Source organism: Aristolochia californica, unplaced genomic scaffold (genome assembly GCF_029961685.1).
Source record: "Aristolochia californica isolate CCGP_79_NKW_82.1479 unplaced genomic scaffold, dmAriCali1.0.hap1 SCAF_1, whole genome shotgun sequence".
Taxonomy (NCBI): Eukaryota; Viridiplantae; Streptophyta; class Magnoliopsida; order Piperales; family Aristolochiaceae; genus Aristolochia; species Aristolochia californica.
The window spans coordinates 50,114,983-50,187,071 of record NW_027181770.1 but is presented as its reverse complement, the minus strand read 5'-3'; the positions used below and the strand labels follow the sequence as shown (position 1 = coordinate 50,187,071).

The 72,089-nt window shown below is 38.4% G+C and overlaps 2 protein-coding genes and 1 pseudogene across 2 annotated transcripts; all 3 read left to right on the top strand.

The window, feature by feature from the left end:
* The first annotated feature begins 32,599 nt into the window (after window positions 1-32,599).
* LOC137948349 (uncharacterized mitochondrial protein AtMg00810-like) lies at window positions 32,600-33,745 on the top strand. Its single transcript, XM_068794419.1, has one exon. It carries the CDS (start codon window positions 32,600-32,602, stop codon window positions 33,743-33,745), a length of 1,146 nt encoding a protein of 381 aa, XP_068650520.1.
* Window positions 33,746-36,874: 3,129 nt separating this feature from the next.
* Window positions 36,875-39,638, top strand: LOC137959573 (beta-glucosidase 18-like; annotated as a pseudogene).
* Window positions 39,639-43,907: 4,269 nt separating this feature from the next.
* Window positions 43,908-44,543, top strand: LOC137948342 (pyrophosphate-energized vacuolar membrane proton pump-like). Its single transcript, XM_068794407.1, has one exon. The coding sequence runs from the start codon at window positions 43,908-43,910 to the stop codon at window positions 44,541-44,543; it is 636 nt and encodes a 211-aa protein (XP_068650508.1).
* The last annotated feature ends 27,546 nt before the right edge of the window (window positions 44,544-72,089 follow it).

Sequence of the window (72,089 nt, the reverse complement as noted above, 5' to 3'; positions counted from 1 at the left end):
GCTGGGATCACTGCCATTAGCTCCCATCTTAAAGGGCTTATTTATACATCTCTGTTATTTGGGCTTATGGATACATCTATGATATTTGGTTCAAGTTGGGATCATTGCCATTAGCTCCCATCTTGAGGGGGAGAAGTAGAAGAAGTATAAAAAAGAGGTATTTTATTTCATATGTTGTGAATAAGTTTATGTGACCAAAATATTCAAGAAAGGGGGAGCACAAAATATGAAGCTTGTGCATCTAAGAAGAAATTTTTATATCAGATTATTTCATGGGTTCTTTTACAAAGTTTATTATTTGGTTCATGTTATATGTGTTGGAAGATGGTCATGTTATATAAAGTTGCTGCTATTATGACATTATTATTGAAGAAGAGGTGGCCTCATACCATCATTTATTTGACCCCGTCAAAAAAATATCATGGTTGGGAAACCCTGACGGAGGAACTTATTATTACATCTATGTTATCCAACCCCCCCCCCCCCCCCCCCCCCCCCCTGTAATGGCTTTTATGTCTCCTACCACTTGAGAGTCGTTGTCCTGTGGAGGGACACGGTGGTGGACACTTCAGAGCAATGCCAATAGACACACTACCAATAGAAGACAGAGTGTGCCCTACATCCAGCATTAGGACTGGAGTATGAAGCAATGACTTACCGACTAGGAGTGATTTTTACTCTCACTTATGCTACAGGGCCTCATGGAAGGACGCAACAACGTGAGGGGGAGTATTAGAAGATGAAGGCATATTGGAGGATGTGCCATTTTATACAAAAATATTTTATACATCATTTGCAACAAGTTGGGAGTTCATGTTGTTCTCTCACCCCTAGCTTGAGGGGGAGTGTTGAAAGATAAGCTCAAGCCCACACGACCAAGGAAGGCCCACATATCTAAGATTATTATAAGATGGGCCACACGACCAAGGAAGGCCCACAAGATGGGCCCAAGCCCATAAGAAGTAGGACCCACAATGATTACCATGAGTTGGCATCCATATCACATCAATTGGAAGATCAAGAAGGACTCACAAAAGTATCTTATCTTATGGTCACGTCAAAGAAGAGTTTTACTTTGAGTTATGTTTGTCTTTAATCTACATTGAGTTATTTAATTATGTTAGGACTTATATTTAAGTGTTAGAGTTTGGGTATAATTGGGACAGTGGTAGTTTTATTGTAATTGGACTCTACTACCTTCCTCTATTATAAATAGAGGTTCATGTACTCTGATTACAACAAGTTATTTATGTCAATGAAGTATTTCACTTTTCCATAAATTCAACAAGATTGAATAGGTTCTAGATGAATATTTCTCAAATAAAAACAAAGAATATGAAAAACTTACTCCCAACACTTGGAGAGTACCTTCTCCTTAAGAGATCCAAGCTTCTACTTCTTTTTAGCACAATGTAGAGTTTATTGGAGCTTGACTAATGTGAAATGCAAGGATAAGTGGAGGAAAGAGTGAGGATTATGCAAGAGTGTAGCTCTCTTTCACTCAAAGGCACTTTAGAAAAGAATTTCAAGACTTTTATTATAAATACATGTGGATTTGCCAATAATACTCATTCAATTCTCTATGTGAGGTTTGGTAGGGTATTTTTAACTTCCCCATGCCAGACTCCTTTTTTTTCTTGTTTACAAAAGTAAGTACATTGATTCATCAACTATAAAGTGATTGAACGATTAATTGTGTATAACATCGCTTCTTTTGTGAGGATGTGACTTATTGGTTGATGGACTGATCAATTAATATGTTACCGTTAGTCCTAAAAATTTAAGTTGATTGACCATTACCAGGGGATAATCTATCAATTAGAATTCCCTATATATCCTTGATTGGCAAGATTCTATTTGAACAATCAATCATGTGTGATGATCGATCATTCCATGTAGATTTTGCTTGCTTGGATAATATTGATCGATCAGCCAAATGGGATGATCGATAATGCTTTACAGCATGAAATGACTATTTTCTGGATGATCGATCAATCGACTATGGTTGATTGATCATGCTTTATAAGCTTGGCCTACACACTTCTCTATGATTGATCATTCCAGTACTAGTTTAACTAAGTTGACTTTTAAAGCATGGGAATGATCACTAGAAAGTAGACATGTATGATGTTTCAAAGCATATGCATATACAAAGTTTGTCCTAAAGCTCCATGTATAACATTGCACTGTAAAGAAAGTGGTTAGAAAAGTTCTCTTACATTTTGATTGAGTTTTGATAAACAACAATGGCACTTAAACTTGAGATAAACCAAATTGAACCGAGCCGGAACCAAGCTGAGCTCGAGCTACTCGTGAATCGGCTCGGTTTGATAACACCCCTACTTGTGTAGGCTTATGTATCCCAAACACTACACATCACAATAGGTCTTTAAAAACACCACCAAAGTACATTATACTTCTCCCATTAAAGCAAGGTAAGGAACCATGACATAAGGACAACCATCCTGTATAGAGACAATATGAGAAAGAATAAATCATCACTCCTTAGCGAATAACAAGACACTATACTCTAGCAAAAGTAGGTCTAAGATTATTTAAGAGGTTGCTCAAATTACACATGGGCAAAACAACCCACTTTTTGTTGGCTGAGGTGGCTTCTCAAGAGGGGGATGAATTGAGATTTTCAAATAAAAATCTTAACTTGTGTAATAAAAAACCATGAAGTATATTGAATACAATGTAAATACGTAATCACACAACATTGGAGACAAAAGAATTTTTGTTATCAATGTTCCCCTACTGATGTTCACCGCCCAAGAACCAGTGCTTAAGAAATTCTACTATTCAAAGCATTAATAGCTAAAATTTAACAAAGAGATTTCAGCTCTCTTTAACCCATGTGTAGCTAAAATATACTTTTTTAAAAATACAATCTCCAAAATAGATTGGCTAGATTCTGCCTCTAGCTGGTCCTTTCTATATAGATTAAATAGGTTCTAGATGAACCTTTCACAAGATAAAACCAAAGAAAGGAAAAATCCACTTATACCCTTTCACTTGGAGCGTACCTTCTCCTTGAGAGATACAAGCATACACTTCTTTTCAGAACAATGAAAGTATGTAGGAGCTTCACTATATGAAATGCAAGAAACAGGTTGAGGAAAGAGTATGCAAGGTTAAGACTCTTTTTCACTCAAAAATGCTTTAGAGAGGATTTTCAAGACTTTTAGAGTAAAGGCCTATGGATTTGCTAATAAACGCTCTTTAACTTCTCTATGTGAGATTTTGTGAGGTATTTGTAACTTCCCCCAGATAAACTAGCCCTTTTTTTAATTGTTTTAAAAAATTTGTACATTGATTGATCGATCACTGTAAAATGATTAATCGATCAATCATGTATAATGACTCTTTTTCTGTCAGGATGTGACTTAGTGACCGAGGGACTAGTCGATCAAAAATTTTATGTTGAGCCTGACATGTTAAGTTGATAAAACTTTACCAGGGGATGATCGATCAAAGTTTCATCTATCAGGTCAATGAAAGTATGATCGACTAGTGAATTTTCTATGATAGATCATACTTTATGTCCTTAACTGCCAAGATTTTGTCTGATCAATCAATCTTGTGGGATGATCAATAATTTTTTCTTGCCTAGATAGTATTGATCGATCAATCCAAATGGGATGATCGATCATGCTTTATAGCATGAAATGGCCATGTCCGATCAATTGACATTGGACAATCAGTCATGCTCAATAAGCTTGGCCTTTTGTACTTTCAGATAATCGATCATTGGTAGATATTGATCGATCATTCAAATGTCAGTTCAACTATGTGACTTTAAAGCATGGGAATGATTGAATTTAAGTGTTTTAACATGTTAGAAAAGATATGTATGATGTTTTAAAACATGTGTGAATACAATGTATGCCCTAAAGAGAAGGATTTTAGAAGGCTCTCTTACATATTGACTGAGTTTTAATGTACATCAATGACTCCAAAATTCTAGTCTTCACATTGTCTTATTCTTCATGGGTGCTTCATCGAGAGTAGTCTTTCAATGATACTTGATTTCTTGAGCATGCTTGATTGTTTTGAGGCTTTAGACCTTACGATGCATGTTACTTGAAGGTAAAATATCTAAAATACTTAGTTTGGTCAACTCTATTAAGTTTAGTTATCATTAAATATAATAAGAGAGTCAACCTATGGTAAACAATCTTCCCCTTTTTTATAATTACAAAACCTAACTTGGAAAAATAAAATATACACAATTTCAATGGTTCAAAACTAAGTAAAAAATACAATTTTTGAATGACCTCCCCTTTAATCTTTGGTTAGTTCTTTTTAGTCATTTGAATTGCAATCTTTGACTTCTAAAATGCCTAATGAGTTTAGGTCCAGTTTTTTATTTTTTTTCTTCCCCTTGTTTTCATTCTCAAAAAAAAAAAAAATTTAGGCACAAGAGTAAACAAAAAGTATTGGCTGCCTGCCATTTCATACAGATATGCAATTCTTTATAAAATTTGTACTTAATTAGATAAGTTTCAAACAAAAATACAAGGATATGAGCATTTTTAAGTATAAGGGAGGCAAAAAGAGGATGATCCTAAGGAGGAGAACAGATGGTCCTAAACCGTTACCCTTATAAAATTATGAAATACACTTTTATTAATCACGGTGAAAAGATGGGTTACCTTCTTGATACAACTAGCCTGGATTTGGGATTTGATTGATATTGAAATTCGTATTTTGGGCGAAAAATAAGATGGGTTCTGAATAAGATTTAGAACCACGATGAAAGATTGACTCATAATTTGACAGTCGTGTCTTATTTCTTACCGACCACTTTGATTCTGGAAAATTTTCTCTGCTTTCGTTTGAAGACTGATGGTGAAGGAAAGAAATTTTGGTTTTGACATTTGATGGGTAAAGGAGCGAGCAGCTTAGCCGTCGTTTGGAACTAATTTTCTGATTTCAAGAGAAGCGTTGTCGTGTTAGGTATCGAGGATTCCTAGAAGCGGATTCGCCTCGTGCATATCTACCCCAATCCGACGTAGAAAAAGATAACGACTGCATGGTGACCCCATCCATGGGACCTAAACATCAATTCCATTTTCAAAGATCGACTGAATTCTAAACTTTAATATGGTTGGGTGATGATTCATACTTTCATAATGAAACTTTTCGTCGTCAAAACACTCAAATTTTTTTTTTATAACAAGAAATACTTTTCTCATTAAAACTGTTGTTAAATAAAAACATCCATTTACTCCACATTTGTTTCTATAAAAATTAAATGATGATTAGCATTAAATTTTTATAGAAATATAAAACAACATATAAATACTTTGTAAATGATAAACATATTCTTCCTCTGCAGTCTCAACCACATCCTTGCAGTTTCCAATAATGAGTGCTTTTATGAAACTCAATTTGAGTTAAAGTCTATTTATAAATTTGAAATATAAAAGTTCAATTAATTACAAGAACTAAAACTAAAATAACTTAATTGAAAAATTAATTATTGTAGGCATGAAGAAATCATTATGTCCAACTGCATGTTGAATCACTTATCAGAGATATTTTCAACATGTTTTTCCCTTTTACAAAATTAATATCACATAAAAGTTTCCTTTGGAAGATCTTTTGGAAGATCTCAATCTCTACTGGGTGATCTTTCGAAAGATCTCTATCTCTGCTGACTCTCATTCTGTTATTACGATGAATTGATTTATTTTTCAGAAGGTTTCCTTCACTCTGCTGCTGCGTATATCTTGCAACAACAACCAGCAATCCCTCGTTCTAGCATTCTACTGGCATCGAACTTATTTATGGAAAATTTCCTCAAAGACAGCATAGAGTGTTGTTACTTATTCGGTTACGAAACTCCTTTGATTGTTATCTCTGGTTTATTGTTGTCCCGTGCTATTCGGGAGCTAGTGCTGCCAGACGACTCTGTTGTCCCGAGCTGTTGGGCTTCGTGGGGAAGAAGGAAACGTTATTTCCTTTGTCTGTTGGCATTTTCTTGATTCTTGTTGTTGTCGATACTGCTATTATAGAAGTTATCTTGATTCTATATCGTCACCTACTACTATTTAATCCAAAGAAAATATTGCCAACTTGCTGATTAATCTCGAGCTGGTTCATCACTATTCGTTGCTTGACTTTGCCTTGTTGTCATAATTCCACTGCTATTGTAGATAGATTTTCGAGTATCTCTACCGAGAATCATATTCTCATTGTTGTTGTCAAAGAAGACAACATTGTTCCGGTGTTTTGAATCTCTTTTGACACATCGACAACAAGAGTTTGATCTTGTTGGTTCGTCATCGTGATGTTCGAAAGCCAGTGATCTTCAGGGAAGAAGATGCACTGTTGCTGGATTTTCGTTGATCTCTATTCCCGCCGCCGATCATGCTCTGGTTTCTACAGACGCTGATTCATCAAACCTACTTCTTACTAATCCGAGTTATCTCCTTCAAACACTGTCCTGAGCTGTTCAACACCACGAGGAAGAAGCTACTGTTGCAAAATTAAAATGTTCCTAAGTTAAGGAAACCAGTTTATAAGGAACATGGTTTTTGACTAAGGGACCCGAACCAGGGTCTATTCTATTCCTCTGGGTTAACCTAGCGAGTTTGGGTCAACTCAGTGAGTCAACTAGGGTTCAGGTCAATCTGACTCGGCCCACTTATTTTCTATCTCAGTTATACATGTTCAGGTCTCGAGTTTTATACATATTTCTTTTGAGATTCGATTATATTAGTCTACTTTATGACTTAGTTCGACTTATATAAATCTTTTATAATAGGTACTTCTATAATTTGCAGCATTAAATCAAGTAACTACTTTTTTAGGAAGTTGTCATAATTCGGAATAGGAATACTTCTTCTCTTTGAAAAATAATTCAAGGAAAGTTTCTAAAAATAAGATGATCTAGGATACTTTCCTAACATTCTTGATCAATAATAGCAACTCAAAAAGTGAAGAAAAAAATTCGGCTTAAATTCAGATCTTTGCATGTAACAGTATACCAGTATGACCTTTGATTCTTCTAATATGAATATCTCCTTAAATATAGATCAGATTGACATACAATTTTCTCCTCATGAAACTAGACTTATATAAATTTCATCAAAGTATAACTTCACTTCGTAAAATATACTTCTTTTGAGGTAAATAATCTGATAGATTTTGGACTCTATAACCTAGCTAAACTAAGTACTCTTTCTTCTTTGGCCACCATGACCATTGATTCTACCGAGATCGATATCTCCATAGAAAAAACTCAGATTGAGAAATGGTTGAATAGGTAAGAAAATAGAAATAGATGTTTTTTTATATATAACTCTCCATATAAATTTACATTCTTAATGGCATAAAATAACTCAATAGTTGAAGTTTTCTACTGCTATACGAAACTTTTTTGCTACTTGACCTTTGCTTCATCAGATGTCGATTTCTCTTTCTAAAAAAATCTGATTTTAACTATTTATTTTTGAGTTAAAAACTAGACTCAAAGATATTTCAAATGATATATATATTTTTTAAATGAAAAATACGGGAAGAAAGTGAACCATCCAATGAAAATAAGGAATTGGGAAAGAAAACTTAAGTAAAAACTAGAAACTTCTCTTTTTTCTTTTTCCTTTTCTGCTTCTTCTTTTTCCTTCCTTTCTTCTCCATTATCTTCTCCTTTTCCATCTCATATATTTTCTTGCTATGATACCATGTTAAAACTTAGGATTCCATGATATATAATCAAAGTAGAAGAGGATTAAGGAGTGAGAAGAAGAACGAGAGTTATAGAGAGAAGCATTAGGAGGAGTGTTATGTAGGGGAGCCTAATCAACACCCTATGCTAAGTCGGTACGTGGATCAACCTTCGCGGTAAGGTTTTCGTGGGGTTTGGAAGCACCCCCATGGGGGTGTGGGCGGAGCCCCTACCCAATCCACGATATATTAACTGTTGTTTCATTAAGGGGAATTTGGGAATTTTACTCTTGTATTGTGGTTGCCCTAATTTTCTCTTTATAATTGAGGGTGCCACTATTAGGGTTTTTATCATCATCGAGAAGGAGTTGGAGTTCTAGCCCAAGAGAGGTTTGAGAAAACAATTGTAAGTGTGTGTGATTTCTCTTTTAAACTATGTCATTTTTATAGAGGATTATTGCCGCGGCAAAGACTCGATGTAGTCTCACCTTGAGGCAAACCTGTATAAATCTTGTTATTTGTTCTCATTGCTTGCTTTTACTTTTTTTCTCGTTTATTATTATTGCTGTCGTTAGTTATGAATTATGGTATCTAATTCCTAACAAGTGGTATCAGAGCTTTGGTTTATGATTGAGAGCAATGGCTAGCTGACAAGGATCGGCACTTGGAATCAACAAGTTCAATGGTATGGATTTTGCATTCTGGAGGATGTAGATCGAAGATTATCTGTACAGTAAAAAGTTGCACACACCACTTCTGGATATGAAACCAGAAGGTATGAAAGATGATGAGTGGAATCTTTTCAATAGGGAGTAGTCTGGTTAACATTGTCGAAGAACATTGCTCACAACGTGGCTTTGGATAAAACCACAACGGAGATGATGAAGATTGTTTCTGATATGTATCAGAAGTCTTCTGCAAATAATAAGGTACATCTCATGAAAAAAACTCTTCAATTTAAAGATGACAAAAAATACATCAGTGGCATCACATTTCAATGAGTTTAGTACGATTGTCAATCAATTGACCTTCGTTCCAATTAAATTTGATGATGAGATTCGTGATTTAATTCTTTTGGTGTCTCTGCCAAATTGTTGGGAGCCTGTGAGAGCTACGGTCAACAACTCTTGTTGAATTTATAGAAAAGAGAAATACTTCATTGACTTATTATAATCAAAGTATGTGAACCTCTATTTATAATAGAGGAAGGTAGTAGAGTCCAATTACAATAAAACTACATTTGTCCTAATTACACCCAAACACTAACACTTAAAGATAAGTCCAAGCATAATTAAATAACTCAATATAAATAGAAGACAACATAACTCAAACTAGAACTCTTCTAGGATTTGACCATAAGATAAAGATGTCAGCTCGTGGTTATCTTTGTAAGTCCTTCTTGATCTTCCAACCAGCTTGTGGTTATCTTTGTGAGTTCTTGATCTTCCAACTTTATGTGATAAGGATGCCATCTCGTGGTAATCATGGTGGATGCTACTTTCGTATGTGCTTCGGCCCATCATACAATACTCTTAGATATGTGGGCCTTCGTTGGTCGTAAGGCCCATCTTACAATACTCTTAGATATGTGGGTCTTCCTTGGTCGTGTGGGTTTGGGCCCATATTCCAACACTCCCCCTCAAGTTGGGGTTGACAGAACATCATGAAGTCCCAGGTTGCTGCAAATGGTGTGTAAAATCTTTTTGTATACAATGGTAGTCCTCCACATCTTCCAACACTCCCCCTCACGCTGGTGCTCTCTTCCACGAGGCCAAGCTAGCCAAGTCAGAGGGGGTATAACATAGATGTAATAATAAGCTCATCCATCATGGTGTCCCAATCCGGGCACCAACTCTCCCTCGTTGATATTTTTGACGGGGTATCATGTTCCTCTGTCACGGAATCCCAACCATTGATATTTTTAAGTTTTTTCCTCGTGGTGTCCCAACCGTTTATATTTTTTATGGGGTATAGAGTTCCTCCGTCATGGAATCCCAACCGTTGATATTTTTAATGGGGTATTAAATTCCTCCGTCATAGAATCCCAACTATTGATATTTTTTATGGGGTATTAAGTTCCTCTATCATGGAATCCCAATCGTTGATATTTTTTATGGGGTATTAAGTTCCTCCGTCATGAAATCCCAACCGTTGATATTTTTTACGGGGTATTAATTTCTTCTATCATAGAATCCCAATTGTTGATATTTTTGAAGGGGTATAATAAATGTTGGTATGAGAAAGGATACTGATGTCACTTTTTCTTCAATAATAAGGTCTCATCCAAAGAGACACAATAGGTGTAGCTGAATATAACATGACACATACAATAAACTTTGTAAAAGAACCCACGAAATAATCCGATATAAAATTTTCATATTAGATTCATAAGCTTCATTTGTGGTCCCCCTTTCTTGAATATTTTGGTCACATAAAACTTATTCACAATATATAGAATAAAATACCTCTTTCTTCTACTTCTACTTCTCCCCCTCAAACTGGGAGGTAATGGTAGTGATCCCAGCTTGAACCATATACCATAGATGTAGCAATAAGCCACAATAAAAGAGATGTATAAATAAGCCCTCAGGGAGAAGTGAGATATTTTTCTAATATATCAACTCAAAAAGTGAGGCAAAACAATAGACTTAAATTCGAATTTTTCAATGCAACAGAATACCAGCATAACCTTTGATTCTTCCAATGCGAATATATCTTTAAATCTAGATCAAATTGACATGAATTTTTTTACTTATGACACTAGATTTAAATACCTTTCATCCAAGTATAACTTCACTTCAAAAATATAATTATCAGTTGATAAATAATCTGATATATTTTGGTATTTGTGATTTGGCCGAACTAAGTATTGCTTCTCCTTTTGCCCGCATGACCAGACTCTTCCAAGATCAATATCTCCTTATAAAAAACTCATAGCGAGAATTGGTTGAATAGGTAAGAAAATAAACTTATGGATATTTTGTTTATATAATTCTCCATATAATGTCTCATTCTTGATAGCATAAAATACCTCGAAAGTTGAAGATTTCTGCTGCTACTTGAACCTCTTTTTCAATTTGACCTTTGCTGCTTCAAATATCGAATTATCTTTGTAGATAACTCCGATTGGAAAAAAAATTTCTTGGAAAGTAGACTCGAATATATTTCCCTAAATATATAATTTTCAATATTAAAATCTCAGTATAGAGGTGAAAACGCCAAGAAAACTAATGGTGTCGGGACTAAAAAGAAAAAAAATATGAAATTAGACTTAGGGTTTAGGGTTTAGAGAAATTGATCTCATTATCTTTGTGGGTTGACCCAGTCAACTCACAGAACCTACTCTGATACCATGTTGAATTTATGGAAAATAAAAATACTTCATTGACTTATTATAATCAGAGCACATGAACCTCTATTTATAATAGAGGAAAGTAGTAGAGTCCAATTATAATAAAACTACCTTTGTCCCAATTACACCCAAACTCTAACACTTAAAGATAAGTCCTAGCATAATTAAATGACTCAATATAAATAAAAGACAAACATAACTCAAACTAGAACTCTTCTAGGACATGACCATAAGATAAAGATGTCAGCTCGTAGTTATCTTTGTGAGTCCTTCTTGATCTTCCAACCAGCTTGTAGGTATGTTTGTGAGTCCTTCTTGATCTTCCAACTTTATGTGATAAGGATGCCAGCTCATGGTAATCATGGTGGATCCTACTTCTTATGTTCTTTGGCCCATCTTACTATACTCGTAGATATGTGGGCCTTCCTTGGTCATGTAGGCTTGGGCCCATATTCCAACAACTCTGTAGGCCATGGAAAGTTGATCTTTAATGATGTTCGAGATACCATTCTCGAGGAGGAAGTTCACAGAAAAAACTCTGAAGAATCGTCGACATCAAATTCTGCCCTCAATGACTGAAGAAGTACAACAAGCTTTACTCTTGTCGGTTGATAGCTCTATTGACTCTTGGGTGTTAGATTCAAGAGCTTCTTTTCACACCACCGCACATCGTCAGATCAGGGAGAATTATGTTGTTGGAGATCAGGGAAAGTGTATCTTGCTGATGGAGAACATTTGGATATTGTCGGTATTGGTAATGTCAGTTTGAGGATGTCAAATGGGACAGTGTGGAAAATTCACAAGGTGAGACATGTACCAAAACTTATGCGTAAATCTGATCTCAGTAGGGCAGTTTTAAGTAAGTTTCTAGAGAGAAAAAGACAGCCATTAAAAGACCAAAATTGTTTTTTAAAGACCAGCAACCTTATAAAAAAAATCCTCCTCGGCACTATCTCAAACAATCTTTTTCCGAGCTCTTTGGGAAGAAACAAGAGGAGCAACAACTAACCGATATAATAACTCAAAAAATGGTAGAACAACAACTTTAAAATATAAAAAACTTGATGTCAATAACACACATAGTGAACCTTGTTTCATATGAAAATTCCAGTAACAAACGTCAAAATCATATACTAGAAAGCAGTAACGTTATCGGTCTTGTATGGGAAATAAATACTTAGCGTAATCACTATGGGCGAGCCACTTTCAAAGACAATAATATAATCACCAACTTCTCATTCAGATTAGACGAGAAACCCATCCACAAACCATATTTTAGAGATAAATCACTATCAGCAATAATCTCCAAAAAAAAAAAAAAACTTATCCTGCCACCACAACTTCAAGAAAAAACTGCTTCATCAACAAGAAGAACTCTACGTGAAGATTGATCAATGGAGCCTTCAAATTTTGATCTTGACGTGGGGATCCTAAAACTACAACTCTGATACCATGTTCAATTTAGGATCCCATGACAAGGTCCTCAACCAAGGTAGGGAAAGAGGAGACGAAGAAAAGGAGGAGAACAAAGGAGAAGAGAGAAAGAAGAGAGAACTTGGCTAGAAAGATGGAGAGGAGCTTGGGAGAGGAGACAAATTCTAAGGACGAAATTGAGAGAGAAGATGGGAGACTTAATGATCTACCCCATGCCTTTAGCCTCTATTTATAGTTGTGGAAGAAATTTTACAATGACTACAATGCCCTTAGGGCTATAAGCTTTAAAAAAAAAAGACATAAGTAGACCTACATCATCTTAAATAATTATACCCTTATGCCATCCTTATGAGAAGACCTTTTGCCACCTCCTTGACGTGGGGAAGGTAATTACTTTGATGCCACTTCGAGATGTCTTCCAACAATTTTGTTTGGGAGAAATAGCAAGTAGGTGTCATATTCATGCATTATGTTCTTTCCATGAACCAATTAGTAGATATTTTCATAAAGCTTATCTCTTCAAGTTCCCTCTCTATTGCATGTACCAAGATAGAAATATTCGATGTTTTTGCACCAGATTGAGGGAGAGTGTTGAAGTAGTATGAGTGACATCTACTGTCATTATGTGAGTGAATGACATAAGTTATAATTATGGAACATTTCAAGTCCTTTTTCTTTTATTCAAGTACTAGGGTATTTATCCTAAAACTATAAACTAGAAGCAAAGGAGGAGGGCAAACATAACTCGTGCCCTCAAGTCTCCGTCCTCCCTCTCTCTTGCCTCACGTGCCCTAATATCTCCTTCCTAAACACTCTTCTCTTCTTTAGGCTTATTTCTCCTTCTTCTCCTAAACCCTAGTTGTTCAAAGCATGAAACCCTAGAATCTAATACAAGAGACTTGTTTTTCATTGTAGCAATCTTTCTCTTAAATTGTAACTAAACTTTTCTTAAATAATTGAAATCTAACTTCCAAAATAGAGTCATAGTGTTTAAAAATGGCTATATCCTTTTACAAAAAATTTCAATATTTGACAAAAAATAAAAACAAATACTTAAAATGCTCTTGCTTGAGCCATTGACCACAATGACAGGTCACTTTCAAAGTTTGGAGACCTATATAAGAAAAATCAAAGCTCCAAATCTTATGATACATATTATTGGGCAGTCACAACTCAAATGGTCTCGACATTGTTCAAATAATCCTTTGCATGGAACATCCACAATTTGAATCCTGGGAAGTTCATACTCTAATAGACTTGAAATTTGAGCTCTCAATTGAGGCACTATTCGAATACTATCTGAATTCCCCGTCTTGTTGGCCCAAGTGGCTTCTCAAGAGGGAAGTGAATTGAGATTTTCAAGTTCAAAACTTAAGTAAGGCGTGCAATTAAAAATCATGCAATATAGCAATTTCAAACTAAAGAAATCATTCATATACCATAGGAGACAAAATAATTTTTGTTACAGATGTTCCCCTATTGGAATTCACTATCCAAGTACCCTTGCTTGGGAAATTCCACTATTTAAAGCTCTAATAGCTGGAATTACACAAAGAGATTCTGACTCTCTTTAAGCCATGTGTAGCTCAATACACACTTTTTACAAATTCAATCTCTCTAAGAGATTAGCCAGAGTCTAGATCTAGCTAGTCCTTTCTATCTAGATTGAATAGGTTCTAGATGCATATTTCTCAGGTAAAAACAAAGAATAGGAAAAACTTACTGCCAACACTTGGAGAGTACCTTCTCCTTGAGAGATCCAAGCTTCTAGTTCTTTGTAGCACAATGTAGAGTTTTGGAGCTTGATTAATGTGGAATGCAAGGATATGTGGAGGAAAGAGTGAGGATTATGGAAGAGTGAGCTCTCTTTCACTCAAAAGCACTTTAGAAAAGAATTTCAAGACTTTGAGTATAAATACTTGTGGATTTGCCAATAATGCTCATTAATTTCTCTATGTGAGGTTTGGTAGGGTATTTTTAACTTCCCCATGCCAAACTAATTCTATTTGAACAATCAATCATGTGGCATGATCGATCATTCCATGTAATTTTTGCTTGCCTAGACAATATTGATCAATCGGCTAAATGGTATGATTGATCATGCTTTATAGCATGAAATGACCATTTTCAGGATGATCGATCAATCGACCATTTTTTGCACACTTCTCTATGATCGATCATTCCCATACTAGTTCAACTAAGTTGACTTTTAAAGCATGGAAATGATCACTAGAAAGTAGACACATATGATGTTTCTAAATATGTGTATATACAACGTTTGTCCTAAGGCTCCCTGTATAACATTGTACTTTGAAGAAAAGAATTAGAAAGCTCTCTTACATTTTGACTAAGTTTTGATATACATCAATGACACTGAAACTCTAGTCTTCACAATGTCTTCTAGATTCAGTTCCTCATGAATTAGGCAAGATATGATTGATAAAAAATAAAATAAAATCAGGCCTAATGAAAAATATATTGTGATATCTCCAAAAACAACAATCTTTCTTCAAATGGATTGGCATCAACTAGACTTTCAAATGACCACTTCCTTTCTTACTTTGTGCTTGATTCTTTTTAAGTAAAATATAATATTTTATTCTTGATTTTCCAAGAACAATAAGCCAACTCGTGGATCTCAACAAATTCTTCGAAAAGTCACAAAACCGTGTAGAGTTTTTCAAACAACTCGGTTAATGGAGAAGTTTAGCATGGAAGTTGAACAATTAGATTTCTAAAATCTAGTGGATAAAAAATCACTCATAATAAGCTCAAGACCATTTTTCTTCACCAGGAAAATCTTTTTCCCACAAAATTATAACTTTTATGTGAAAAATCTCAACATAAACTGATTTTCAACCAAGAACTTGCAAACAAACGAAACTGCCTTGGTAAACTTCTTCAAATCCGAGATGCATAAATCTCAATAATTTTATAAGATGAAGAAAACAATAAAATCATTTTTGAACCATCTTCTAAAGACGCAAAAACCAAGAGCATGAAGTAATAACAACAAGAAAAAAAAAAAACTTATCTCACAAGCTTTTATCTTGCTTCACAAAGAGATGAGTAGCTTGGATCATAACTTCGTAGAGCATTCTTTTGGCGTAGGGATCCTAAATTTGATGTTCTGATACCAAGTTGAATTTAGGACCCCATGATTGAAACCTCGAACAAGATGAGAGAGGAAGAAGAAAAAGAGCAAAGAGAGAAAAAGAGAGAGAGCTCGGGTGGAGAGGAGAGAAGAGAAAAGAGAGAAAAGGAGTTTAGGCTAGAGAGAGATCCTTCACGAGTTGAGAAGTGAAGATCTTGATTGAACCCTTCAACCAAGACTCCTAATTATACTATTTTAATTACATATTAAGATATAAGATAGGATCCCTAATATCCCGAATTACATCAATCATGATTATCCAAATCTACACAAATCAAGGGAAGATAAATCGATTACATTAATCAAGGAAGATTGCCAAATCTTTCAACTCATGTGACAAGGATTCGAGCTCGTGTGAAGACTCATCATGCCACCTGACGTGATCATGGTGGGTTCCACTAGCTCGTGTGATCATGGTGGGTCCCACCTTGTAACAATCAAAAATGTTCAAATACCTCTACTACTAATTAAACAAATAATAATCAAAAGCATGAATTGGTTTGAATATTTTCTAAAAACTCACTCAAAGCACATAATTAGATTTAATTATTTGTTATCATCAAAGTTAAGTGCAATGACAATCTTGAGACTAATAATTATGCCCTTGCCCTCAATGTAGCCTAAAGTATCATCTTCATTAAAAACTAGGAAAATTTGATCTAGGCCTAATCTAAAATTGTTAATGGAAATTCTAAAAAATTGTACGTACAAATTAAATATCACTACTGTAATTGCAAAGAAAAGAAATATCAATTAGTGACAGGTCAAGAGAGAGCAAAGTAAAAAAAAAAATGAAAAAAAAAAACAAATTGAAATATATTCACAAGGGAAAATGTTAGTTGATCGTTCTTTTCAAGTTCATTAATTGAAATTCCAACTAAAAATATAAATAAAATAATTAAATTAGGTATATTGCAAACCCAAAAATACCTAAAGCAATATCGAGTGATCTTGTGATGGATGCAAAGTAAATTTGATTATAATGAAACAAGAAAACTACAACATCTCCACAAGAAGAAGGATATATTATGGGAATTAGAATGTAATATTTTAGCCTTGCCTAAAATAAAAGAAAATTTATACTAACATTATAAGCTTAAAATATATGTCAAACAATGTTAAGTCAAGATGGGAAAAATAATGTGTTTCCTCCAAAACCATTGGGTACCAAACAAGACAAGAGTAGGAGTGAGCATGCAATGGTTAAATGAGGCAACGATGACACTGAAATTTAGAATCAAACCATAACACTGAAAAAACATATGGGCTTGCGGGCTTTTTTAAAATCCTCCTATTTCCTGACCCATTTTGCACTCATACTGCTCAAATGAGGCAACGATGAATGCTCCTGTTAATAGAATATATTCATAGTCGTGTCCGAATATTCGTATTAACTATTTGCTGTACCTAGTTTTATTGGCACAAGGATTCGCGCGACCATCACAAGCCTGGGAATAACTTCTATGTAACGTTTTTTCAAAATTACTTTCGTTTTTCACTGAAAAACAAGAGAGAAGCGCCGGCAGAGAGAGGGAGAGAGAGATGGAGGGAAAGCGTAACAGCTAGAGTTTGGACGCTTCAACCATTTTTCACTTATAAAAAGGGCTTAAGAAGAACTCTTCCCACATCAAACAACAAACTGAAAGGTAAAAAAAAAATGGCTTTCTCATCACTGATTAAGCGAATTGTGCTGGTACTCGTGTTGGTAGCTTTCATAGCATCATCGGTTTCAGGTTTTTCGTCTCCTTTTCTTCTTAAGTATCTACATATCTACTTCAATTTCTTTAGTTTGATTTTCTACATCATATATTAATGGCGTTGTGAACGTTTACTGTTTGCTTGAACAGTGGAGAAGGTAAGTGCTGGTCGGGGTGGGCGCTGCCTTGGAGACTGCGTGGGCATCCCAAACTGCAATATGGTCTGCAGACAGCAAGGTTTCAAAGGAGGGAACTGTGAGGCAGTTGGTCGTCAACTGCTGCTGCTTTGTTTAGTCAAGAACGGTGACAGTTTTCCTTTGGGAATCATTCGCAACAAATAGAAAGCTGCAAAGTGAATAAATCAATTAATTAATTGGGAGTCTTCCACCTTCTCCGTTTTTTCTATTCTTCTTTTGCTTCGCTTAAGATTAGTTCAATACGTGGGTTAAACCGCTACGCACTACTCTTACCAACTTTTACCCTCGTAAAATTATAAAATAAACTTTTAATAATCAGTGTGAAAAGATGGTTACCTTCTTCATACAACTACCATTGAAATTAGTATGCCCGGCAGAAATTAAGATGCTTCCTGCTGGAATTTTAAGAGTCTCTAGCGACTTTTACGGTCTGAATAAGATTTAGAGCCTGAATTTTGGAGAAAGATTGAGACTAATAATTTTACAGTCGTGTCTTATTTCTAACCGACCACTTTGATTCAGGAAAATTTTCTCTGCTTTCTTTTGTAAAGTGATGGTGAAGGGAAGAAATTTTGGTTTTGACATTTGATGGGTCAAGGAGCGTGCAGCTTTGTCGTCGTTCAGAACTAATTTTCTGATTTCAGGAGAAGGGTTATCGTGTAAGGTATCGAGGATTCCTAGGACCGTGTCAAACGTCCCTTTGAACGAGGGAGTGGTAGTTTCCCACGTTCCTGTAACGTCTTTTCAGAGATCATGATCAGGGACGATTCGCCTCGTGCATATCTACCCCAATCCGAGGTAGAAAAAGATAACGACTGCATGGTGACCACGTATGAAATTAGATTTTGGATTTGATTGATATTGAAATTAGAGTGTCTAGCGACGTTTACGAATCTGAATAAGATTTAGAGCCTGAAGACCGGGCGAGACACGATGAAAGATTGAGACTCATAATTTGACAGTCTGCCTTATTATTTCTAACCGACCACTTTGATTCCGGAAAATTATCTCTGCTTTCTGTTGTAACCTGATGATGAAGGGAAGAAATTATGGAGCGAGCAGCTTGCCGTCGTGAAAAGAACTAATTTTTCTGTTTTCAGGAGAAGGGTTATCGTGTAACCACCCTTTGAACGGGGAACTGGTAGTTTCCCACATTCCTGGTATCTCAAACAATTCAAACTTTCATAATGAAACTTGTCGTCGTCAAACACTCAAATTTTTTTTTATAAGAAGAAATACTTTTCTCATTAAAACTGCTGTTAAAAGCCCTTTAAAATTAATGTTTAGCAAGAAAATCATATTTTTTTCATTAAATGAAATGAAATATGAGAAAGTTGAAATTCTTCAATGCATTCAATAGTTGCCCCTCTCTTCATGTCAGTTGACCCCTGATCTCTTCTTGCTCATCCTTTGCTTAAGCAAATTATTTTGCATCAACTAAACAGAGGTAAGTAGATAATGAGGTAGAAAGACAAATGACTCCCCTTGCCTCATGCCCTTCACATACATTCATCTTAGTGGCCTAAAGAAATAAAAACATCTATTTACTCCACATTTGTTTCTATAAAAATTAAATGATGATTAGAGTCAAATTTTTATAGAAAAATAAAACAACATATAAATACTTTGTAAATGATAAACATATTCTTCCTCTGCAGTCTCAACAACATCATTGCACTTTCCAATAATGAGTGCTTTTATGAAACTCAATTTGAGTTAAAGTCTATCTATAAATTTGAAATATAAAATTTCAATCAGTTACAAGAACTAAAACTAAAATAACTTAATTGAAAAAAAAATTATTGTAGGCATCAAGAAATTATTTATGTCCAACTGCATGTTGAATCACTTATCAAAGATATTTTCAACATGTTTTTCACTTTTACAAAGTTAATATCACATAAAAGTTTCCTTTGGAAGATCTCAATCTTTGCTGGGTGATCTTTTGGAAGATCTCTATCTCTACTGGCTCATAGTAATCAACTGGCTCTCATTAGTTATTGTGGTGGATTGATTTATTTTTCAGAAGGTTTCCTTCACTCTGCTGTTGTGTATTTCTGGCAACAACAACCAGCAATCCATCGTTCTAGCATTCTACTGGCATCGAACTTATTTTTGGAAAATTGCCTCCTGTTACAATGTGGGACCCACCATGGTACATGAGCTGGTGGAACCCACCATGAGGACGTGGGACACCAAGAAGAGTCCTCACCGAAGCTAGCACAAGTTAAGCAGTTAAGAAACACAAGTTGCAATTAGTTAGAAAACTTGAAGATCAAGTGGGACCCATAAAGAAATTACGAGCTGACAATCTTATCAATATGAACTGGAAGATCATGTGAGACCCACAAGGATAAGGCCACAAGCTGGCCTCCTCCCTTATGTTTGCGTGATTGAAGAAAGAGTTCTAGTTCAACTCATATTAGACTTCTAGTAAATTGTGTTGATAGAGTTATCTTAGAGAGTTAGAGTTGGAATGTAATTAGGAGATGGAAAGGCTAATTGTATAAGGACTCTATCTCTTCCTCTACTATAAATAGAGGTGTTGTAATTCGGAATTAATCAAGTTACACATCTCCTTCTTGAGTTAATCTCTCTCTCTCTCTCTCTCTTTGCTTGGCGCACACCTCTCTTTCCTCTTTTCTTTTTTCTTCTCTCTACCCGAGAGCTCTTCTTACCTTTTCTTCTTTTTCTTTTTTCTTTCTCTTGTTCGGAATATTGGAAAATGGATCCTAAATTCAACATGGTATCAGAGCATTACATTTAGGATCCCTCGTCAAAAGGAATGCTCTAAAAAAGTGATTATCAACACCACTCAAAGAAGGCTCTTTTGTGAAGAAAGATCACAAACTGTGAGATAAGTGTTTAATTTTTTTTCTTCATGTTAATAGTTTCCAAATTTAGAAGACGATTTAAAGTGGAGTATGTGAATGCTTTCATCTTATTATATTGTGGATATGCATGCCTCTCCATCTAGAAGAAGTTATCAAAACAATTTTGTCAGTTTGCAAATTCTGTTTACCGAGACCAGTCCATGATCAGATTGTTGGAATTTTAATGTTTAGCAAGAAAATCATATTTTTGTCATTAAATGAAATGTAAGAAAGTTGAAATTCTGCCATGCATTCAATAGTTGCTCCTCTCTTCATGTCAATTGACCCTTCATCTCTTCTTGCTCATCCTTTGCTTAAGCAAATTATTTTGCATCAACTTAAGGGAGGTAAGCAGATAATGAGGTAGAATGACAAATGACTCCCCTTGCCTCATGCCCTTCACATACATCCATCTTAGTGGCCTAAAGAGATACCTGACCAGTCAACTACATCCATTTACTCCACCTTTGATTCTATAAAAATTAAATGATAATTAATATTAATTTTTTATAGAAATATAAAACAACATATAAATACTTTGTAAATGATAAACATATTCTTCCTATGCAGTCTCAACCACATCCTTGCACTTTCCAATAATGAGTGCTTTTATGAAACTCAATTTGAGTTAAATTTGAAATCAATTAGTTTTAAGAACTAAAAATAAAATAACTTTTTGAAAAAAAATTATTGTAGGCATGAAGAAATTATTTATGTCCAACTGCACCATTTATCATAGATATTTTCAACATATTTTCACTTTTACAAAGTTAATATCACATAAAAGTTGATAGACTTAGATTTAATATGTAAAAATGTTACACTCTAGTTCTCATTGGTGAACACAATTTAACTTATCCAATTCTAGACATCCATAGAGGTCCCTTGTATGGATTTCTTTGTGCTCCCTTGTATGGATTTCTTTGTGCTTCAACAAATTATATGAATAACTTGCAATGTTGATGTATATGATATCTAAAGTTACAAAAATGTTCTCCACAAATGGAATAAACATGTACAAATTCTGGTACTCATCCCCAGTGATATCGATATTTTTTTTAGAAATGTATTGAATAAATATAGTTAATTTTAAGTTAAACATATGTGTCGAAGTAATATATCACAATTAGTAAGGGTAACATATGATTAGCTCAACAAGTTTGGGTACAAGTGCATCAAATCTTCCCTATATTTAGGAACCTCATCTTGAATTGGTTCATATTGTGTTACAATGTATACCAAAAAGAGTACTAAAATCACTCACATTTGGACCAACCAATTACTGAAATAGAGATAGGAAAGGATTCTCCCTTATTTGCTTGAATCTTTGTATCAAGAGTGATGTCTCAAGCAAGGCCTTCCCTCTTGCTTCCATGTAAAGGCTTGTAGTATCTCTTTAATAAAAATCAACATAAATAATAAAAATAAAATAATCAATATCTTGAAAGAAAAAAAAATTATGGTATATGTAGTGCAATTGTAAACCAACAATGAAGAAGAGAAAAGTAGAACTGAAAAAGGGAAAGAGAAAGTCATTGGGTTTGCTCTCTTGCATATTCTATGTATAAAGACAATTACACTTAGAATTATACTTAAATTAGACTACCTCAGTTGCACCCAACTTATGTTAGGTTGTGGAGCGTAATTAACGTCTTACGCTGAGATGGTTGCGGATCGACCTTCGCGGTAAGGTCGTCGTGGGGGTTGGAAGGGGGGCAGGAAGCCCCCCTCCTAGGGGTGTGGGGCTAAAGCCCCCAACCAATCCACGATATATTGATTATAGTTTCATTAAGGGCAGTTTGGGAATTTTACTCTTGTAATGCGGTTGCCCTAGTTTTCTCTTTAAATTGGGGGTGCCGCTATTAGGGTTTTTTATCAACACCAAGAAGGAGTTGGAGTTGTAGCCTGAGAGAGGTTAGAGAAAACACATGTAAGTGTGTATAATTTTTCTTGTAAACTATTTCATCTTTATAGTGGATTACTACACTGGAAAAAGACGGGACATAAAATCACTTAGAGGTGAACCTGTATAAATCTTGTTATTTTTTTTCATGCTTGTTTTTCTTTTTTTTCAGTGATTATTATTATTGCTCTCGTTAGTTTCGAATTAGGGCTTTTATTCCACAACTTAAACTTACTAAATTAAAACATTAAGAAGCATATATGTTGAATTTCTTAAAAAGAGAAATATCACTAACTTGTTATAATTTGAGTACAATGAGCCTCTATTTCAAATAAAAGAAACACGCAAAATCCAATTACAATTAAACTACCCTCATCCCAAAGTTAAACACTAAAAGATAAGTCCAAGAACAATTGAACAATTGGAAATAAATAGAAGACTAACATAACTAAAATAGCTTTAACTGAGACTCTTCTGTGTGACCTCCTGCTGTGAGACTCATGTAAGATTCCACCATGTCAATTCTGGCTCTATGAATTTTTTTTCTGTGAGAATCATGTAAGATCGTTCTATATATTCTCTTCAACAACATATAAAACAAACTAGAAATATACTAGCATAATTTTTTCTTCCATGTTTGTTTGACATGTCTAGAAATTTTTATATTTGAAAGACTTCCACTATTTTTGAGGCTTACAGTCTTCTTAGACTCCTTGACCTTCTTTCACACTCCCCCTCAAGTTAAAATTTTTAACTATAGCTTGCAGGGATATTGTTTTATCTATCTCCAAATGGCTCTCCATTCTTGATTGATGCTTGTTCCTCAATTTAAATTATCTCCCTTACTATGAGCCTTTAGAAAACTTGACTCCCTTACTATGAGCCTTTAGAAAACTCTACCTTCATTTGGGGATGATTGTGTATAGAGGTGGCATCAAATCGAGTCGTGCCCAAACCTGCATATGTTCGAGCGAAGCTTGATTTAAATATTTTTGAACTCGAGCTCGAGCCCAACCCATCCTCGAACCTAAAATTATAATCGAGCTCGAGCCCAATAATTTTAACAGAATTCAAAATCGAGCTCAACCCGAGTTCAAGCTCCAACCTACATTTAATATAAAATACATGTCAACTAAACTGTACATAAAATTATGCATACATTTTACATAAAATTGGGCATGACCCCTTCCTTAAATTGGGCATAACCTCTAGACATTAACCCTGCATAAAATTGTCATTACACTCTATATAAAATTGATCATAAACACTGCATAATATTATGCATAAACTTTATTTAATAATCACGCACAAAAACATCATTGAAATATCAATATCAAATTACAATCACCCGAATAAAAACTATACATCCAGTATAAATTTATAAACTCTAGCTCTTTCTCTTCATGATAGAAAATAATATATGAAATCCCCGTTCGCATGAGCAAAATCTCCACCTATGACAGATACAAAAGAATAAAATTTATTATTGTCTAATAAAAAATACTCTTCCACTACTAATGACTTAATGTAGTGAAAAATATTAAAATTACCAAGATGAGAAAAATATGAAAAATTAAGTAAGTGGTAGCATTATCTCCACAATCTTCTTCTCAAGCAGTAATCATCAAACAAAAATTTAATTAATAAAACTAAAAAAATTACTCAAAAAATTATCATAATAAATAATTATTCAAAAGTAGTTCACCTTTTGATTTTTGTTAACACCGTGAAGAGCCCCAACCCAATCACTGCCACAAACCGAAGTTTGAACTGTATTTGGTGCCAACGAAGAACGATATGGGTCTATTACTCTATCACCGGCACTAAAAGTAGACTCTAAAGCTACTATGGATATGGGAATTATAAGGATGGTTGTTGCCATCTTAGGTAATACCCAAAATTTCAAATTATTCACTTTTCACCATTCTAAAACTTCAAAATCACATTGTGAAGTTTCCTCACAAATATACACACTTCTTCAAGATAAATTTCCTATTTTGACCTTGGTGAATTCACTAATTTTACTTGTTTCACATAAGTCATTAACTCTGAACAACCTGAACTAGATGAAGAATGTGACCTATGACTTATGGAAACACCCATAGAGCTAGTACTTGAAACAATCTCTTCATTACTAATCTCCTCATTATATATGTATACATATTCATCATAAATCTCACATAAGGTCCATCAAACTAATTTTATATTTATTTGACCTTCCTCCTTGGAATATATTTATTGGAAAACACATTTGGATCAATCTTAATATGACCATTGGATCCAAAACTGAAGCAACAACCACAAAAAAAAATTGTACCCTAGTACTTTTCAAATTTCTCTTTCATTCTACTAACCATTGTCCTAATGAAAACATTTTCATTTTTAGAATGAAAATTTAGAACTTCTTTTACCCTATATACGTAACTAAGGTATAAATTAGAAGAAGGGTAGTCACTCTCAGAAATTATATTAGTGACTACATTAAAAACTTCTAGAATTTCACACACCATTTCAACCTTTTCCATTCATCAACACTTGGCAAACAATCATAAGATGATTTTCTTTCTTGAAATCTAGGAAATGCATCTTTGAATTTTAATGGAGAAGATAACATGTCATAAGTGGAGTTTCAACGAGTTGGACAATCAATAACCAACCTTTTTTCACCTAGTTGTAGTTACTAAACAATTTCAGAAAAAGTGCAAAATCTGTCCTCAGACAGACTTATGAATTTGACACTCTCATGCACATTCTCAATGATGACCATCTTGGACTAATAAGTTCAGAATATGAATGCAATAATGCACATAAAGTAACTTCCCACCACAAACTAATTTCCTATTTCTTGAAAAATCATCTTTCAAAACTCTTACACAAATGTCACATTATATGCAACACTATCAACTGGGATACTAAATATTTTATTTTTGATTTTCAAATCTTTCAAACACTTGTAAATAGCATCTGCTATGTCAACACCACGACAAGGATGAGGAACATGCACAAAACTCAAGACTCATTTTTGAAGCTTCCAAGTACTATCAATAAAATGCCTAACAATAACCATTATTTAATCTTTTGATTTTGGGACTTCCAAAGATCTAGGGTACGACTAATCTTATTAATCTCTTGTAATAAAAAATTTAATTTCTTTTTCTTTGCCTTGTACACCTCCATACACTCTTTCTTAATGGTCTTATGGGATATTTTTTCATAATTCACATTTGCCATCCTCATGCATAAGAATCATATGAGCAATGAGTACTCGCATTCAACTTGATCATATTTGCCTCCAAAATCCATAAAAGGAAGACCATATGGATTCTGATCAACATTAGACCCCATTGGATGAAAGTTTATGGTTTTTTGTTTTCTCATTGCCACTTTTCTACTAGGACAAAGTTTCAAATGTCGACTCATATGTGTGGTCACTCCACTAATAATACTCAAATCGGTTTACAATGAATACATTGAGCCTTTTGTGTACCATCTATAAGTGAGATTTCTTTGAATTCCAACCACACATGAGACCTTTTTAGTGTTTTTTTTTTAACTATGGATAGAATCACCTTCTTCCTCATTTAGGGTACCTTCATCTAGGCTCACTTTATTACATTATTAGTTCTAATGGAATATGACTGTGGTGGAGTTGAGTCATTATCTATGGCCACACCGGAACTAGTGTAAACTATTGATGTCAATTGTACAGGAGGTGTTGATATTCATACTTCTACAAAAAAAATTCAAATTAAAAACATAACGAAAAAAACAATCCAAACAAGATTAGTAGTTCTATGCAAACTGGATTTAAACCCAATTTGAACAGGATACAAAAAAAAAACAAAAAAATTATCAGCACTGAAAACTAGTAGTTAATCTTCCTAGATTAAAGTCCTAAGTGCATGCTATCCTAAATCTGGATTCTTGATCACTAAAATGAAGATCCTTTTAAAAAGTTAGTTAGTTAGTACCTTAGCGCAAGTGGTAATTTGGCATTGAAGCTTCAACCATCAAATTCAAGCAAGCTAAAACTTCTATCTTTCGCCCCCTCTGCCCCAATATCTCCAAGGCTAAAACACCATCACCAAAAAAAAAATTTGTCACATTTCCTGGATATTCAAAAGCAAGCCAGTAAACAATAAAAAAAATTTCTTTCATCAGCTCGAAGATAGAAAAAAAATCAAATTTTCAAAAATGTGGTCGAAATTGATAGAACAAGCTTTCACGCTCTCTAAATGGATATATAGATAATCTAATGGAAGGGCTTGTTATTCAACAATTTTCAATAATGACAGTGAATTTTCTATAATCTATATTTTCAATAATCACTGTGAATTTTCTATAATTTATATTTTCAATAGCCACTGTGAACAATCACTAATGCATAACAAGGCATAAGTGCTATGAAAATTCATAACAGGGCGCATGGCACAAGTACTGTGAAAATTCATAATAGGGCAAATGGTACAAGTACTGGGAAAATTCATAACAGGGCATAGGGCACAAGTACTGTGAAAATTCATAACAGGGCATTGGGTACATGTACTGTGAAAATTCATAACAGGGCACTGAGCACAAGTAATGTAATAATTCATACCAGAATTGTGAAAATTCATAACAAGGCACAAGGCATAAGTACTGTGAAAACTCATACCAGTACTATGAAAATTCATAACAAGGCACAGGGTGCATAACACAAATACTGTGAAAATTCATAATAGCGCATAGGGCACAATTACTATGAAATTTCATACTAGTACTGCGAAAATTCATAACAGGGCACAGGGCACAAGTACTATGAAAATTCTTAACAGGGCACAAAGCACAAGTACTGTGAAAATTCATAACAGGGAATAGGGCACAAGTACTATGAATTTTCATCTCTTTCTATAGTCCTATGAATTCTATGCATCAAGTATTGTGAAATTCTCTAATGAATAACAAGACCTTCCATTCAAAAATTTATTGTGATTATTGAAAATAATCTAATGGAGGGCTTGTTATTCAATAGTATAAACTATGGATATTTGAGCCACTCCAAATAGTATCAACTATGGATGGGAGCTTCAAGTATTAGAAAACAACAAAACGGTAAGAGCCATTACCTCCGAGAAATGAGTAGGAAGAAGCTCCTGACTCATCATGAGGCATCCATCCATAGTAGTTTTAATGCGAGATCAAAGAAAAATAATAGAATACAGCATATCCAAAGCAGATAAAAATGCAAAAAATCACTGCTCTGTTGATGACAAAAAAAAATATAACCAAAAGATAAAGAATAAAAGAACTTACCTCTCTTTCGACACTTTCAATGGCAAGGAAGAAATTGGAGAGGAACAACAAAGAATAAGAAGATGAAATCAAATAAAAAATTAAAATTTACCTGAAGGAGCAGATTGTACTCCGATTTTTATCCCCAGTAGTCAATTTTCTTCCGATCTTCCCGATCCCCAAATCCCCATTAACGCTCGCAACTCGATGATGCACTACTGAATTCCAACTAGTCCAAGGAATGAAACATGAAGCATCGCTCCGTCGCTACTCGCTCGGGCCCTTGTTAAGTTAATGAGCTGGCTTGCGAGCTTCTGTACTAAACTATGGTTTGCTTGAGCTCAACTCATTGACTTAAACGAGCCTGATCTTGATCTCGAATTTGGTTTGAGATCGAGATAAACCAAATTAAACTGAGCCGGAATCGAGCCGAGCTCGAGCTGCTCACAAACCAGCTCTGTTCAATGACACCCCAACTTGTGTAGGCTTATGTAACCCAAACACTACAAATCACAATAGGTCTTTAAAAATACCACCAAAGTACTTTATACAGCTCCCATTCAAGCAAGCTAAGGAACCGTGACATAAAGACAACCACCCTGTATAGAGACAATATGAGAAAGAATAAATCATCACACCATAGCGAATAACAAGACACTATGCTCCAGCAAAAGTAGGTCTAGGATGATTTAAGAGGTTGCTCAAATTACATACATGCAAAACAACCCACTTTTTGTTGGCCGAGGATTTCACAAGAAGGGGGTGAATTGAGATTTTCAAATTAAAATCTTAACTTATGTAATAAAAAGCATGCAATATATTGAATACAATGTAAATGGGTAATTACACAACATAGGAGACAAAAGAATTTTTGTTATCAATGTTCCCCTACTGGTGTTCACCGCCCAAGAACCCTTGCATAAGAAATTCTACTATTCAAAGCGTTAATAGTTGGAATTTACACAAAGAGATTTCGGCTCTCTTTAAGCCAAGTGTAGCTCAAATACACACTTTTTAAAAATACAATCTCTCAAATAGATTGGCTAGATTCTTTTAAAGTAAATATGTATATGTAAAGGGGCATACTTGTCTTTTTCGTTTTGTCCAAGGGTATACTTGTAATTTCCTCTTTTCCTTTTCCTTTTCGAATAGGGTTTCTGATGAACCCGTCGGCTACTTTGTAATTTCAAGATTCTGAGTTTCATAAGGAAAAACTCTATGAAATCAGAGAGATTTACATAGTATTAGAGCGGCAAATCGAGCAATTTTGCTTCGATTTTGCTGTCTAAGGTGATTTGGTTGTTCTCGCACTGAAATTTTTTTTGTTTTGCTCAGTTTACGCTCGTTCTGCTTGTCTTCCATTTTCGCGCCGCTCGTCTGCTCCTCGTCCGGTGATCTCTGGTGCTTGAAGACACTTCACCGCCCCGCAAAAGCTCTGTCGTTGGTTGAATCGTCGTTTCGGCGCCATCAGAGGTTGGTTCCCCTCTATTTCTGGGTTATTTGTGGCTTGTATTACTCTATTTCGTTGACTTCTGGTGCTAGCTTGTGCTGTCTCTATTCGTGGAAAGCATTACGGGCTCACGAAACTCTAAGATTTCTGCAGTAGGCTTACCGTTGAAGTTTATTCATTTTGGAGTTTTGGAGTGGGTTTCAGCAGTAGCTCTATGTGGTTGTTTGACATTCTCATGTTTCTATTTTTTTTTTTTGAGAAAGTGCGATATAGATTTGTGTTTGTGAGGGAGGTTGATTATAGTGGCTGGGTTAAGAGTTGGTTTCGGTCTTGTCACTGCCTGCTATTGAATCCTGACTGGTGCAACCATCTTCTGTTGCTTGTGGCGCTTTTGCTATTGGACTTACAATTCTATGGATTCAATTAGTCATGATTTGAAGGTTATCTCTGTTCGGTTGAATGGGAGTAATTACTCCCTTTGGAAGTTTGTGATGCGAAATTTTTTAGTTGGAAAAGACTTGTGGGATTACATTGATGGACAAATCACTGCTCCAGAACCTACATCCACTGACTTCATCAAAGAAAATAAGAAGTGGTTGACTGATAATGCAAAAATCATCACTTGGATCAACAACTCCGTGGATCCGTATATCAGTTTGCAACTTTTGAAGTATGAGACTGCAAAAGAAATATGGGACTATTTGGAAACTCTGTATGAACAGACAAACTTTGCCAAAAGGTATTAGATTGAGACAGAACTGCGGTCCGCTAAGCAAGGTGATCATACAATTCAAGAATTCTACTCGTTTATGACACCTCTGTGGGATCAACTATATATGATGGATCCACCCTCCTTTCGGAAGCTCCTTGAATATACCAGAGCATGTGATGACCGCAAGCTTACCAATTTTCTTATGGCTCTTTGCAGTGATTTTGAAATGATAAGAGGATCTATGATCCATAGAGCTCCGCTACCCACCTTGTATGCAATTGTATCTGAATTGTTGGCTGAAGAAACACGATTGAGGTCTTTGGGTGGGCTTTCTTCTAGTAAGACATCATCACCTGATATGTCACAGGTACTTATTTCTGGAACACACTCTTATACTCCTCAGCCATCAGGGAGCATACTTGGTTCTGGAACACACTCTCATACTCATCAGTCATCAGGGAAGCCTAAAGTGCCAGTTCCACTAGATGAATGTTCCTACTGTCATGGTAAAGGTCATTGGAAACACCAGTGCCCCTCATTGCAAAGCAACAATCAAGGCAATTTCAAACCTACACAACATCATGCCTCCAGTTGTCAACATCAAGGCCATTTCAAATCTGCACCACATCATACCTTTAGTCGTCCACCACCACATAGAGGTTTTCGTCCATCTGCTGCCATTGGATCTTTGGATTATTCAGATGCACCTTCTGCACCAGCTCCCCCCAGTAGTGATTCTACGCCTGATCTCTCATCATTAGCTGCCGAGCTCACTCGCATTCTTGGCAAGTCGTCTGCTCCCATTACTTAATTTGCATCCCATGCAGATATGTCTTGTTTGGCTGGCTCTAGTGATACTCACAAATGGATCTTAGATCCTGGAGCCACACACCATATGACACCCCACTTGTCTCTTTTACATGATTGTGTTAAGCCTTCTCACCCAGTTAACATCCAAGCTGCTAATGGCTCTCCCATGCTACTAGCCTCGATTGGAACTGTCACTCACCCTACTTGGTTTTTGTCTGATGTTTTCTATATTCCCCATCTAGTTGTTAACCTTCTTTCCATTGGCAAACTTACTGATTTAGGTCTTACCATTTCCTTTGCTTCTGATCATTATCTTATACAGGATTGCAAGTCCGGGAGGCAGATTGGGATAGGCCATAGAGAAGGTGGTCTTTACTTGCTTGATGACTTAAAATTGCCATTATCTCTGCAGGTGTCTAGTTTGTCAGTTCAATCCATGTTGCAAAATTTACTTTATATAAATAATCCTTTTTACTTATGGCATACTCGTTTAGGACATGTTTTTGCTTCTCGTTTACAGTTTATGATCACACACATTATGTTGGATTCTACTATTAAATCTTCCCCTCTTAGTGATTGTATTGATTGTAATCGTGGCAAACAATGCCATTTACCTTTTACATTAAGTCACTCGGTTACTTCTTCTCCTTTTGATCTTGTTCACTCTGATGTTTGGGGTCTTGCACCTGTATCCACTAAAGCTGGGGCTCGCTTTTATGCATTGCTTGTCGATGATTTCACTCGTTTCTCTTGGATATTTCTTATGCATCGAAAATCAAATATTTATTCTATTTATGTTCAATTTTGTGCTATGGTGCGAACCCATATTTCTAGTCACATTAATTTTTTTCCCTCTGATTCGGGTGGTGAATATATGTCATCTTTATTGAATGATTTTTTGAAGTCTGAGGGCACTATTCATTAGTTGTCTTGTCCTTATACCCCTCAGCAGAATGGTGTTGCAGAATATAAACATCGTCATCTTGTTGAAACTGCTCGCTCTTTACTGCTCCATGCCTCTGTCCCTTCCGAATTTTGGGGGGAAGCCCTTCATACTGCCACTTATTTGATTAATCGTATTCCTTCATTTGTTTCTGGCAGTATCTCCCCTTTTGAACGGTTGTATGGTGTTCGTCCTACCTATGAGCACTTGCGTGTCTTTGGCTGTAAATGCTTTGTCTTATTACCTCCTTCCTATCGCACTAAATTGTCTGCCAAATCTACATTATGTGTGTTTCTTGGTTATGGTTTTGGTAAAAAAGGATACCGATGTTACCATCCTGAGTCTGGTAGACTTTTTGTTTCTCGCAATATTAAGTTCTTGGAGCAGTTCTGTTACTTTCGGATTCCCTTGTCTACTCCTGGTTTGCATGATACAGAATTGTTACACATTGATCCCTTTGTATCTGATGAGCCCCATGATGACCAGTTAATCACTCACCATCCGTCCACTGATTCACCCCTCCATCCGGATGTTTCCTCTAGTCTGCCTTAACAGCAGTCACATGCAGGTACTGACTCACCTTCTCCCATGGCGCCTCTCCCTCTCGACTCTCTGGACTCTGGTGATCCGCATCTTGCCACCCCTCGCGTTTTCACTCTTGTCCGATGTCCCCTTCAGAGGTATAATCCATCTTCATATTTGTTCTCTTCCCCCTATTTGACCTTTTTGTATAATATTCATTCTTTTGTTGAGCCTAAGTCATACAAGGAAGCTGCATCCGATGCAAATTGGCGACAAACCATTAATGATGATCTCACTGCCCTGCACCAAACAGGTACCTGGGAGTTGGTTCAACTTCCTCCAGGTAAGCATGCTATTGGTTGTAAATGGATTTTCAAAGTCAAAACTCAATCTGATGGTACACTTGAGCGATACAAAGCTCGGTTAGTTGCTAAAGGATTCTCACAAACTGAAGGCCATGATTATGATGAGACTTTTGCTCCTGTTGCTCAAATGAAGACCATTCGTACCTTGATTTCTATTACAGCAGTTCAAAAATGGCATCTTCATCAACTAGATGTTAAAAATACTTTTTTAAATGGATGATTTGATCGAGGAGGTATATATGCGGCCACCACCAGGCCTTCCTCATCCTGCTGGTTATGTTTGCCTTCTTCGACGGGCTTTATATGGTCTCAAACAGGCTCCTCGTGCTTGGTTTGCGAAGTTTAGTTCCTCCTTGATTCGTCTTGGCTTTGTTGCTTCAAACTATGATTCTGCCATGTTCATTCGTAAAACTGTTGTGGGGCATATTGTGGTCCTATATGTTGATGATATGATTGTGACTGGTGATGATGAAGATGGCATTGCAGACTTTAAACAACAACTTCATTCTCTCTTTGAGATAAAGGATCTTGGCTATTTACGGTATTTTTTGGGTATTGAAGTTGCCTATTCCCCTGAAGGTTATATTTTGTCTCAATCAAAATACATCTCTGAAGTGATCAGTCGCGCAGGATTGACAGATGATCGGATTATGGACTCTCCCATTGAACTCAATCATTTCCTTAGCGCTGCAGATGGTGAATTGTTGTCTGATGTTACCCGATACAGAGAGGTAGTTGGGTCCCTGGTTTACTTGATGGTCACCCGTCCTGATATTACCTATGTTGTTCATGTGGTTAGTCAGTTTGCTTTCGCCCCTCGTACTACTCATTGGACAGCCGTTCTCCATATCTTACGTTACTCACGTGGCACTGTGCATCATGGCTTACTTTTGTCTTCCACCTCTGATTTGGTTCTCACTGGTTATTATGATGTTGACTGGGCTGGTGATACGACAGATCAAAAATCGACTACTGGGTATTGTATCTTCCTTGGTAATTCTTTGGTGGCTTGGAAGAGTAAGAAACAATCCGTTGCCTCTCGCTCCTCTGCCGAGGCAGAATATCAGGCTATGGCAACCACTGCTGCTAAGTTAATTTGGTTTCACCGCTTACTTGAAGAACTTGGCTTTCCTCAACTGTCTGCTACCCCTATGTTTTGTGATAATCAAAGTGCCATTCAGATTGCCAAGAATCCTATTTTTCATGAGTGTACGAAGCATATTGAGATTGATTGTCATTTTGTACAGCATCACTACTTACAAGGCTCTCTCACCTTGTCCCATGTTTCCTCCACATCTCAACTTGCTGATGTTTTCACCAAATCGCATACAGCTCCTCATTTTCATCATCTCATCAGCAAACTTATGGTACTTGCCCCTTCATAAGTTTGAGGGGGATGTTAATGTAAATATGTATAAGTAAAGGGGCATACTTGTCTTTTTTGTTTTGTCCAAGGGTATACTTGTAATTTACCCTTTTCCTTTTCCTTTTCGAATAGGGTTTCTGATGAACCCGTCGGCTACTTTGTAATTTCGGGATTCTGATTTTCATAAGGAAAAACTCTCTGAAATCAGAGAGATTTACAAATTCTACCTCTAATTGGCCCTTTCTATCTAGATTAAATAGGTTCTAGATGAACCTTTCACAAGATAAAAACAAAGAAAGGGAAAATCCACTTATACCCTTTCACTTGGAGCGTATCCTTGAGAGATCCAAGCATCCACTTCTTTTCAGCACAATGAAAGTATGTAGGAGCTTAAATATATGAAACTCAAGGAACAGGTAGAAGAAAGAGTGCTCACTATGATAGGTCACTTTCAAAGTTGAAGACCTATATAAGAAAACTCAAAGCTCCAAATCTTATGATACAATTTTTTGGGTAGTCACTACTCAGATGGTCTCAACATTGTTTAAACAATCCCTTGCACGGAACATCCACAATTTGAATCCTAGGAAATTGATACTCTAATAGGCTTGAAATTTGAGCTCTCAATTGAAGGCACTATTCAAATACTATCTGAATACCCCGTCTTGTTGGCCCATGTGGCAATTAGTACATGAAAAATATGACACAGTCACAAAGTTGGTTTTATAAGAGAGTCAATTAGTCAAACACTTAATACTTAAAGGCCGAATTCAATATGATGTGAAAATCATTTGGAACAAACTCAACAATCAAAGATGTAAGTATTCAAATCAAATTTGAAAATACAATCATTGAAATGCTTAGCTCTATAGAGAGAGAACCTTGAGCTTTGATTTCCTTTGGAGCTTTGGAGAGAAACCTTTGGAGCTTTGATTTCCCATTATAACTGACCCAAGCATATTAAAGTGAAGGAGTTTGAATCAACTGCTTTGCTTGGAAAAGAAATGATGCACTTACACAAAAAAAGAATTAAGTACCATACTTGAGAGATAGTTACCAAGGGAGCAACTTTCTTTTCTTAGATCAGCATATCCAAAATCAAATGGTACAGAGTTACTTCCTGTGGTCCCTGACAACAATTTTCGAAACCGACTGCTTACTGGTACACTTGAAAGGGATCGAGAGGGACCTTAAATCACAAAAAGATGGTCTTTAATCAGTAGTAAAAGTCTGCATGAAATAAACCCTTCTACAAGCTTACAAGCCTTTTACAAGCTAATACGCCGGGAAGGCCAAACGACATATAGCCGGTGGCGAACCTATGTCGTCGACGACGCTGCTGCTTTGATTAATCCGAGTACTGGCATCCCTGTTTCCGTTTTTGAGTCTCCATAGTTTTCTTCTTTTTTTTTTCTGGATTTGACATTTATTCAGTCGGTGGGTTAACCACTATCTTCACCGACCACAACCGTTGCGATTTTTATTATTTAACAATTCGTGAGACAAAAGAGTAGAAAAAAGTTTGCCGTCAGAGTAATCGTGATAATCTGAGTAAGACCCAGAAGCCAATAAATCCGGCGAAAAAAATTCCAGATTCAGATTTCGCAACCGGCCACTTTTTTTATTCCGGCGAAGTTTCTCTTCTCTAGTTGGTAACTGATGTTGACAACTGGTAGTTAGACGAAAATAATGGTGGAGAAGAGCAGAGAACAAATTTAAGATTTGGATATTTGTTGATGACGATCTGTTTGCGTGGGTGGTCTAAAACATCTCACGCAACACTTTTTGAATCTTAATATAAGCAATCAGTTACCTGTACGTAAAAGGCTAGGATTCCAACAGCGTGTCAAACCCTTGGAATAAAATAAAAAAGAAAAAGAAAAATAAATTTTTTCCTAGTTTAGATGGTGAATAGGAAAAATAAATATTTTTATATATTAATTATTTTCATTCTTAAAAAATACTCCAAAGTTATGAAAAATTGTAATTATTTTTGAAAATTTTCCTTATATACGTCGTTTATTATTATTATTATTATTATTATATTATTGTTGTTGTTGTTGATACTATTATAATTATTAGTTCAACTAATATTAATATTTTTAATTAATTATTATTTAGATAAATGTTAATTATAAATTTTCATATTTAGCCATGAAAAATATGACCTTATAATCAAATTTTAGTATACATAGGCATCTAAGTTAATGATAAAAGTAATAAAATAATTGAAGCTCCACTAAATTAATTAAAAATATAATAAATTTCATATTTTAACATAAAGTGGAGTAGGCTTCCCTCCCCCACCCCCATATGTGTTTGTCAAGAGTAAAGGGGAGATGAGCCTTAAGGGGGAGTAGGACCTTCTCATGCCCTCATCATGGGGTAAGAGTCACATTTCATGGGGTAAGAAAGAATTATTCAGAATTTGTATATGAAGTCATCTGGATCAACAACTGGTTTTTCAATTTTGAAAATTAAACTATTTGACTCGGTACCGAGTCGATGGCCGAACCGAGTGTGACAATATTGAAAAAAATGAAGGTATGGAAACTTCCGATTCACGGAGGCACCTAATTTGACGTTTTCCTTGGCTACCACTCGTGCATATCTACAGCTCACTGAAGGAAAACCAGAGAGGGATCCAGTTTCCTACTTCCTCGCAACTGCCTTTCGAAAGTACACAAACTGTGGCTGTTTTCCCCGTGGATATCTACAACAATCCGACGTAGAAAAAAGAAAAGAATCAATTGCAGGGTTTGGTCAGAATTAGTGACTTTGCGTTATCCAAATCCAAACAACATATACATTTCATGTTGCGTGTTAACTTAAATTCAAGTTTAATGACCGAATGAATGGTAAATTCCAACTCCAGCTTCTATATAAATCCGGCAAAGCCTTCCCTGAAAACCCATCTCCAATCCTCCTCTGCTTCACTTTGGATTCAACGAAACGAAGGTTTATTACTTGACGTCCTTATTCCTGTACAAACCTTTAAACTCGATCTTTCCTCTCCCAGCGCGTCTTCGATCTTCTCAAAGCTGAGCAAAAGTTGGAGAGTTAATCTGAGACGTTCAAAATGAAAAGTTTGGCTATTGTTCTGTTTCTCCGTTTCTTTCTTTTGGTTTGCTCTCACGTTGATAGGAGCGACTTTCCTCCTGAATTTCTTTTCGGAACTTCAACATCTTCTTATCAGGTAAAAGTACAGCTCTCTTTCGTCTGCACCCATTGCTATCTTTCTGACCCTCGCTTTGATGCTTTTCGGATTCCATTTCATTTTCTTGCCATTTCATGATAATTTCTGATTAATTTTCACTTTGCAATTGTCTTCTACATGCACCCCTTGTGAATGTCATTAAATCCATTAATGGTGATCGTTTGCGTTCATCTCCGCGTTTTAGGTGCTTTCTGGGCGGATAAGAAATTAATTGTTTCCTTCCTAACAATGACTTGCAGATAGAAGGTGCTTATTTAGAAGGGAACAAAAGTCTTAGCAACTGGGATGATTTTTCCCACATTGAAGGTAACCATCAATCAGACAATCACTTGAACTGCGGGGAATAATCTTGACGTATTTATTTGCTCATCTCTTACACCAGGAAAAATAAAGGATGGGAGCAACGGAGATGTTGCAGATGACCATTACCATCGTTACTTGGTATTATCATGTTACAGTACTGAGGAGTTAAAAAAACTTTTTAAGATTTTGTTTCTCCATTTTATTCAGAATTCTGAGATGGATTACTGACTTGAGCAGGTAGACGTCGAATTAATGCATTCTCTTGGAGTCAATGCCTACAGATTCTCTATATCATGGTCAAGAATTCTACCAAGTGAGATACTTTGTGTTAGTTTTTTATAATTATCTCACTGTGATCAATTCTTTTTCCTTCATGGGGATTAAATCGTCTTGATCAATTAACTTTCCATGGCGACAGGAGGTAGATTTGGAGAGATTAATGAAGTGGGAGTTAAATTCTATAATGATCTTATAAATGCCCTCGTACTCAAAGGTGAGGGCTATTTGAGTGCCATTGAAATATGATATTTTCTGCTTACTGCTGCTTCATTAGTTCTTTCTGAAACGTTCATATGTAACAGGGATTCAACCATTTGTGACGTTAAACCATTACGACATTCCTCTAGAACTTGAAGACCGATACGGTGCTTGGCTGAATTCACAGATCCAGTAAGTGTATTCGTTTTTTACCCTTTCTTGTTTGCTCTAGCTCCAAGATGGTTCTTACGGGAGCACCTCAACTAACTGTAAGAATTTAAATCGCAGGGAGGATTTTGGGTATTTTGCGGATGTCTGCTTCAAGGCTTTTGGCGATAGAGTGAAATATTGGACCACCTTCAACGAGCCGAATGTAATGGTTACCCAGGGTTATATGACCGGAGCATACCCTCCCGCCCGTTGTTCAAAGCCTGCCGGTGACTGCGCGGCTGGCGATTCTGAAATAGAGCCATACATTGCAGCTCACAATGTCATCCTATCTCACGCCACTGCAGCCGAAATTTACAGGAACAAGTATCAGGTACAATATGAGTCTATTATAGAACAGAATATTTCCCATAGGAGCTTCTGCCATTTAAACGATATTATAGTTTCTGAGATGTTTTTGTTTTCTTAATAAGGAGAAACAAGGGGGGTCCATTGGGATAGTCATGGCTGCCTCCTGGTATGAGCCTCTGAGAAACATCCCAGAAGACGTTTCAGCAGCGAAACGTGTTCTTGCCTTCGATGTACCTTGGTAACCTTTTTATCCTCTTTTCAATTATGGCTTTCATCACGAAACTGTTCAAAGTCCTTAAAAATGTTAATTCTGGTATCGACGACAATCAGGTTTCTGGATCCTATAATTTACGGTGAATATCCGCCCGAAATGCGACAGATCCTTGGTCCAAGATTGCCAACATTTTCAGCGACAGACCGAAGAAAATTACAAAACAAATTGGACTTCATCGGCGTAAATCATTACACCGCTGCATACGCCAAAGATTGCATGTTCAGTCCTTGCAAGTTCAGCTCTTCTAACAGAGATGCCTCTGTATTTACTACAGGAGAAAGAGATGGACGACCGATTGGAACGACGGTAATGTAGCCGTCATTTTCCCATTTGAAAGATTACTAGTTGACATTCTCGAATCCTCCCTAGTAATTTTTTTGTGTCTTGCAGACCGCAATGCCTGGCTTCTACGTGGTGCCATATGGTATGGAAAAGATTGTCTTATACATCAAGGAAAGATACAAGAACTATCCCATCTATCTCACGGAAAATGGTAATATTTGAGTAAGCAAATTATATTAAGAGTTCCAAGAGAAGCAAAAAGGTCGTCATTAACTGGGATAAAACGAATTCTGATTCCAGGGTATGCTCAGGGGAGCAGCAGAGACACTCCCAAGAAAGATTTGCTTAATGACAGTGGGAGAATAGAATACCTGAGTAGCTACATCTCTGCCCTTGTGGAAGCCATGAGGTTGGTGTTTCTGTCCAATTTCCTATGCATGGAGAGACCCAGTTCCAAGTTTCTTAACAGCTTTATGTGTGGCTGCAGGAAAGGAGCCGACGTGAAGGGATACTTTGTATGGTCTTTGATTGATAACTTTGAGTGGTTGCAAGGATATTCTCGTCGGTTTGGACTCTATTACGTGGACTATGATACGTTGGAGAGGACACCAAAACAGTCTGCTCTATGGTACAAAAAGTTCCTCAATGGTCCAAATTACACACTTAAGCGCTTCGAGAGTAGCTTCAAATCACGGAGAATGCCCTTCTGATCGGCCTCTAGAAGTCCACACTCCAAATACATGGATTTATTTGTAATACAAGTTGAATTATTTTTATTTTTTATTTTATTTTTACGATTATTATTTCATTGTTCATATGTTGGGCATGTATTCTATTGTGTCAGATAATCTGTGCTGGTTTGTATTATTGTATATGGGGGGATTTATTTTTCTAGTTTTCTTTCTATGCTAGTTATTATAATCTTTCTATTAAGGAATATCATAGCTAGCAGTGCTTTCCTATGCTTCTAATTAACTAAGGTCTCCATTTTGAATATTTGAACCTTCTCCAAATGCCCATATAAAAGCTTCTAATTAATAAGGCCTCCATTTTGAATATTTGAACCTTCTCCAAATGCCCATATAAAAAGGAAGGAAGCAACTTGTGCCAAAAAACCCATTCTCTTAACAGTCTACTACCACCATTCAATAAAGAAACTATTTGATGCTATCTAACCAACACAACAAGCAAGCCAAATCCATCCAACCAGGCAAAGAGAAGTCAATCGTTCGACCGTCAATAGAGAGAAAGATCTGTGTTCAAGACCATTCACCTAGCCAACTGAGTGACTAGTCCAAAATAGACAAAAAGAGAAAAAGAAGAGAATTATGTTTACAAGTGCGATTGCTTAACCGAACTATCCTTGCCTGATTGGACATATGAGATAAAAGTACTGTAACACTACAAAAAAATATTTTTGTTGGTGAAAACAAGGAAAAATGAAATGTCCCTTCTTGCGAATTTTTCTCCTTCCTGGGAGAAGTTTCTCACAACGATTTTTTTTAATTCACTACGAGAAACCCAAAAAACTTTCCCAACGAATTTTCAATTTGCTGGGAAAGTCTTAAAAACTCGAAAAAATAATTTTTCTCCTAGTGAAATAGGAAATTTGCTTGGAAAATGGACATTTTCCCAACCAAATGCATACTTCATTGGGAGAAGTTTTCCCCCAATTCCAAATTGAAAAGAAAGGGAAATTTTTTTTTCCTAAAAACTTTTGAAATTCATTGGTAATGTTAACCGAGTCTTCTTCAAGAACAAGGGCCAACGAATCAACCGAGGCCAGTGCTCACAAACCGGTCTTCTCGAGGATGAAGCACCATGCCACAAGGCTTACGACTCCTCCCGCACGGAGACCTCTAAGCTCCGATGGAGGTAGACAGAACCACCAACACCTTGGGGGACTAATAGTACAGTCCAGACAGAGAGCCTCATGCTCTCTTGCTTCTCGGTGAGGAAGATGTTGAGGAGAAGGAAGATGAAAGGTTTGTGGATGGGAATGCAATGCTGCTTCCCTTGCTTTATTTCTTATTTATACTTAGGTCAAGACCAAATATTACATATCAGCCCATGGGCCCACCACAATCCCACCTCACCCATTAAACTATATACATAATACAATATACAACAAGCATAAATTATACCTAATATACATTCCAAAATATCGTAACATCCCCTCTCAAATTGATGTTGGTGAGTCAACCAACAACAATTTGCCAACCAGAAAAGTATGCCGTGGTTGAGACAATGCTTTGGTGAAGATATCAGCCACTTGAAAATGCAAATAAATGTACGGAAGATATTTTACCTTGCACTCCAAAGTGTCGCAGATAGAGCGACAGTCCACCTCAATGTGCTTGGTGCGCTCATGGAAAACAGGGTTGGCCGCTATCTGAATTGCACTCGTATTATCCACATGAAGTGGTGTAGCTGAGATTTGAGGAAACTGGAGCTCAGTAAGAAGGCCGCAGAGCCAGATAACTTCAAAACATATAGTAGATATGGCACGATACTCGGCCTCGGTGGATGACTTGAACACCCAGTCTTCTTTCTTATATTTCCAAGTAATCAGCGCATTCCCTAAAAATATACACCAGCCTGTAGTAGATCGACGGGTGTCTGGGCATCCTGCTCAATCTGCATCACTATATACAACCAACTGTAGTGTTGAGCCTGTAGGAAAGAATAATCCACAAGTAGGATGTTATGTATGCGATAAAATTATTATTTTAATTATTTTATTTAATTTACTTTATTTTATTTCAATTAAAGAATTAATAGGTCATAGGGGCATTTTTGGAATATTTCATTTATAAGGGTATTTTTGTAATATTTTATCTTAAACCTTGTAAGGGTGAACCCTATTTAAGAGGTAAGAGTAATGAGAAAGGCAAACATTGATTTAGGATTAAACAGGGTTTTGAGTTCTCCTCAACGAGCTCAGGGGTGTGTGTTCTCCTTAACGAACCTAGGGTTTTCAAGCTTCCCATTGGCTTGATTTTCGTCTTCCTCTTCTTCCTCCCTACAAATCCATGTGTCAGATCCGGGACCGTAATAATTGGTATCAGAGCGGGAACACATTGAGCTATTCTATATCCCAAGAAAAAGGATTGTCATGCGCAAAGATTTGGAAGAACTACGTGCATGGTGTATTCACAACGAATTGGAAAGAATACGTGAATAGTGTACTGCTTCCATTAAAAAAATTTATGCAAGGAAGCAAATCGCTGCCCAATAAAAGGTCATACGACCTCAAATCTCTGAACATGAAAAATGCACAGAAGGAGAGGCAACAGACATTGTCTCGGATGGGCAGCAAGGCCGAGCTTCAGAAAATTTCAATATTTCTGCACAGGGAAATCCAAAGCAGAACAGTGGGGACCAAGATTTGCCAAAACGTCGTCGGTAATGGACGATTTGGGTGCGACCCCAAATCCGACTCTGGAAACCATGAAAATCTTCGAGAAGGACCTTGGAAAGCCAAAATCGGAGGGGTATTATGCCACAACCTCGTCGGTAATGGCTGATTTGGGTGTGACCTCAAATTCGAAGTCAAAGTCTATTGTAGAGAAACCAGGAGGCTTGTCAGTCATCCCACCTCAAGGTTCTTCGGACCAGCCCTATTCTAAATTTCGGCAACGATGTTCGGCAATTCACCATTGGAAACTTAGGAGGAGGCTCCGTTGGCGCTGTCGGAAACAACTCCGATGGGATTTGACTTCCAGCCACCACCTCTCACTCTCAATCCACCTTTCGGCAGAACAGAGGGAACCCAATTCCCAAATTTTTCAGGGTAAGTATCGGTAACCTCAATTTTGCATTCAATCTTTCATTAAAATGAGAAAATTTGTGCAGTTGTATGATGAAGTGTTTGCAATACAAGATAAAAATTTTTGGGGGATTCCGGGAAGGGACACAAAAATTGAATGGATGTTGTTTTATTTTCCTATTGCAGTGAACAACAGCGTGTCTCAGAAAAAAATAATTTGGGGGGACTCTATTTTTCTGTTGCTGAGCACAATCCTTCATTGTCAAATTGAAAATGTGGGGATGTAACCAAAAACTCAAAGAGCTCGTAAAATCAATTGCACACTTGTGTCTTCTTCCCTACAAATGCCTGGAACTCAGTGCATATACATGAAGACTTTTGGGTGTTTCCATAATCAAAGTGACAATGAATATATGGCTGGTCAACTTTCAGCATTCGTATATGTGATGCATGATAATCTAGAGGAGGCAGATCCTTGGATCACTAATACGTGTACTGTGAAATCTCCTACTCCATCAGCCAAGGAAACTTTAAATTCAAAATGCAAAAAGGATGGTAGATCCCTTGTAGTGGCTTAATGTGTACCTCAAGGAAGTAGATACTTGAAGGAGCTTGGAGGGATTAGTATAATTGAAGTGCGTAAACTGTTCTGGAATGCTCTTGGTGCTTGCCAGATATATGTAGAAATGCTAAGAGGTATTAAGACAGGAGCTAGGTTGAAATCGTGCAAATTGATAGGGGAGGTGCAGCGGAAATTTTGCACTCTATATCAATGGGAAGGCTTCCACTTGCCGAGGCCAATTTATCTGCTGTTGCTACAACAATTCGCCAGAGAACACTAATTTCTCTTCATGGGTCATCTCAGAAAAATTATAGCGACGTTGTTGCTGCCAAATCAGACCTAAAATATATTGGTCTATGGATAGAGAAAATACTTCAACAAAAGAATTATATTGTTGTTTGTGAGAACATAATCAGGTATGGAATCTTTGTGAAAAAATTTATTGAGTCACACGACATGATAAAAATGTATTCGGAAGCGTGAACCCAATATGGCAGTAAGCCTCATGAATGTGAATGACCGTCATTTGAGCTATACAATGCATATCTACAAGCAAATGCAAATATTACATGTCCTTGCTGATCTGGTGACATATACTATACTCCTAAATGTCTATTGTCTGGCTAGGAGTGTAGAGAGGGCACAAGAAATTTACGAGAAAGTAAGACATATGGCTTCAGTTGGGGCTTGCTGATTACATCTCACCACCTACATCACAATTATAAAGGTTTTTGCAAATGCCAAAATGTGGCAATTGGAATGGAAAATAACAGAAGAGATGGTCTCAGATGGTGTTAGTCCTAATGTTGTTACCTGGTCATCATTGATTAGTGCCTTTGCCCAAGTAGATCTAGTGCAACATGCAATTCACACATTTGATGAAGTGCTCCTCTCTGGCTATGAGCCTTCATTGAAGCGGCAACTTCTAATGTCCACCATTTTTATGACAGTTTCAATTGCAATAGTCAGCTGCATTGCTCTACCATCCAACTTCACCCTCTATGATTTTGGAGTTGTGAAACCAATTAAGAATTGGCACTTCTTCTTCTGTGTTGCTATTGGATTATGGGCTGGACTCATAATTGGATACACAATGGAGTATTACACTAGCAATACTTATAGTCCTGTGCAAGATGTTGCTTCTTCTTGCAGAATAGGGGCAACAACAAATGTCATCTGTGACTTCACATTGGGTTACAAGTCTGTCATAATTCCAATTTTTGCCATTGTAGTAGCCATCTACGTAGGTTTCAGTCTTGCTGCCATATATGGACTTTCTGTGGCAGTTTTGGGAATGCTTATGTTACGGTCCCGGGTCATGGATCGAGTAACACGGGGTGGGATTTGTGAATCCAGCACTGGTATTGAGTTACTAGACTCGGTAAGGAGGGTTAAAGATCCCTTCTTTGACTGATCTTCCCACACGTGATTAGTCTCTCTTTTTATGAATCCATTCTAGAGCTAAAGTTATAGGTAGAATGTAAATAATTCACATGGAGAAGAAACTGAAGAAATACCTTTTGGATGCTAACGGAAATCAGGGTTTCAACCCTGATTTTGATTGTTGCTCGTGCTGGAATGCTCAGCCTGGCTTGTAGAAGCCTTGGCCCACGTGAATGGATTAATTCTTCTCTCCTTCCTTGCTGGTGCCAAGCTAGGAGCAACAACACCCCTTCTTCATGTGAAGAAGCAGAAAGCTCCCTACTTTTTTGCTCATCAAGAGGGTTAAAAACCCTTGATTGTTGTTGACGCTGATGAGGAGGGAAGACTCTCTCTTTGAGCTCAAAAAAGGGGCAGGAAGTTCCTCTTCCAACTATGGATGATGAAGGATGAAGATGGAATAATATGGATGAGGATGGAGGGTGAAGGATAGGTTGGATTTTTGGAGTAAACCCTAAACTCGAGATCAAGAGGTGATCTCAACCTGTTTACACTAGGTTATTCTAAAATCTCAAAGCTTACCTATTTCATTCATTCTTTCCTTTAAATAGATCACGTCTTGGAGTTTTAGGGTTAGGGTTACAATAATTCCCATAATGCCCCTACATATAAAAGTAATTAGAAATAACTCCTACTTAAAACAATATAAGAAATAAATCCTACTCAAAGTAATATAAGAAATAAATCCTATTGAGTGAGTTGTTGTTGCCTCCTTCGTTGTGTGACTCGGTGTGCTATTGAGTCCACAACATTTGCCTCCCCCTGGAGAAAGAGCTTGTACTCAAGCTCAAAAGCTAGGTAGACTTGTTTGAAGATGTCCACACGTTCCCATGTTGCAGTTTCGGGGTCAGTGTCTGTCCACTAAACGAGAATCTCCCAATGGTCATTGGTCAGTCGAGCGTGTAACACTGCAGTAGCTATAAGAATAACCTCACCATTATCAACCGGTGGTAGGAATGGAGTGGATGTAGGCTGCGATCCGGAATGTGGCTTTAAAAGAAAGACATGAAACACATCATGAAGTTTGGTCATGTCTGGTAATTTCAGCAGATAGGTGACTGGTCCCACGCGTCGAAGAATGGGGAACGACCCAAAAAATCTGGGAGAGAGCTTATGTCGTGGGAGTCCCGCAAGAGACTGCTGACAGTAGGGCTGGAGCTGTAGCCACACATAATCCCCAACCTCAAAAGAGACCTCACGGTGGCCTTTGTCGTAGACATACTTCATCCGAACTTGGGAGCGTCGTAGCTATTCTGTGATATTCTGTAACAACAGATCCCGGTGAATGAGTGCCTGATCAATTGCGTCCACGCAGGTGGATCATGGGTTGTATGAGAGAAGTCGAGGTGGATCCCGGCCATATATAACCTGGAAAGGAGTGGATTGCAAGGAAGAGTGGAAAGAAGTGTTGTAACAATATTCAACCAACGGAAACCATTGAACCCATTGCCGTGGACGATCACCCATCAAGCACCATAGATACATCTCAATGGTGCGGTTCACCACCTTTGTCTACCCGTCTGTCTTTGGATGATAGGTAGAGGAGAACTTCAATTTAGTCCTACTCAAGTGAAAAAGTTTCCGCCAAAAGGTGCTCGTGAAAACTGCATCTCTGTCACTCACAATGGATTTTGGAATGCCATGTAAGCGGACTATCTACTCCAGGAAAGTCTGAGCAACCCGTGTTGCTGTATAAGGATGAGCCAGCGGTATAAAATGTCTATACTTGGAGAATCTAGCAACCAACATGAAAAGTACGGATTTGACGGTAGATAAGGGTAGACCTTCCACAAAATCCATCGAAATGTCGGCCCAAACCTAAGTAGGAAGGGCTAGAGGCTGGAGAAGACCAGCTGGATTCAAGTGCTCGGCTTTGTTGCACTGGCAGACTTGACAGTCGCCCACATAAGTAGCAATAGAGGGCTTCATGGCTTGCCAGTAAAAATCAGCTCAAATTCTATGCAAGGTCTTCTGTATCCCCTCGTGTGTACTGTCATGGTAGGCCAAGAGAATAGCTGGAATCAACTCGGACTCAGGTGGAAGGAAAAGCCACTGCTTGGAATAAATAAGTGAATCCTGGATGGACCACTTCGAATTCAATGTCCCTTCTGAAATCTTCTGATGCAGTTCCTGCAATGTAGGGTCAGTGGCATCTACATCTCTCACCAAGTCCAGGATAAGAAATCTCGGCTGGCTGATCGAATAGACTAACTGCTAATCCTCAAAACACCGCAACAAGGTGTCTGCCACCTTATTCAATCTCCCCACACGATATTCCACCGAGAAGTCAAACCCCAACAACTTACTGATCCAGTGCTGCTGTGGCGACGTCTTCAAACGTTGTTCGAGTAGGAATTTAAGGCTATAGTGATCCGTGCGTATGAGAAAAGCCCGACTCTAGCGCCTCCAATGTTGGACCGCCTTGGCCAATCCAATCAATTCGTGCTCATAGGATGCCAACTTGTGATGGCGGACTGCCAACTTTCTGTTAAAATACGCAATAGGATGGCCCAACTGATGTAAAACGGCCCCAATGCCCATGCCCGAAGCGTCGCACTCTACCACGAACAATTCGTCAAAGTTGGGAAGTTGTAATACTGGTGCGGATGCGAGGGCAGATTTTAGTGCCGCAAACGACTTGGTGGCCTCCTCATTCCAAATAAAGGAATTTTTCTTGAGCAAACTGGTCAATGGTGCTACCACCGGCCCATAGTTCTGAATAAATTTCCTGTAGTAGATCGCAAGACCCAAAAAACCCCGTATTGCAGAACAAGACTATGGCTTCGGCCACTCATGAATAACTCGGATCTTCTCGGGATCCACCGTGACCCCCTCATGTGAGATAATGTGTCCCAAATAAGCCACATGTGAACCCGCAAAAGAACACTTGGAATGTTTTAAATAGAGCTGATGTGCTCATAACAAGTCGAAAACAATCCTCAAGTGTGCTAAGTGCTCCTCAACCGACTTGCTATATATAAGGATGTCATCATAAAACACAAGAATAAATTTTCGAAGATAGGGGCTAAATACCTCGTTCATCAAAACTTGAAAAGTGGAGGGTGCATTGGATAACCCCGAATGGCATGACGATGAACTCAAAGTGGCCATGATGCCTGCGGAACGCCGTCTTCTCGATATCTGAGGGGTGCATCTGGACCTGATCGTATCCCGAACGGAGGTCAAGTTTAGTGAATAACTACGACCCATGTAACTCATCCAGGAGCTCATCCACTACCGGAATCAGAAACTTGTCTTTCACTATGTACATGTTCAACTCACGATAATCCACGCAGAATCTCCATGTCCCATCATGTTTCTTCACAAGTAAGATGGGTGAAGAGAACGGGGAGCGACTGGGACGAATAAGACCTTGTTTCAACATCTCCTGGCACTGGCGCTCTATCTCGTCCTTCTGAAGGTGTGGGTAACGGTAAGCTCGCATGACCACTACCTCAAATCCTGGTTTCAGACAGATCCTGTGGTCACAGTGCCTCAGGGGAGGAGATCCCGAAGGCTCTTGGATGAGGCCAGAGAACTCCTCAACCAGATCATCACTAGTATTGTTAGGCTGTTCCTGTGTCTGCAAAGTGTGCATGCAGTGGACCCTGTCCACCTGACAACCCTGTAAGAGCTACCGACTCCGAGCCAAATCAAAGCTCATGGTTAAAGCCGAAAAGTCCCACATAATGGGCTCCAACGTTTGTAACCATTTAATGCCTAATACCATATCTAATCCCGCCAGGGGAATAACAAAAAAATCAGCATTAAATAAAGTAGAGCCAATGGAAAAAGTTATCGCCTTACTAATCCTATAGCTAGGGACCTTCTCGCCATTGGCCACTGAGACGGTGGCTGTTGTATGAGGGTGTATCTGGAGCTAGAGGTGCTGTACGGCTATCAAACTCACAAAAATGTGTGTCCTCCCCGAGTCGACTAGTCCCACCTATTCTCGGTCGATGACATGAGCTCGAACTTGCATTTTGTTAGGCGATTTCTGCCCAGTAATAGCATTCAAAGATATCTTTGGTGGTTCCTCCTTGATAATATCCTTTGGCTCCTCTGAATCCTCCTCCTCGAGTCAAAAAAACCGTTTACATTGGTGCCCCACCTAATACTGCTCATCGCAATTATAACATAAATTTTTGGACCGTCGTTCTGCCATCTCCGCACTTGTTAATTTTTTGATAAAGTTCGGTAGGGGATTACCAGGACGGGGATCGGCTACCCGAGTCATAGTCGGAGTGTGTCTGGAGGATGGTGCTGCTGGAGATGCTCCCTAAGATGAAGTATAGTGGCGCCCTTGCCTCATGGAGGAAGTATTCCTCTCACCCGACCAACCTGGCTTACGTTGTTGCAACTGTTGTCGTTGTTCCATTGCTCGGGCCATATTCATTGCATGAGCTAAATCCATAGGCATAAGGAGTTCCACCTCTAGCCGTAAATACTCATTGAGACCCGCTGTGAATAGGAAGACCTGTTGGTCAACCAATACACTATCACCAGCACGAGCCAAATTTTCCTGGAATAGTTTTTGATATTGTTCCACCGAACCAGTTTGTTACAATAGGACTAACTCCCCCAGGGGGTTGCTGTTGGCGGGAGGGCTGTGCATAGATTTTTAAATTCTCCCCTTGTCATCCCTGGTCTCTCTTTTTGTACTTGAGTAACCCATAACATGGCTTCATCTATCATATGGAAAGAGGCTAGTTGCACCTTATCCCATTCAGTAGTCCCTTGGTTCAAAAACAATTTTTCACATCTATGCAACCAAATTAAGGGAACAACTGAACCATTGAAAGAGGGAAGCTCTAACTTGGTGTACCTTGGAATTGTGCCTCCATGTTGGGGTCCTTGGACAGCAGTGCGCCGAGGCCACTGCTCCCCTCTTCTGTGATATGGTTGAGCAACCTCTCTCGCCTCTGGGCTTTGATGTCTCTCTACCCTCAGCTCAGTTAGCATGCTGATGACTCGACTCTTCTCTTCTTCCAAACCACAAACCTTCCCCAACACTGGTTGTGCTGTTTCAAGGCTATCTTCTATCTTTTGTATCCTGATTTGGATTTCTTCATTGCTGAGAGTATCCCCCATGTTACCCTGCTCTGATACCACATTGTTTCGGTCCCGGGTCATGGATCGTGTAACACGGTGTGGGATTTGTGAATCCAGCATTGGTACTAAGTTTCTAGACTCGGTAAGGAGGGTTAAAGATCCCTTTTTTGACTGATCTTCCCACACGTGATCAATCTCCCTTTTTATGAATCCACTCTAGTGCTAAAGTTATAACTAGAATGCAAATGATTCAAGTGGAGAAGAAACTAAAGAAATACCTTTTGGTTGCTCACGAAAATCAAGGTTTCAACCCTGATTTTGATTGTTGCTCATGCTGGAATGCTCAGCCTGGCTTGTAGAAGCCTTGTCCCACGTGAATGGATTAATTTTTCTCTCCTTCCTTGCTGGCGCCAAGCTAGGAGTAGCAGCACCCTTCTTCACGTGAAGAAGCAGAAAGCTCCCTACTTTTCTGCTCGTCAAGAGGTTAGAAACCCTTGATTGCTGTTGACGTCGATGAGGGAAGACCCTCTCTTCGAGCTCGGAAAAGGGGCAGAAAGCTCCTCTTCCAACTATAGATGATGAAGGATGAAGATGGACAAATATGGATGAGGATGGAGGGTGAAGGATAGGTTAGATTTTTGGAGTAAACCCTAAACTCGAGATCAAGAGGTGATCTCAGCCTGTTTACACTAGGTTATTCTAAAATCTCAAAGCTTACCTATTTCATTCATTCTTTCCTTTAAATAGATCACGTCATGGAGTTTTAGGGTTAGGGTTATAATAATTCCCATAATGCCCCTACATATAAAAGTAATTAGAAATAACTTCTACTTAAAACAATATAAGAAATAAATCCTACTCAAAGTAATATAAGAAATAAATCCTATTAAGTGAGTTGTTGTTGCCTCCTTCGTTGAGTGACTCGGTGTGCTATTGAGTCCACAACAGCTTAGCACAATTACAACCGGGCTTGCACTTGACACCTATGGACTCAAGGGGAGGAAGATCATGTAGCTTGCGTGGTTGACCTGCTTGCCACAGTGGGTACCCTGCAAGAGCAACCAAAGTGATAGAGGATCATACTGGCCTGACTGGAGCTGGCCTAGCATATCATCCATGGTTTTTACTGTTGCCTACAAATCAGTGATGCACATACCATCAATTCTAGATCAATTTACTGTAGTGGGTTTACTCACAGCTAGCGCCAATGTAGGTGCATTACATCAAGGGAAATTCTTGAAGGCTTACATAGAGAGATTTTAACTGCCCCCATTCACACTACTTTATAGAAGCCGAGGTTCTCACTGAAATTTGTGCACAGCTATTGATGGCTTACTTGCATGAATATGCTTGTGAGGCTTATGTTGATGCTCTCTATTATGGGATAAACAATACAGGAAGTGGAAAACAGATGCAAATGATTTTAGACCAACTATGTTTAGTACCAATTGCACCTGATCTGGGTCCAAGCCTTGGAGTTGCTCATGTCCCAGGAATTGGACTTATTTACACAAAATTAGTCAGAGCCTTAATCAGTACTGTTGCGGCTGCGTGTGGATTTCACAAGGATATGCAGAGTGATCCTGTTGTCCGTGATGATTTTAGGCCATTGAGTGTTTCAAGGTGCAACAAATGGAGGGGGTTAGTGCTGCTGAGTCTTCTCAATCCTAGGGGGCTAGTCATGATGTTGTTGCTACCATGCTGGCAAAGAGTAGGCAATGCACCCTTGCCAACGCACCTCCCCCCCCCCCCCCCCCCCCCCCCCTTTGAGGGGTTGTTTCACACCAGTCCAGGACTGAGGGAGGGCAGAGATGCTACTTGGGGAGATGTAGCGACGTTCATCATGCATCCCTACATTCAACCTTAAAAAAATTGTTTCTAGGGGGAATGCTCCAATTTTGGGCGTCCAGAGGGCAGACATTGCTACTGTGGATGCTACTTGGGAACAGGTGGAGACGCCAGCATACAGACCCTACTTTCGAGCTTGAGGACAAGCTCTTTCTCCTAGGGGGGTGTAATGTTATGCCCTCGATAACATTATTATTTTAATTATTTTTATTTAATTTAATTTATTTTATTTCTGTTAAAGAATTAATAGGCCATAGGAACATTTTTGGAATATTTCATTTATAAGGGTATTTTTGTAATATTTTATCTTAAACCTTGTAAGGGTGAACCCTATTTAAGGGGTAAGAGTAATGAGAAAGCCAAACATTGATTTAGGTTAAACAGGGTTTTGAGTTCTCCTCAACGAGCTTAGGTGTGTGTGTTCTCCTTAATGAACCTATGGTTTTCAAGATTCCCTTTGGCAGGACCATAACATAGGAGAACCGCACAGATAGCAGATGATGCGTCGAACCGCCGCAAGATGAAGGTGCCGAGGAGATGACATAAACTGACTGACCGGATGAACAACATTGGAGATGTTCGAGCGAGTAGTAGTCAAGTATATGAGACTCCCAATCAGTCGTCGATAGATAGTAGGATCATCAAGTCCCTTCATCTTTCCTGTATTTGACATTGACCTCCATAGGAGTAGCAACTGAAGATGTGTCCTCCAATCCAGAGAGAGAAATAAGATCTTGTGTATACTTATGCTGATTTAAGAAAATACCATTGGGACGGTGATGTACCTCCAGCCCTAAGAAGTACTTGAGGTGTCCAAGGTCCTTCATATGAAAGGTGGCATGCAATACTTGTTGAAGCCTTGTAATCAGGCCCATGTTAGTGCCAGTAATGATGATGTCATCCACATAAACCAAGAGAATGACCATGCCCATGGCAGACTTATGATAAAATAAAGATGAATCATACTGACTCTGTGTAAACTTCTGAAGAATAAGTGTGTTGCGAAAATTCTCAAACCAAGCCCGAGGAGCTTGCTTCAGCTCATACAAAGGACGACGTAGCTTGCAAACATGATCAGGAGATGAAGTAGTCATACCTGAGGGGAGCTTCATGTAGACATCATCCTATAAGTCACCATGTAGAAAGGCATTCTTCACATCCATCTAATGTAGTGGCCAGGACTGGGAGGCTACAATGGCTAATATAGTGTGGACGGTGGTCATCTTGGAACGTGAAGCAAATGTTTCCTCATAATCAATCCCATATTCCTGCTTATTTTTACCGATCCAACGATCCATCTAAACGCAACTTGACAAAAAATACCCACTTACTCCCAAGAGGCCGAATTACCGGGGGGCAAATCACAATGTCCCAAGTGTGATTCTCCTCTAGTGCTTGCATTTCTGTTTGCATTGTCTTTTGTCAACACTCATGTCCCATAGCCTGTTTGTAGCAAGAGGGAATGGAAATAGAGGATAAGGTAGCCACAAGTGATACAAGGGAGGGGAAACCATACCTATCAGGTGGGCAAGATGGATGAGTAGATCTACAACGGGTGATGGGGGCAGGAGTAGAGAGAAGATCAGGAGCAAGCCCCAGGTCAAAATCGGAAGAGGGCAGCGAGGAAGTAGGGCGAGACTCATCAAAGCTCGGTAGACTAGACGGAGATGCAGATGGCAGTGTAACTTGAGATGGAAAGAAATATTAATTTTCAAAGAAGACCTCATTCCTAGAAACATGGACTCGATGCGCCTGGGGATCATAGCAAACATACCCTTTTTGAGAAATGGCATATCCAAGAAATGCACACATCACTAATTGGGCGGTGAGTTTATGTCGTTCATGAGCAGGGAGATGCAAAAAACAAACATAATCGAACTGGCGAAGATCAATGTATGATGGAGAATAACCAAATAACTTAACGAATGGAGAGACATGATGCAAGGTAGGCGATTGATTAAATAAACTGAGGTAAAGAGTGTCTCACACTAAAAATGGGGAGGAACGGATGATTCAAGTAGAAGGGTGCGGACGTATCAAGAAGGTGAGGATTTTTCTACTCAGCAACCCCACTTTGCTGGGAGTGTTGAGGGATAAGAACGCTGAAAGATAATGCCTTTGCTCTAAAGAAAATCTTTGAATTCAATAGACATGTACTCGCGTCCAGAGTCAGAGCATAATACTTTAATATGAGCAGAGAATTGTGTTTCAAGAAGCACAAGAAACTTCTTAAAGACGATAAAAACTTCAGACTTATCCCGTAAGAAGTAGACCTAGGTAAACCGACTAAAATCATCAATAAATGTTACAAAGTACTTATATTGCGCATGTGATACAATAGGAGCAATTCCCTAGACATCACTATGAATAATATCAAAATAGTGGGAGGCATGTGAGGCATGATGAGGAAATGGTATAACTTTACTTTTGCCAAGTTTGCATGATGAACATTCAAAAATAGTATCAAGAGGTGCATTTTTACTGCCTAATAAACCAGATTTAAGCAATGTACGAAGAACATCCGAGTTTGGGTGGCGTAGATGTTTATGCCACATCTTAGTACTAGAGCCAACAACATTACATACAAAAGAAAGTACAAGAGTATGTGGAATAATGGTGGATAAAAAGACTTTTAAGGGGAAATAACCTTCCCACTTTAGGCCCCTTCGCGATCACCTTCCCTGACACTTGATCCTGCACAACACAACTAGAGCAAGAGAACTGAACATTACAATTCTTTTCAACCAGTTGACCAACAGACAGAAGGTTTGTCGATAAGTCAGGAGGGGGAGGGATCACCAACAACACTAATAGGTAGAGAGCTACCATCAGCAGTGTTGATGTGCAAGTTTCCATCTTACTTTCTGACTTTAGACAGAGACACAACATTGTTGGTCATATGGTTAGAAGCACCAGAATCAAAATACCATGTCTGAGTAAAATTGTTTTGCTTACCTGAGAGACCAAAAGTAGAAAAAGCAAATATGATCATCAATTGTACCATTTCAAGGGTGAGTGAGGTTGAACTTGCAGGTGCTGGAGGAACAGGAACTGTAGTAGCTGGTACGGCAGTCGACAATGTTGTAGAACTAGAAGTACTAGTGGAGGTATGATAAGTTGTATTCTTTTTCTTTTCAGGGCGAGTAGGGCAAGCTGCAATGAGATGGCCTGGCTTCTTGCAGTAGTTACAGGATTTCTTGGGGCATTACCGAGCAAAGTGACCATATGCCTTGCAGTGGAAGCAGTGAACAAAACTCTTGTCCCGACCCTTCCCTTGTGCTGCATAGGCCACATGAGCAGATATATTAGCCTGGACTCGATGTTTCATACCGGCCTGAGTAGCAATGCGTTGCTCCTCCATAAGGAGTTCACTCAGAAAGGCATCCAGAGACGACACTGGATGACGATTCATCAGATGTGATCGAGCAATCTCAAATTCTGGACGTAGCTTCATTAAGAACTGATCCCTCTTACTGGTTTCGTGTACGGCTTGCACTGTCGAGAGAGTAGCAACTAGGACGCTCTCATAAACAATATCAGTATAGTCAGCCCACAAATTTTGAAACCCTAAGAAATATTCTTCAATGGAATTGCTTCCTTGCGTGAAATTTTCCATTTCATATTCGACTTGAAACTGTCGGGTCATGCTGTTTTGATGATAAATCTTGTGAAGGTAATTTCACATTTCCGCGACAGTTTTGTAGGGCCTTAGATTAAGGACAAAATGAGGATTGATGGATCCAAATATCCAGGTCATAACTCTATCATCCATGGTGGTCCACTTGGAAAATACTTCAGCCTCACGAGGCGTTGGATCACACCCATCAATATGACCCTATAAATCATTGCCCATGACAAATAATCGGAATTGAAATGCCTAGGCACTATAGTTCTTACCCTTGAATCGAATAGGAGAGAAATCTAACCTGTTCGTTGACTTGATACCCGCTGAAACTTCCAGATTTGCCCCTATGGCTGCCAAAAATTCCAGGTCTTCCCCCACAATTTTGGAAATTCCACTTTTGTCCCCACAATATGAGAAATTCCAGTTTTTTCCCCACAATCCCAGAATTTCCAGTTCTGTCCCCACTATCTCAGAAATTCCAAAAACCTCCTTAGACAAATAAATCATTCCATACCTTATAGAAATAAATCATTCCATACCTTACATAAAAAAATCACCTGACCGTTCACCTTCTTAGCAAGGACGGAATTCTAAGCTCGGTCGGTGGTTTCCGACCACTCCTCTGAGCTCGAACGGAAGTTTCTGATCTTGCATGAGCTTCGGCCGACCTCTGAGTCATCAGACGGCAGCTCATCGGACAGGAAGTCTTCAGATGAGAACCCGAAAGCAAGGATACATTGTCTCGCTCCTCTGAGCTCTGTCGATGGTTTTCGACCACTCCTCTGAGCTGGCTCGAAAGTTTTCGACCTCTCCTGAGCTCCAACTGATCTCTGAGTCTTCGGACAGCAACTCGTCAGACAGGAAGATCTTCGGACGGGAACTTGTCGGCAAGGATGCGTCCGACAGAGATGGCTTACCTCAAAATTCATCCACCAAACTCTGATACCATGTTAACCGAGGTCTTCTTCAAGTACAAGGGCTGACGAATCAGCCGAGACCAGTGTTCACGAACTGGTTTTCTCAGGAACGAAGCACCACGCCGCATGGCTTACGGCTCCTCCCATACGGAGACTTCGAAGCTTCGATGGTGGTGGATGGAACCACAAAGACCTCCGGGGATTGACAACAGAGTCTCGATAGAGAGAAGATTTTCCTATTATCTTAGTTGGTCTCCATCGGTTAGAAGGTTTCTTATTACCTGAGACCTTTTCAGTCACTTAACCAGCTTCACTACCAATTGATGAAGGAAGTCAATCCCATCTAAAGTGGGTTAAGGATGATAATTTGGTAATTAGTTGTCTTATTAATAGTATGGAAGAGCATGAAGCCAACAATGTTGTCCACTTAGAATCAGCCAAACAAATTTGGGACACTTGTACTAAGTTAGACTCTAGTACGACAACTTTACAAAAGTTATTTGATGTATTGCAAAACATGCTCAATTCTAAGCTAGGAGACAAGAGTCATGAATTTTTGGCTCTGTTTTGAGCTTTACTTCAAGAGTGGAAGATCACTCAACCATACTCCACCGATATTTCAGTTCAAGAAAGGAAATGAGAAGCTTTAATGGTAGCAATTTGTTTGACAAATATCAAACCATACCTTGAAGTTGCTATCACCCAACTTCTTAGCTCCTTCACACTTTCATCCTTTGATGACATAAGTGCCACATTGTTGTGATCCTTAATCTGTCTCCTAATTCAAATAATGATGCTTCATCTACTATGTATTAAGGTAATAGATATACATCATCCTCCAATCAAGGCCGTGGCAGAAATTCTAGAGGTCGAATAAGAGGTAGTAGAACCAGTCCTAGTTCCTCTCGCACAGAGCCTTGAATATGCACTTATTTTGGTGATCAAAACCACCATGTAGACACTTGTCGGAAGCTTCATGGCAAACCAGAATGGGCCATGACTACTCTAGCCTCCATTACCAATGATAAATGGGAAGAAAAGGCTGAATCACAAACCGGGAAGATGACTCTCACTCATGAAGACTACGAAATGTTTCAAAAAATTAAGTCATTCATGGGGTTTTCCCTTACATCTTCACCTAAGAATACTACAACTATTGCTTTAGGTATGTTTTCTTCGACTTCCTCCTCTTCATCTTGGATAATAGACTTCGGGGCCTCTGAACATCTCTCAGGCAACAAACATATGCTAAATTTTTTATCTCCATGTATTTTCAATAAGTTTGTTGCTATAACTAATGGTACCTAAACCAAAGTACTTGGTAAGTGATATTACACCATTATCCTATGTCGAGATGTCCTATTTGATTATCAATTTCTGTTAAACTTACTCTCAGTAAGTTAGCTCACAAAACATCTAAATTGAGCCGTCACCTTCTCACGCTCTTCTTGTGTATTTCAAGATCTAACAATGAAGCGTGTGAATGGTTGAGGCCATGAAAAAGGGGGTTTGTATTACTTAGACCTGCCTCCATTAGCAACACTTTCATCATCTCCATCCGAGGTGCAACTTTGGCACAACTAGCTTGGCCCTCCTTCTACATCTTCTCTTCGGCATTTATTTCCTTCTTAAAGTCTTTGTCTACTTTAAATTGTGAGGTTTTCCAGTTAAGCAGACACTAGAGGAGTATATATTCTCCTCACTTTACCAATAAAAGTGAGCGTCCTTTTTCTCTAGTACACTCTGATGTATGACCTTTGAGTGTCTCAAATATTTCTCAAGATAAATATTTTATTACATTTGTTGACGATTTTACCTAGGTTACTTTGTTCTATCTATTTAAGGAAAGATCTGAAATATTTACTATCTTTAAGGCCTTTCATGCTATGGTACTAACCCAATTTGGCAAGAAAATTCAAGTACTTAGGTCTGATAATGCTAAAGAGTACTTGTCTAGTGAGTTTCAGTCATTTTGTCAAGATAATGGCCTTATCCATCAAATATCATGTGTCTACACGCCTCAACAGAATGGAGTTGCCCAAAGAAAGAACCACCATCTTCTTGAGGTTTCCCAGGGCCTCCCCTACTCCATGAAGGTACCCTACTTTTATTGGCCACTGGCCATTCTTACGGCCTATTTTCTTAACAATAGGTTACCTTCATATGTACTTGGTCATAAAACTCCATATTCTATATTCTTTTTTAGTGAAGACCGATTTTCTCTTCTCGTGAAGGTCTTTGGGAGTGCTTGTTTTGTCCATCTCACATCTCCTCAGAAAAGTAAACTTGCTCCTCGTTCTATGAAGTGCATTTTTTTGGGTTACTCTCGTTCCCAAAAAGGTTATGTTTGTTACAATCCTACCCTTCAGCCGTTGCTTGTGTCTAGGAATGTGACCCTTTTTTAGGACACCTCATTCTATTCCTCCAATGATGCTCCTCTAGGTCTTTCATTCCCTCTGGATACCCCTCGTCCATTTGTGCCCTTTAATGCCGATGTCACTCCACCCCCTGAAGCATCGGCCGACACCACACCTATGAAGTTTTTGGATCCTACTGTGGTAAGTCCTTCTTCTCCTATTATATTTGCTCCACTTTTTGATAGTCAGCCCATTGCTCTAAGAAAACAACCTCGTACTTTCATTACTTCTCATCCTATTTCCAACTTTATGTCTCACCATCGGTTGTCTTCCACATATTATCAGTTCCTTGACTCTCTTTCTTCTATCTCTATTCCACAGTCCTATCAGGAGGCCCTGAAACATCTAGGATGTAAGGTGGTTATGAATGAGGAAATGCAAGCCTTATATGAAAATCAGACATGGAACTTAGCACTTCTTCTTATAGGTAAGAAACTAGTGGATTGTAAATGGCTTTTTTTCTGTAAAACATATCTAGATGGGTCCATTGCTGGCCGTAAGGACCACCTCATTGCTAAAGGGTAGACTCAATGTTATGGAGTGGATTATGATAAGACCATCTCTCTTGTTGCCAAATTAAATTTTGTACGTATCCTGTTTAACTTACTGCTAACTCTTCATGGCCTGTCTATCAACTTGATGTCAAAAATGCTTTCTTAAATGGTGATATATGCAAGAAAATTTATATGCTTCAACCACCTGGTTGTGTGGATGAGGGGAGTCCTTATGTCACTTAAACAAGTCCTTATTTGGGCTTAAACAGTCCCCTTGGGCCTGATTTGATAAATTTATTCAAGCACTACTACGATTTGGATTTTGTCGGTGCTCAGTAGATCATTCGGTATTATTGGCTGTGTATGTTGATGATATTTTCTTAATCGGCAATGATGCGAATAACATAGAAGAAGTTAAAAACATGATATGTCATGAATTTAAAACTAAAGATCTTGGACTTCTAAATTATATTCTAGGCATAGAAATTCTTCTGTCCAAGTATGGGATAATATTATCTCAGAGGAAGTATGTCTTGGACCTCCTCGAAAAAATGAGAATGATGGTGAGCCGTCTAGCTGACACACCTATGGATGCGAATATTAAATTATGTCCAAATTCTGAAGAAGATATTGATATTCGCAAATAACAAAGACTTGTCGGCAAACTTATCTACCTCATGGTAACTAGATCAAACATATCATATGTCACAATTATGGTGAGTCAATATATGAGTAAACCACAATTTACCCATTGGCAAGCCTTGGAAAGGATATTACGAATCTTAAAAGGAGCTCGAGGAACAAGATTACTTAATGAAAAAATGGCCACTTCAACATAAAAGGTTTCTTAAATGCAGATTGGGTTGGATCACCTGATGACAGGAAGTCCATTTTTGAATATTGCACTCTTGTTTGAGGGAACCTTGTTATAGGGAGAAGCAAGAATTAAATGTGCTTGCAAAATCTTGTGCAAAAGTAGAAGCAAAATACTGGGTTATGGCTCACACAATTAGTTAACTCCTATGGATCATGTCCCTTCTTATCGAATTGGGATTTATAAAGGAGGTTTTATGGGTCTATATTGTGATAACCAAACAACTATTCATATCACTTCAAATCCGGTCTTCCATGAAAGGTCCAAATACATTAAAGTGGACTGCCACTTTATACGGGAGAAAGCTGGTATAATCTCCTTCAAATATGTTTCATCACTAGAGAAAGTAGTAGATATTCTTACTAAACCAGTTACGTCTAAGATCCTATCTTTTATTTATGGCAAGTTGGGAATTTATGATGTTTTCTCTCCTCCTGTTCGAAGGGGGAGTGTTCGAAGATGGGTTCAAGCTCTCACGTCCAAGAGGTAACATCTTGATAAATAAGAAGACTTCTCATAAAGATGACGTGAAGATGTAATTACTTGTGTGTTTATGTCTCTTCTGTTGTAAGGTTGTAGCCCTAAGGACATTATAGTCATTGTAACATACACAAAGGAAATATAAATAGAGGTCATTGGCTAAGGGGTAACCCCCCCCCCCCCCCCCCCCCCCCCCCCCCCCCCTTGAGAAGCCACTTGGGCCAAAAATTGGCTACCAGTGCTGGCCAAAACTTAATTTAAGAATTCAATTACGATGGCATCTCAAGATAAATTGATCCTTCTTGAAGGAGAATCCGCCATCCGTCTCCCATTATTTAACGAAGTTAATTATGGGTATTGGAAGGTAAGAATTGATTTCTTTCTCCAATCCATGGATTGAGACATTTGCTATGTGACAAAGAGTGGCCTATTTGAGACTCAAAAACTTCAGAAAGGCATTCTTGTCATAAAAGAGTTTAATGAGTTGAGTAGGGAAGATAAAGAGCAACTCAAAACAAACTCCAACACCGTCAACTTATTGTTGTGTGTCATCGGACCAAATGAGTTGAATCGGGTCTCCACATGTAAGACCTCCAAGGAAGTATGGGAAAAATTAGAGATCACACATGAAGGGACGACTAGAGACTCTAAGATTAATTTATTGATTGCCCAATATGATGAATTTAAAATAAAACTGAGCAAATCAATAGCTAAGATAAATTAGGTTCACTCATATTATAAATGAATTGTGTTGGAAGATATGATGTAATTAGAGTGTGAAGGGTATAATTATAATATTTTTACTTTTAGCATCTATAAATATAGCTTAAGGGGGAGGGTTTGCTCAAAGTCCTTAACCCTATTCTTCCTCCCCTTTTCTCCCTCTCCAAATTCGTCACTCTCACTCTTCTCCTCCAAATCCTTCTCTCCAAAACTCTTCTTCCTCTTCTCAATCCTTAATCCTCTTCTACTTTGATCACACATAATGGAATCCTAAGTTACAACATGGTATTTGAGAAGCAAAAGATTTGAGATGGAAAAGGAGAAGAAGATGGAGAAGAAGGGGAGGAAGAAGAAGAAGAAGAAAAAGAAAAAGAAATAAGAGTTTTAGTTTTTCCTTTAGTCTTTTTTCCCAATTCATGTTTTTCATTAGATTTTTAACTCTCTTACCTATGTTTCATATAGAAAATTATATACTATTGGAAATATATTTGATTATAGTTTCCCTCTCAAAACAAATCGTAGAAATAAGATTTTTCTAGAAAGGAAAATCAATATCTGAAGCAACAAAGGTCAAGCAATATGAAACTTTATATGAAGAATTATATATCAAAATAAATATTTGTAAGTCTATTTTCTAACTTATTCAACCAATTCTCAATCTGAGTTTTTTAGATGGAGATATCAATGTGTTACGGTCCCGGGTCATGGATCGAGTAACACGGCATGGGATTTGTGAATCCAGCACAGGTACTGAGTTGCTGGACTTGGTAAGGAGGGTTAAAGATCCCTTCTTTGGCTAATCTTCCACCAGTGATCAGTCTCCCTTTTTATGAACCCACTCTAGTGCTAAAGTTATAACTAGAATGAAAATAATTCAGGTGGAGAGATAATGGAAGAAGTACCTTTTCTTGCTCACGTAAATCAGGTTTTCAACCCTGATTTGGTTGCTGGTTGTGCTAGGATTGAAGCCCTAGCTTATGTGTAGCCCTTGGCTCATCTTGGTAGACGTTGAGGCTAGGTTTCAGTGAAGCTTCCAATCTAGGAAGGATGCACCAGCTCTTCACGTGGAGAACCAGAAAATCCTTCCTTTTTCTACTCGTCAAGAAGGTTAGAACCCTTGCTGATTGTTGACGTTGAGAAGGAGGGAAGACCCTCTCTTTGGGCTCGAAAAAGGGGCAGAAAGCTCCTCTTCTTAGTATGGATGATGAAGGATGAAGATGGACGAATTTGGATGAGGATGGAGGGTGAAGGATAGGTTGAATTTTTGGAGTAAACTCTAAACTCGAGATCAAGAGGTGATCTCAACCTGTTTACACTAGGTTATTCTAAAATCTCAAAGCTTCCCTATTTCATTCATTATTTCCTTTAAATAGATCACCTCATGGAGTTTTAGGGTTAGGGTTCCAATAATTCCCCATAATGCCTCTACATATAAAAGTAATTAGAAATAACTCCTACTTAAAAAAATATAAGAAATAAATCCAACTCAAATTAATATAAGAAATAAATCCTATTGAGTGAATTGTTGTTGCCTCCTTCGTTGTGCAACTCGGTGTGCTATTGAGTCCACAACATCTGCCTCCCCCTGGAGAAAGAGCTTGTCCTCAAGCTCAAAAGCTGGTTAGACTTGTTTGAAGATGTCCACACGTTCCCATGTTGTAGCATTGGGTCAGTGTCCGTCCACTGAACGAGAATCTCCCAATGGTCATTGGTCAGCCGCACGTGTAACACCGCAGCTAGGTTAAGAATAACTTCGCCATTATCAACTGAAGGTAGGAATGGAGTGGATGTAGGCTGCGCCCCGGAATGTGGATTCAAAAGAGAGACATGAAACACATCATGAATTTTGGCCGTGTCTGGTAATTTGACCTGATAGGTGACTGGTCTCATGCATCATAGAAAGGGAAATGACCCAAAAAATCTGGGAGAGAGCTTATGACGTGGAGGTCCCGCAAGAGACTGTTGTCGGTAGGGCTGGAGCCGTAGCCACACATACTCCCCAACCTCAAAAGAGACCTCACAGTGGCCTTTGTCATAGACATCCTTCATCCTAGCTTGGGCGCATCGTAGCCATTCTATGATATTCTGTAGCAGTAGATCCCGGTCCATGAGTGCCTGATCAATTGCCTCCACGCGGGTGGACCCTGGGTTGTACGAGAGAAGGCGAGGTGGATCCCAACCATATATAACCCAGAAAGGAGTGGATTGCAAGGCAGAGTGGAACGAAGTGTTGTAATAGTATTCGGCCCACGAAAGCCATTGAACCCATTGCTGCTGACGATCACCAACCAAGCACCATAGATACATCTCGATGGTGCGGTTCACCACCTCTATCTGCCCGTCTATCTATGGATGATAGGCGGAGGAGAACTTCAATTTAGTCCCACTCAAGTGAAAAAGTTCCCGCCAAAAGGTGCTCGTGAAAACTGCATCTCTGTCACTCACAATGGATTCTTGAATGCCATGTAAACGGACTATCTGCTCCTGGAAAGTCTGAGCAACCCGTGTTGCTATATAAGGATGAGCCAGTAGTATAAAATGTCCATACTTGGAGAATCTATTAACCACCACGAAAAGTACGGATTTGCCGGAGGACAGGGGTAGACCAAAATGTCAGCCCAAACCTGGGTAGGAAGGGCCAGAGGCTGGAGAAGACCGGCTGGACTCAAGTGCTCGACTTTGTTGCGTTGGCAGACCTGACAGTCGCCCACATAAGTCGCAATAGAGGGTTAAAATCAGCTCGAATTCTGTGCAAGGTCTTCTGTATTCCCTCCTGTGTACTGTCATGGTAGGCTGAGAGAATAGCTGGAATCAACTCGAACTCAGATGGAAGGAAAAGCTGCTGCTTGTAATAAATAACTAAATCCTGGATGGACCACTTCGAATTTATTGTCCCTTTCGAAATCTTCTGATGCAGTTCCTGCAGTACAGGGTCAGTGGCATGTGCATCTCTCACCAAGTCCATGATGAGAAATATCGGCTGGCTGATCGAATAGACCGACTGCTAATCCTCAAAACACCATGACAAGGTGTCTGTCGCCTTATTTAATCTCCCCACACGATATTCCACTGAGAAGTCAAACCCCTGCTATGGCGACGTTGGCAAACACTGTTCTAGTAGGAATTTAAGGTTGTAGTGATCCGTGTATATGAGAATAGCCCGGCCCCAAAGATACGGCCTCCAATGTTGGACCGTTGTGGCCAACCCAATCAATTCGCCCTCATAGGCTACCAGCTTGTGATGACGGACTGCCAATTGTCTACTAAAATACTCACTAGGATGCCCAGCTGCTGTAAAACGGCCCCAATGCCCAGACCTGAAGTGTCGCAATCTACCACGAACAATTCATCAAAGTTGGGAAGTTGTAATACTGGCACGGATGCGAGGGCAGCTTTGAGCGCCGCAAACAACGCGGTGACCTCCTCATTCCAAATAAAGAAATTTTTCTTGAGTAGTATAGTCAATGGTGTTGCCACCGGCCCATAGTTCTAAATAAATTTGTGGTAGTAGGCCATGAGACCCAAAAACCTCGTAATGCATAACAAGACTATGGCTGCGGCCACTCGTGAATAACTCGAATCTTCTCGGGATCCACCATAACCCCTCATGTGAGATAATGTGTCCTAGGTACCCCACATATGAAGCTGCAAAAGAACACATGAAATGTTTCAAATAGAGCTGATGTGCTCATAACAAGTCAAAAATAATCTTCAACTGTGCCAAGTGATCCTCAACCGACTTGATATATATAAGAATATCATAAAAAATACAAGAACAAATTTTCGAAGATAGGGGCTAAATACCTCGTTCATCAAAGCTTGAAAAGTGGAGGGTGCATTGGATAACCCAAACAGCATGATGACGAACTCAAAGTGGCCACGGTGCGTGCGGAACGCCGTCTTCTTGATATCAGTGGGGTGCATCCGAACCTGATGGTATCCCGAACAGAGGTCAAGTTTAGGGAATAACCACGACCCATGTAACTCATCCACTATCAGAATCGGAAACTTGTCTTTTACTATCTGCACGTTCAACTCCCGATAATCCACGCAGAACATCCATGTCCCATCATGTTTCTTCACAAGTAAGACGGGTGAAGAGAACCGGGAGCGACTGGGATGAATAAGACCCTATTTCAACATCTCCTGGCAGTGACGCTCTATCTCATCCTTCTAAAGGTGTGGGTAATGGTACGGTCACACAACCACTACCTCAGATCCTGGTTTCAGACAGATCCTGTGGTCACAGTGCCTCAGGGGAGGCAAACCCGAAGGCTCCTGGAAGAGGTTAGAGAACTCCTCAACCAGACCATCACTAGTACTGTCAGGTTGTTCCTGTGTCTGCAAAGTGTGCATGCGGTGGCCCCTGTCCACCTGACAGCCCTGTAAGAGCACCCGACTCCCGGCCAAATCAAAGCTCATGGTTAAAGCCGAAAAGTCCCACAGAATGGGCCCCAACATTTGTAACCATTTAATGCCTAATAGCATATCAAATCTCGCTAGGGGAACAACAAAAAAATCAGCATTAAAAGAAGTAAAGCCAATGGAAAATGTTACCGCCTTACTAATCCCATAGCTAGGGACCTTCTCACCATTGGCCACTGAGACGATGGATGTCAGATGAGTGTGTATTTGGAGCTGGAGATGTTGTACGGCTGTCAAACTCAAAAAATTGTGTGTACTCCCCGAGTCGACTAGTCCCACCAGTTCTCAGTCAATGACATGAGCTTGGACTTGCATTGTACTAGGTGATTTCTGCCCAGAAATAGCATGCAAGAATATCTCTGGTGGTTCCTCCTCAATAATATCCTTTGGCTCCTCTGGATCCTCTGGATCCTCCACCTCGAGCCAAAATAATCATTTACATTGGTGTCCTACCCGATACTGCTCATCGTAGTTATAGCTTAAATTTTTGGACGGCCTTTCTGCCATCTTCGCACTCGTTAATTTTTTTATAAAGTTAGGTAGGGGATTACCAGGGCGGGGATCGGTTACCCGAGTCGTAATCAGAGTGTGTCTGGATGGGGCTGCTCGAGATGCTCCCTGAGATGAAGTATAGCGGCGCCCTTGCCACATGGAGGAAGTGTTCCTCTCACCCGACCAACCCGGCTTACGTTGTTGCAATAATTGTCGTTCTTCCATTGCTCGGGCCATATTCATTGTATGAGCTAAATCCGTAGGCATAAGGAGTTCCACCTCTAGCCGTAAATACTCATTGAGACCCGCTGTGAATAGGGACTGTTGGTCAACCAATACCCTCTCACCAGCACCAGCCAACTTTTTCTGGAACAGTTTTTGATATTGTTCCACCAGACCAGTTTGTCGCAATAGGACTAACTCCCTCAGGGGGTTTCTTTGGCGGGAGGGCCAAATCTAACTGTGCATAGATTTTTAAATTCTCCCCAAGTCATCCCTGGTCTCTCTTTCTCTACTTGAGTAACCCATAACATGGCTTCATCTGTCATATGGAAAGAGGCTAGTTGCACCTTATCCCATTCAATAGTCCCTTGGTTCAAAAAAAAAAAAAAAAATTCACATCTATGCAACCAAATTAAGGGATCAACTGAACCATTGAAAGAGGGAAACTCTAACTTGGTGTACCCTGGAATTGTGCCTCCATGTTGGGGTCCTTAGACAGCAGTGCGCCCAGGCCACTGCTCCCCTCTTCTGTGATATGGTTGAGCAACCTCTCTCACCTCTGGACTCTGATGTCTCTCTACCCTCAACTCTGTTAGCATGCTGATGACTCGGCTCATCTCTTCTTCCAAACCACAAACCTTCCCCAACACTGGTTGTGCTGTTTCAAGGCTATCTTCTATCTTTTGTATCCTGATTTGGATTTTTTCATTGCTGAGAGTTTCCCCCATGTTACCCTGCTCTGATACCAAGTTTTTACGGTCTCGGGTCATGGATCAAGTAACACGACATGGGATTTGTGAATCCAGCACTAGTACTGAGTTGTTGGACTCGGTAAGGAGGGTTAAAGATCCCTTATTTGGATAATCTTCCACCAGTGATCAGTCTCCCTTTTTATGTACCCACTCTAGTGCTAAAGTTATAGCTAGAAAGGAAATAATTCAGGTGGAGAGATAATGGAAGAAGTACCTTTTCTTGCTCACGTAAATCAGGGTTTCAACCCTGATATGGTTGTTGCTCGTGCTAGGATTGAAGCCCTAGCTTATGTGTGGCCCTTGGTTCACCTTGGTAGACGTTGAGGCTAGGTTTTAGTGATGCTTCTAAGCTAGGAAGGGATGCACTAGCTCTTCACGTGGAGAACCAGAAAATCCTTCCTTTTTCACTCGTCAAGAGGGTTAGAACCCTTGCTGATTGTTGATGCTGAGAAGGTGGGAAGACCCTCTCTTTGGGCTCGGAAAAGGGGCAGGAAGGTCCTCTTCTTAGTATGGATGATGAAGGATGAAGATGGACGAATTTGGATGAGGATGGAGGGTGAAGGATAGGTTGGATTTTTGGAGTAAACCCTAAACTCGAGATCAAGAGGTGATCTCAACCTGTTTACACTAGGTTATTCTAAAATCTCAAAGCTTCCCTATTTTATTCATTCTTTCTTTTAAATAGATCACGTCATGGAGTTTTAGGGTTAGGGTTACAATGATTTCCCATAATGCCCATACATATAAAAGTAATTAGAAATAACTCCTACCTAAAACAATATAAGAAATAAATCCTACTCAAAGTGATATAAGAAATAAATCCTATTGAGTGAGTTGTTGTTGCCTCCTTCATTGTGTGACTCGGTGTGCTATTGAGTCCACAACACGATCTCAAAAGAGTCCATGGTTATGCTGGCCAAAGAAGAAAGAGTACTCAGTTCAGCCAAATTACTTTCCAAAATCTATTAGATTATTTATCTCAAAATAAGTATATTTTATGGAGAGAATTTATACTTGGCTGAAATTTATTTAAATTTAGTTTTGGAAGGAAAAATTTCGTGTCAATTTTATGTATATTTAAGGGGATATTCACATTGGAAGAATCAAAGGTCATGTTGATATCTTGTTACATGTGAAGATTCGAATTTAAGCCAAGTTTTTTGCTTCGCTTTTTGAGTTGTTGTTAATGATCAACAATATCAGGAGACTATCTCATAATCTACCCTTTGAAAGTTTCTTTTTATTAAAAAAATATCTATAAAGAATTTTTAGAAGATCATCCTTTTTCATAAATTTTCCTTGATTTATTTGTCAAAGAGATGAAGCGTTCCTATTCTGAATTATAGAAACTTCCAAAAAAAAGTTATTACTTGATTTAATGTTGCAAATTATAGAAGTATCTATGTAAGGAGATTCTAATCTAGGATCATATTCAAAACGTGTGTTTCTTCTTTGTTTATTAGAAATCCTTGCAACATATCAATAGCATGTTAGAGCAGCACTTGGTGTACTTATCCCCTTATGAAGTGAGCAGCCTCGCTCAATCTATCACTCGATGAAATTCTTTCAAGCTATAATTGGTCTAGCCTCAAACTTTGTCTTCGGTTTTTTATCTTGCCTTTCAGAATCAATTTGATTCTATAATTACTTCTCTAAGCATGGACTATATTTAAAAAGATGACACTTATGTCATTGGTTGCTAATTAGTTGGTTTAATATGGCTAGCTCTAAGTTTGGTGTCTGAATTAATCACTGATGCAGTAAGCATGTAAGTAGTATGCATTAATGTTTTATTCACTCTTCTCTGTTTTTTAGAAGACCTTGCAGCTGCTCTCAGAACCAACAACACTCAGTTCAGATATTCTTTTTGAGAAGATTAACAACACTTAGTTCAACTTATTGGCAACTTATTACTCGATTCCAGCTTATTATTTGGTGCACATCTTCCTTATTCAAGGATGGACATACTACAGATTATCTCATGTGTCCTTATTAATCTTAGGGACTTTTACTATTTATTGGTTATTAATCTTACCAGTTGGGCCTCATGAACAAGAGCACCAGTGTGAGGGGGAGTGTTGGAAGAAGTGTCATTTTATACAAAAAGATTTTATACATCATTTGCAGCAAGTTGGGAGTTCATGTTGTTCTTTCACCCCTAGCTTGAGGGGGAGTGTTGGAAGATAGGGCCCAAGCCCACACGACCAAGGAAGGCCCACATATCCAAGTGTGTTGGAAGATGGGCCCAAGCCCATAAGACGAAGGAAGACCCACACATCCAGGAGATGTAGAAGATGGGCTCAAGGCCCATAGATCAAAGAGAAGGCCCACAAGCCCATACAATGATGGCAGGATGGTAAATAAAGGGTCATCTCATAGAGATGGCATTGATGTAATTAGATTAAAGTTCTAGGATTAAAACCCTAAACCCTAAGTTTAGGGGTATTATTTTAATACAGTAGTTTGATCAATCTATAAATTGAGCTTTAGGGGAAGGGTTAGGACATCAAGCCCATAACCTCTTCTTCCTCTGGTTTTGTCCCAATAAGTCTCTTTCTCTTTTTCTCTATGAGCTAAATCCATGGTGTCCTGAAAATCAACATGAAGCTTTGTCGTATGGCTAGGAGTGATTTTTATTCTCTCACCGTTATATTGTGTAAGCTGGGTCCTTCTTCATCTCATTCTCTAACCAATGATGAAGAATTCCGCGTGTTGTAGTAATCAAGTTTTGTGTGACTAGAATATTCAAGTAAGGGGGAGAACAAGATCAAAACAAGATGAAGATTACAAGCAAGATGTGAACAAGAACAAGATGAGTTAAAGCAAGGCAATTAAAATTTCTTTTTCAAGCACACAAGTTTCTTGACCAAGATTATTTGCAAGTGAAGTTACAAATACCAGATTTAGGGGGAGTGTTAAAAGACACCCAAGCATGGTTAATAAATAATGAGAACTTCCATAGAGATGGCATAGAGTTGTAATTATGCAAGGTGGTGTATGTCCTCTTATGTCTTTTTCCTTTTGAAATATGTAGCCCTAAGGGCATTGAAGTCATTGCAAACACCTTCACACAACTATAAATACAACCTCAAGTCATGGGGTAGAGCATTCAAGCCTCTTCCTCTTGGCTCAAATTCGTCCATACACTTCTCTCTCTTTTCTTCTTCTTTCTCTCCCTTGGTTTCTTCTCTCCTCTCTCCCAAGAGCTAGAGTGTCTGTCTTGGGTTTTATATGTTGGCCCTAGAAATCAACATGAGTTTTATATGGGCACCCTTCCCAATATTTTCTACTTCAGAACCTTTGGATGCGAAGTGTTCAATTAAAAGAACTAAAGGAAAAATTAAGGAAATTTGATTCTAGGGATGATATGGGAATTTTCTTTGGTTATTCATCTTATAGTAAGACATAGAGTTTATAATATGACATCTATGAGAAATTAGGACTTTGTACCTGTTGTGTTTAACGAACCTGATTCGCTAAATCTAATCCCCAACTCCAGGTTTAGTTATTTTTTATATCTTATGGTTATAAACAGATTTAGTAAGATATTATTGGGTGTAATTAGAAACTTTGAGAAAGTATATTTTTAACACAACTCATGGTATTTTATTATAATAGGACCATGTAAGAGAACAATGGATACACTGTTCTCATAATTTCCTCTTTTTCAATATGCATGTTCATCCTTGCTTCCTATCTTGTCTCCTCTCCTTCTTACATTCTTTACCCTTCTCTCTCTCTATCTCTCTCTCTCTCTCTCTCTCTCTCTCTCTCTCTCTCTCTCTCTCTCTCTCTCTCTCTCTCCCATGCTTCTTCTTTAAAAGTTAACACATAAGATCTTGAGAAGACTTTATGTTAAGTTGTGGAGCCTAATCCTCTTTATATTTGGACCTCTAATATTAGGGTTTTTTCATGCGAGGAGAATTAGTTGCGGCCGAGAGAGGTTAGAGAAAAATAACACCTATAAGTGTGTGCGATCTTTTTTGTAAATTATTTCATCTTCATAGTGGATTACTGCGGCGGCATAAGACAGGATGGAGTCTCACCTTGAGGCGAACCTATATAAATCTTGTTTATTCTTGTGCATGATTTTCCTTTCTTCCTTGATTATTATTATTGCTCTCATTATTTTGGAATTAGGGCATCTAATTCCTAACAAGTGGAATCAAAACTTTGGTTCGTGATTGAGAGCAATGGCTGGCGGAGAAGGATCGACACTTGGAATCAACAAGTTCGATGGTATAAATTTTGTGTTCTGGAGGATGCAGATTGAAGATTATCTGTACAGTAAAAAGTTGAATGCACCACTTATGGATATGAAACTAGAAGGTATGAAAGATGATGAGTGAAATCTCCTCGATAGACAAATGTTGGGAGTAGTTCGATTAACATTATCGAAGAATGTTGCTCACAACATGGCGTTGGAGAAAACCACAAAGGGGATGATGAAGATTTTGTCCAACATGTATGAGAAGTCTTCCGCAAATAAAAAGGTACATCTCATGAAAAAACTCTTCAATTTAAAGATGACAAAAATATGTAAGTGGTGACATATTTGAATGAGTTTAGCATGATTGTTAATCAATTGACCTATGTTCATATTAAATTTGATGATAAGGTTTGTGCTTTAATTCTTTTGGCGTCTCTACCAAATTTTTGGGAGCCTATGAGGGCTGCTGTCAGCAACTACGTAGGCAACGGGAAGTTGATTTTGAATGATGTCTGGGATACCATTGTTGCGGTGGAAGTTCGTAGAAAGGACTCATGAAAATTGTCGACATCTAATTCTATCTTAAATGACAATACTAGGGGCAAAAACTTCAAGAGGATTTCCAACAAGGGCAACGATAGAGGGAAGTCAAAGAGTGGTAGAAGCAAGTCCAAATTTGGACGGAATGTGGAATGCTAGAATTGTCTCAAGACTGGTCAGATAAAGAAGAATTGCAGAGTACCGAAGAAGGATGAAAAGAAAAGCAGTGACTGAAGAGGTACAAGATGCTTTACTCTTGTTGGTTGATAGCCCTATTGACTCATGGGTGTTAGATTCAGGAACTTCTTTTCACACCATCTCACACTGTGAGATCATGGAGAATTAAGTTGTTGGAGATCACGGGAAGTTGTATCTTGCTGACGGAGAACCTTTGGATATTATCTGTATTGGTAATGTATGTTTGAGGATGACAAATGGGTCAATGTGTG

Coding starts and splice junctions, on each gene's coding strand:
- LOC137948349 (XM_068794419.1), top strand. CDS start 32,600: ATGCGGCCACCACCAGGCCTTCCTCATCCTGCTGGTTATGTTTGCCTT.
- LOC137948342 (XM_068794407.1), top strand. CDS start 43,908: ATGGTCTCAGATGGTGTTAGTCCTAATGTTGTTACCTGGTCATCATTG.